General features: G+C 45.1%; 1 protein-coding gene across 2 annotated transcripts; it reads right to left on the reverse strand.

The window, feature by feature from the left end:
* Positions 1–20,499: 20,499 nt before the first annotated feature.
* On the reverse strand, positions 20,500–44,407 carry LOC145359052 (atypical chemokine receptor 2-like). Of its 2 annotated transcripts, none has more exons than XM_080213416.1 (2): positions 44,335–44,407; positions 20,500–23,942 (listed from the first exon to the last, which is right to left on the reverse strand). In XM_080213416.1, the coding sequence occupies exon 2, from the start codon at positions 23,912–23,914 to the stop codon at positions 22,811–22,813; it is 1,104 nt and encodes a 367-aa protein (XP_080069542.1). In that variant the 5' UTR covers positions 23,915–23,942; positions 44,335–44,407; the 3' UTR covers positions 20,500–22,810. The 2 variants fall into 2 exon arrangements, with proteins under 2 accessions (XP_080069542.1, XP_080069552.1); XM_080213426.1 differs by lacking the exon at positions 44,335–44,407 and adding an exon at positions 26,129–26,159.
* Positions 44,408–72,089: the final 27,682 nt, after the last annotated feature.

Here is a 72,089-nt window from a genome sequence, read left to right on the forward strand (position 1 = left end):
TTTAACTTTCCCAACATTGACTGGGACAGCCATAGTATTAGAGGGTTGGATGGAGAGAAATTTGTTAAGCGTATTCAGGAGGAATTTCCCATTCAGTATGTGGATGGCCCGACCAGAGAGGGGCAAAACTTGACCTCTTCTTGGGAAATAAGGAAGGACAGATGACATAAGTGTTAGTGAGGGGTCACTTTGGGACCAGTGACCACAATTCATTAGTTTTAAGATAGCTATGGAGAATGATAAGTCTGGCCCAAAAGTTAAAATTCTAAATTGGGCCAAGGCCAATTTTGATGGTATCAGGTAGGAACTTTCAAAAGCTGATTGGGGCAGTCTGTGGGAAGGCAAAGAGATGTCCGGTAAGTAGGAGGCTTTCAAAAGTGTGTTAACCAGTGTTCAGGTTCAGCACATTCCCCTTACAGTGAAGGAAAAGGTTGACAGAAGTAGGGAGCCCTGAATGATTTGGGATATTGAGGCCTGGTCAGGACGAAGAAGAAGGCACATGACACGCATATGCAGTTGGGATCAAGTGAATCCCTTGAAGAATATAGGGGATATAGGAGTAGAGTTAAGAGAGAAATCAGGAGGGCAAAGAGGGGACACGAGATTGTTTTGATAGATAAGGCAAAGGAGAATCCAAAAAACTTCTACAAATACATAAAGGGCAAAAGAGTAACAAGGGAGAGAGTAGGGCCTCTTAAGGAGCAACAAGGTCATCTATGTGCAGATCCACAAGAGATGGGTGAGACTCTAAATTAATATTTCTCATCAGTATTTACTGTTGAGAGAAGCATAGATGTTAGGGAACTAGGAGAAATAAATAGTGATGTCGTGAGGAGTGTACATATTACAGAGAAAGAGGTGCTGGCAGTCTTAAAGCGCATCAAGATAGATAAATCCCTGGGACCTGATGAAGTGTATCCCAGAACCTTGTGGGAGGTTAGGGAGGAAATTGCGGGTCCCTAGCAGGGATATTTAAATCATTGATAGTCAGGGGTGAAGTGCCTAAAGATTGGAAGTTGGCAAATGTTGTGCCTTTGTTTAAAAAAGGCTGCAGGGAAGAGCCTGGGAACTACAGGCCAGTGAGCCTCACATCCATGGTGGGTAAGTTGTTGGAAGGTATTTTGAGAGACAGGATCTATAGACATTTAGAGACACAAAGACTGATTAGGGACAGTCAGCATAGCTTTGTGAGTGGAAAATCATGTCTCACAAATTTGACTGAGTTTTTTGAAGGGGTAACCAAGAAGGTAGATGAGAGCAGTGCAGTTGATGTTGCCTACATGGACATTAGCAAGGCCTTTGACAAGATACACATTGTAGGTTGTTGCATAAGGTTAAATCTCGCGGGATCCAGGGTGAAGTATCTAAATGGATACAAAATTAACTTCTTGAACAGAAGCCAGAGGGTGGTTGTAGAAGGTTGTTTTTCAAATTGGAGACCTGTGACCAGCGGTGTGCCTCAGGGATCAGTGCTATTTTGTCATTTATATTAATGAATTGGATGAAAATGTAGAAGGCATGGTTAGTGAGTTTGCAGATGTCTTCAAGATTGGTGGTGTTGTGGACAGTGAAGAAAGTTATCTCTGATTGCAATGGGATCTTGATCAATTGGGTCAGTGGGCTGACGAATGGCAGAAGGAGCTTAATTTAGATAAATACGAGGTAATGCATTTTGATAGATTGAACCAGGGCAAGACTTACTCAGTTAATGGTAGGGCGTTGGGGAGAGTTACAGAACAAAGAGATCTAGGGGTACATAAGAACATAAGAAATAGGAGCAGGAGTAGGCCATCCAGCCCTTCGAGCCTGCCCTGCCATTCAATAAGAACATGGCTGATCTGTCGTGTCTCAGTTCCACATTCCCACCCTCTCCCCATAACCCTTAATCCCCTCGCTTATCAAAAACCCATCAACCCGCGTCTTAAAAATATTTAGCGAGGCAGCCTCCACCACCTCAACGGGCAGAGAATTCCAGAGATTCACCACCCTTTGAGTGAAGAAGTTCCTCCTCAACTCCGTTCTAAGCCGCCCCCCCCCCTTTATCTTGAGGCTGTGCCCCCTAGCCCTACTGTCCTTTCTGAACGGGAAGAGCCTCTCCACCTCTATCCTATCCATCCCATTCATCATCTTATACGTCTCAATGAGATCTCCCCTCATTCTTCTAAACTCTAACGAGTACAAGCCATGTTCATAGCTTGTTGAAAGTGGAGTCATAGGTGGACAGAGTGGTGAAAAAGGCATTCAGCATGATTGGTTTCATTGGTCAGAACATTGAATACAGGAGTTGGGATGCCTTGTTTAAGTTGTACAAGGCATTGGTAAGGCCATACTTGAAGTACTGTGTACAGTTCTGCTCATCCTATTATAGAAAGAATATTTTTAAACTAGAAAGAGTGCAGGAAAGATTTACTAAGATGCTGCTGGGATTTGATGGCTTGCGTTATAAGGAGAGGCTGAATAGGCTGGGATTTTTTTTCTCTGGAGCATAGAAGGCTGAAGGGTGATCTTACAGAGGTCTCTAAAATAATGAGGGGCACAGATCAGCTAGATAGTCAATATCTTTTCCCAAAGGCAGGGGAGTCTAAAATTAGAGGGCATAGGTTTAAGGTGAGAGGGGAAAGATACAAAAGAGCCCAGAGGGGCAATTTTTTCACACAGAAGGTGGTGAGTGTCTGGAACAAGCTGCCAGTGGTAGTAGTAGAGGGGGGTACAATTTTGTCTTTTAAAAAGTATTTAGACAGTTACATGGGTAAGATGGGTATAGAGGGATATGGGCCAAACGTGGGCAATTGGGATTAGCTTAGGGGTTTAAAAAAAAGGTCGACATGGACAAGTTGGGCCGAAAGGTCTGTTTCCATGCTGTAAACTTCTATGACTCTCTGACTCTATGACAATTTTTAAATTCAATGCCCTGGCTGATGAAGGCAAGCATGCCGTTTTCCTTCTTGTCTACCTTCTCCACCTGCATTGCCACTTTCAGAGATCTGTGTATCTGTACACCCAGATCCCTCTGCATATCAATACTCGTAAGGTTCTGCCATTTACCATATATTTCCTATTTGTATTAGACCTTCCAAAATGCATTACCTCACATTTGTCCAGATTAAACTCCATCTGCCATCTCTCTGCCCAAGTGTCCAAAAGATTTATATCCTGCTGTATCCTCTGATGGATTTTCCTCCAAATCATTTATATATTATGAACAGCAAAGGTCTCAGCATTGATCCCTGAGGAACACCACTTGTCACAGCCCTCCATTCAGAAACGCACTCTTCCACTGCTACCCTATGTCTTCTATGACTGAGCCTGTTCTGTATCCACCTTGCCAGCTCACCTCTAATCCCATCCAATTTCACCTTTTGCACCAGTCTGCCATGAGAGACCTTGTCAAAGGCCTCACTGAAGTCCATGTAGGCAATATCCACTGCTCTACCCTCATCAATCATTTTCGTCACTTCCTTGAAAAACTCAATCAAGTTAATGAGGCGAGACTTCCCCTTCATAAAACCGTGTTGCCTCTCGCTAATACATCCACTTATTTCCAAGTGGAAGTAAATCCTGTCCTGAAAGATCCTCTCCAAAAATTTCCCTACCACTGATGTAAGGCTCACCAGCCTGTAATTGCCTGGATTATTCTTGCTACCCTTCTTAAACAGAGGAAGAACACTGGCTATTCTCCAATCCTCTGGGACCTTCCCTGAAAGAAGTCTCACAACACCAGGTTAAAGTCCAACAGGTTTATTTGGTAGCACAAGCCTGCAACCTCCCCTGTAGCCAGTGAGGATACAAAGATTTCTCTCAAGGCCCCAGCAATTTCCTCCCCTCCCATCTCAGTATTCTGGGGTATATCCCATCAGGCCCTGTGGAGTTGTCTATCTTAATATTTCTCAAGAGCCCCAATACCTCCTTTTTGATCTCAACATGACTCAAACTATCTACACACCCTTTCCCAGATTCATCATCCACCAAGTCCTTCTCTTTGGTGAATTCTGAATCAAAGTACTCATTTAATATCTCACCCATTTCCTCCAGCTCCACGCATAGGTTCACTCCCTTGTCCTTGAGTGGGCCAACCCTCTCCCTGGCTACCCTCTTGCTCTTTATATATGTATAAAAAGCCTTGGGATTTTCCTTAATCCTGCTGGCCAATGCTTTTTCTTGACCCCTTTTAGCCCTCCTTTATCCTTGCTTAAGTTTCTTTTCTTGTATTTCACACTTGCCTTCAGTACTGTTGCCAAAGTTTTATCAGGGCCCATTGCCTTTGCAGTGTCCCGTGCCCCCAACTATTTCTTGATATCGTGTGGAGTGAATCGAATTGGCTGGAGACTGGCATCTGAAATGCTGGGCACCTCTGGAGGAGGCTGAGATGGATCATCCACTCGGCACCGCTGGCTGAACTTTGCTGTGAATACTTCAGCCTTGTCTCTTGCGCTGATGCCCTGGGCTCCTCCATCATTGAAGGTGGGATATTTGTGGAGCTCCTCCTCCTCCAGTAATTGTTTAATTGTCCACCACCATTCTCAACTGTATGTGGAAGGATTGCAGAGCTTAGATCTGATCTGTTGGTTACGTGACCGCGTAGCACTGTCAATCACTTGCTGTTTTCATCACTTGGCATGCAAGTAGTCCTGGCAGCTTCACCAGGTCGACACCTCATTTTTAGGTATGCTTAGTGCTGCTCCTGGCATGCCCTCCTGCACTCTCCATTGAACCAGGGTTCATCCCCTGGCTTGATGGTAATGGTTGAGTGAGGGATATGCTGGGCCACGAGATTACAGATTGTGCTGGAGTACAATTCTGCTGCTGTTGATGGCCACAGCGCCTCGTGGATGCCCAGTCTTGAACTGCTAGATTGGTGCAAAGTCTTCCCATTTAGCACAGTGACAGTGTACTATCACGCAACACGATGGAAGTTATTCTCAATGTGAAGGTAGGATTTCATCTCCACAAGGACTGTGCGGTGGTCACTCTTACTGATACTGTCATGGACAGATGCATCTGCAGCTGGCAGATTGGTTACAATGAGTTCAAATTTGTTATTTCCTCTTATTCGTTCCTTTACCACCTGCTGCAGACCCAGTCTAGCAGTTATATCCTTTAGCACCCCACTAGCTCGATCAATAGTGCTGCTGCTGAGCCACTCTTGGTGGTGGATAATGAAATCCCCTTTCCAGAGTACATTTTGCGCCCTTATCACCCTCAGTGCTTTCTCCAAGCGTTGTTCAACATGGAGGAATACTAATTCAAGAGCCGAAGGAGACAATATGTGCAACCAGTAAGAGGTTTCTTTGCTCATGTTTAACCTGAAGCCATGAGACTTCGTGGGGTCCAGAGTCATAGAGAATATGATTGCGTTAGGCTGTCAATGTTAAGGATTTCCAGGGCAACTACCTCCCGACTGTATATCAGTGTGCGCCACCTCTGCTGGGTTTGTCCTGCCAGTGAAACAAGACACATCGGGGAACTTCATCAGGGTGACTCACCTGACGAAGGAGCAGTGCTCCAAAAGCTCAAGATACCAAGTAAACCTGTTGGACTTTCACCTGGTGTTGTGAGACCTCTTACTGTGTCAACCCCAGTCCAACGTTGGCATTTCTACATTATGGCTAAAACCCATAGAAACGTAGGAACATAGTAGGAGCAGGAGAAGGCCATTTGGCTCTTTGAGCCTGCTCTGCCATTCATTATGATTATTACTGATCGTCCAATTCAATAGTCTAATTCTATTTTCTTCCATAACCTTTGATCCCATTCAACCCAAGTGTTATATCCAGCTGCCTCTTGAATACATTCAATATTTTGGTATCAACTACTTCCTGTGGTAATAAATTCCACAGGCTCACCATTCTTTGGGTGAAGAAATGTCTCCTCATATCTGCCCTAAATAAGCTACCCTGAATCCTCAGACTGTGACCCCTTGTTCTGGACTTCCCCACCACTGGGAAGATCCTCCCTGCAGCTACCCTGCCTAGTCCTGTTACAGTTTTATAATTCTCAATGAGATCCCCTCTCATTCATCTGAACTCCAGCAAAAATAATCCTAACCTAATCAACCTCTCCTTATACATCAGTCGCGCCATCTCTGGCAGCACTCCCTCGAGCACAAAAACATCCTTCCTCAGAAAAGGAGACCAAAAGTACACACAATATTCTAGGTGGGGCCTCACCAAGGCCCTGTAAAGTTGTAACAACACATCCCTGCTCCTGTACTTGAAACTTCTCGCAGTGAAGGCCAACATATCATTTGCCTTCTTTACTGCCTGCTGCATGCTTATCTTCAGTGACTGGTGCGCAAGGACACCCAGGTCCCACTGCACCCTCCCCTCTCTCAATTTACAGCCATTCAGGTAGTAATCTGCCTTCTTGTTTTTGCTTCCAAAGTGAATAACCTTACATTTATTCAAATTATACTGCATCTGCCATTGATTTGTCCACTCACCCAACCTGTTCAGATCATGCTGAGGGATCTCTGCATCCTTGCCACAGTTCATCCTCCCACCCAACTTGGTATCATTTGCAAACTTTGAGATGTTACGTTTTGTTCCCTCATCCAAATCATTAATATATATTGTGAATAGCTGGGGTCCCAGCACCCCACTAGTTCCTGCCTGCCAATCTGAAAAGCAGCCATTAATTCCCACTCTTTGTTTCCTCTCTGCCAACTAGTTTTCTATCCATCTCAATACACTTCCCCCAATCCCATACGCTTTAATCTTGCATGATAATCTCTTGGGTGGGACTTTGTCAAATGCTTTCTGAAAGTCCAAATTTCCCACATTGACTGGCTCCTCCTTGTCAATTCTACTCGTTACATCTTCAAGGTATTCTAACAGATCTGTCACTTCCCCTTTATAAATCCATACTGACTCTGTCTGATCCTGCCACTTTCTAAATGTTCTGCTATAAAGTCCTTGATAATGGATCCAAGAATTTTCTCCATTACCGATATTTGGTGCACTAAAAGAGTTGAGTCGATGGTTAAAAAGAAAAAGGAGGCTTATGTTCGGATGAGATTGGAGGGCTCAGATAGTGCACTAGAAAGCTTTAGATTGGCTAGGAGGGAGTTGAAGAGTGAGTTGAGAAGGGCTAAAAGAGGACATGAGAAGACTTTGGCTGATAGGATTAAGGAGAATCCTAAGGCGTTCTATAAGTATGTCAAGAACAGAAGGTTGGTCAGGGCAAGATTAGGGCCAGTTACAGACAGCAGGGGGAAGTTGTGTGTGGAACCGGAGGAGATTGGAGAAGTATTGAACCAATATTTCTCTTCGGTGTTCACGCAGGGGGACATGAATATAGCTGAGGAGGACATTGGGTTGCAGGGGTGTAAAATAGACAGTATTACGGTTGATAAAGAGGATGTGCTGGAAATTCTTGAGGGGCTGAAAATAGATAAGTCCCCTGGTCCGGATGGGATCTACCCTAGGATTCTCTGGGAGGCTAGAGAGGTGATTGCAGAGCCTCTGGCTCAGATCTTCAGGTCGTCATTGGTCTCTGGTGTAGTCCCGGAGGATTGGAGGATAGCGAATGTTGTCCCATTGTTTAAGAAGGGGAACAGAGACTTTGCCGGGAATTATAGACCGGTGAGTCTTACTTCTGTTGTGGGCAAGGTTTTAGAAAAAATTATTAGGGATAGGATTTATAGTTATTTGGAGTGTAATGAATTGATTAGAAATAGTCAGCATGGTTTTGTAGCAGGTAGGTCGTGCCTTACTAACCTTATTGAGTTTTTTGAGAAGGTGACCAAAGAGGTGGATGGGGGCAAGGCAGTTGACGTGGTATACATGGATTTTAGTAAGGCGTTCGATAAGGTTCACCATGGTAGGCTTCTGCAGAAAATGCAGATGTATGGGATTGTGGGTAATCTAGGAAGTTGGATCAGGAATTGGCTATCAGATAGGAGACAGAGGGTGGTGGTGGATGGTAAATATTCATCATGGAGTGCAGTTACGAGTGGTGTGCCTCAGGGATCTGTTTTGGGGCCACTGTTGTTTGTAATTTTTATTAATGATCTGGATGAGGGTATAGTTGGGTGGATTAGTAAATTTGCTGATGACACCAAAGTTGGAGGTGTGGTAGATTGTGAGGAAGGGTGTCATAGTCTGCAGGGAGACTTAGATAGGTTGCAGAGCTGGGCCGAGAGGTGGCGGATGGAATTTAATGCGGAGAAGTGTGAGGTAATTCACTTTGGTAGGAGCAACAGATGTGTCGAGTATAGGGCTAACGGGAGGACTTTGAATAGTGTGGATGAACAGAGGGATCTAGGTGTGTGTGTACATAGATCCCTGAAAGTTGGGAATCAAGTAGATAAGGTTGTCAAGAAGGCGTACGGTGTCTTGGCGTTTATTGGTAGGGGGATTGAATTTAGGAGTCGCAGTGTAATGTTGCAACTGTACACTACTCTAGTGCGGCCGCACTTGGAGTACTGTGTGCAGTTCTGGTCCCCGCATTACAAGAAGGATGTGGAGGCGTTGGAGAGGGTGCAGAGGAGGTTTACTAGGATGTTGCCTGGTATGGTGGGGAGGTCCTATGAGGAGAGACTGAGGGATCTAGGGTTGTTTTCGTTGGAAAGAAGGCGGCTAAGAGGGGATCTTATTGAAACATATAAGATGATTAGAGGTTTAGATAGGGTGGATAGTGATAGCCTTTTTCCTCGGATGGAGAAAGCTAGCACGAGGGGGCATGGCTTTAAATTAAGGGGGGGTAGCTACAGGACGGATGTCAGGGGTAGGTTCTTTACCCAGCGGGTGGTGAGGGATTGGAATGCCCTGCCTGCTGCAGTTGTAAATGCGTCTAGTTTGGGGGCGTTTAAGAGATCTCTGGATAGGTTTATGGACGAAAAGGGATTGGTATAGGCTAGTGGGTCATTGTTTTTGTAACTGGTCGGCGCAACATCGTGGGCCGAAGGGCCTGTTCTGCGCTGTAATGTTCTATGTTCTATGTTCTAAGCTTACTGGTCTATGATTCCCTGTTTTCTCTGTACCTCTGTTTGTGAATATTGGAATAACATTGGCTACCATCCAATCTGCAGGGACTGTTCCAGAATCTATAGAATCCTGGAAGATGACCACCAATGCATCCATTATATCCAGAGCCACTTCCTTAAGAACTCTGGGATGTGGATTATCAGGCCCTGGGGATTTATCTGCCATCAATCCCATCAATTTTCCCAGCACCATTTCTCTACTAATATTGATCTCCCTTTGTTCTTCCCTCCCACTAAATCTTGCATTCTCCAATATCTCTGGTATCTGATTTGTGTCTTCTTTTGTGAAGACAGAACCAAAGTACATATTGCTCAGCCATTTCTTTGTCCAGTATTATACGTTTTCCTGTTTCTGTCTGTAGGGAGCCTACATTTATCTTCACCAACCTCTTTCTCTTCACGTATCTATAGAAACTCTTAGTGTCAGTCTTTATGTTCCCTGCAAGCTTACTTTCGTACTGTACTTTCCCCTTCTTAATCTTGACTGAATTCTAAACTGTTCCAAATCCTCAGACCTGTTGTTTTTTTTTGACCCATCTGTATGCTTCTTCCTTGGATTGGATACTATCTCTAATTTCCTTTGTAAGCCATGGATTGGCCCTCTTACCTTTACACACTCCAGGAATTCCTCCTCTCTGGCAATGTGGCTAATTTGATTTGCCCAATCTTTGTGCAGATTAAAATCACCCATGATCACCAATATTCCGTAATCACATGCATCTCTAATTTTGTGTTCAATGCCATTCCCAACACCACCACTGCAGTTTGGGGGTCTATATATGACAACCACTAATGTTTTTTGCCCCGTGGTAGTTCTCAACTCTTTCCATACAGATTCCACATTGTCAGAACTAATATTCTTTCTCACTATTGTTCTAATTTCCTCTTTAACCAGCAGTGCCACTCCACCACCCTTTCCTTTATGCCTGTCCTTCTTAAATAATGAAGATCCTGGGATATTCAGTTCCCATCCTGGTACCTTGCAGGCACCAAGACTCCTTAGGCAGAACGTTCTAAACTGATGATGACTGCCATCTGGAAGGACAAGAGCAGCAGATACCTGGGAACACCACCACCTGGAAGTCCCCCTCCAAGCCACTCACCATTCTGACTTGGAAATACATTACAGTTCCTTCACTGTTGTTGGATCAAAATCCTGGAACCGCCTCCCCCTTAAACTGTGAATATACCTACACTTCAAGGATTGCAGCAGTTCGAGAAGGCAACTTCTCAAAGGCAACTATAACTCTGTTAAAAAGCATTTGATTCTATTAAAAAGCTTTTAGACATTTACGTGGGTAAGATGGGTTTCGAGAGATATGGGAATATAAAGCAGGGGGAATTGGGACTTGCTTCATGGTAAAAAAAAAAGGCGGCATGGACAAGTTGGGCCGAAGGGAACTGTTTCCATGCTGTAAACCTCTGTAACTAGTAACTAGTGATGGGCAATAAATGCTGGTCTAGCCAGCAACATCCATATTCTGTAAATTAACTTTAAGAATAAATAAATAGCCAGTAAAGGGCTTTAACAGATTTATGTGGATGAGTCCAGCCCCCTGCCAAAAAACACACCTGGCGAGGAGGCCGGGGTGGGGGACATAAAATGCAGTCCAATGAATACCAGCATGATACGAGGCAAACCAACTTACCAAAACAGCGGTGATTGGAGAGGACTGGGGACTTTCCAAAAATTTACTCCTTTCCAGGATTGTGAGAGTGACAGATAGTGAGAAATGATCAAAAGGTCGCTCAGTCTAAATCAACAACAGTTTGTGAAGTAGTGGAGATTGACATTGACCAGTAACGTATGTGAAGGTAATTATTGACATGGCAGCTGTTGACCCCAGAATTCCAATAGTGTAAATCAGTGTTTCAGATGAACTCCCTGCTCGTGTCTTGTGATTGGAAACATTGACATTTTCCAGGAAATATAAAGCAGAACTGCTGGATGGCAGAGAAAGAACATGCAAATTTAGTTTTTAATTTAAAAAAAACACAGCAATGCTTGGGTAGAGAAACAAAGCTACTGAACCTCGGGTCAGTAGTTTTAGCTGGGGGAAGGGTAATTGTGAGGCTATTAGGAGAGAATTAGGAAGCATAGGTTGGACTAGGAGATTACAGGGACTGGGAACGTCCGAAATGTGGAATTTTTTCAAGGAGCAGCTACTGCGGGTCTGTGATAGGTATGTCCCTGTCAGGCAAGGAGGATTTGGTAGGGCTAGGGAACCGTGGTGTACTAAAAAAGTTGATTCGTTGGTTAGGAAGAAAAAAGAGGCTTATGTTCGGATGAGGCTTGAGGGCTCAGGTAGTGCATTAGAAAGCTTTAGATTGGCTAGGAGGGAGTTGAAGAGGGAGTTAAGAAGGGCTAAAAGAGGACATGAGATGACTTTGGCTGATAGGATTAAGGAGAATCCTAAGGCGTTCTATAGGTATGTCAAGAACAGAAGGTTGGTTAGGGCAAGATTAGGGCCAGTTACAGACAGTAGAGGGAAGTTGTGTGTGGAACTGGGAGAGATTGGAGAGGCATTGAACCAATATTTCTCTTCGGTGTTCACGCAGGGGGACATGAATGTAGCTGAGGAGGACACTGGGGTGCAGGGGTGTAAAATAGAAAGTATTGCAGTTGATACCAGGGATGTGCTGGATATTCTAGAGGGCTTGAAAATAGATAAGTCCCCTGGTCCGGACGGGATTTACCCTAGGATTCTCTGGGAGGCTAGAGAGGTGATTGCAGAGCCTCTGGCTCTGATCTTCAGGTCATCGTTGGTCTCTGGTGTAGTACCGGAAGATTGGAGGACAGCGAATGTTGTCCCATTGTTTAAGAAGGGGAACAGAGACTTCCCTGGGAATTATAGACCGGTGAGTCTTACTTCTGTTGTGGGCAAGGTTTTAGAAAGAATTATTAGGGATAGGATTTATAGTTATTTGGAGAGTAATGAATTGATTAGAGACAGTCAGCATGGTTTTGTAGCAGGTAGGTCGTGCCTTACTAACCTTATTGAGTTCTTTGAGAATGTGACCAAAGAGGTGGATAGGGGTAAGGCAGTTGACGTATATATGGATTTTAGTAAGGCGTTTGATAAGGTTCACCATGGTAGGCTTCTGCAGAAAATGCAGATGTATGGGATTGGGGGTAATCTAGGTACTTAGATCAGGAATTGGCTAGCAGATAGGAGACAGAGGGTGGTGGTTGATGGTGAATATTCGTCATGGAGTTCGGTTACGAGTGGTGTGCCTCAGGGATCTGTTTTGGGGCCACTGCTGTTTGTAATTTTTATTAATGATCTGGATGAGGGTATAGTTGGGTGGATTAGTAAGTTTGCTGATGACACCAAAGTTGGAGGTGTGGTAGATTGTGAGGAAGGGTGTCATAGTTTGCAGGGTGACTTAGACAGGTTGCAGAGCTGGGCCGTGAGGTGGCGGATGGAGTTTAATGCAGAGAAGTGTGAGGTAATTCATTTCGGTAGGAGTAACAGATGTGTTGAGTATAGGGCTAACGGGAGGACTTTGAATAGTGTGGAGGTGCAGAGGGATCTAGGTGTATGTGTACATAGATCCCTGAAAGTTGGGAATCAAGTAGATAAGGTTGTAAAGAAGGCATACGGTGTCTTGGCGTTTATTGGTAGGGGGATTGAATTTAGGAGTCGCAGCGTCATGTTGCAACTGTACACAACTCTGGTGCGGCCGCACTTGGAGTACTGTGTGCAGTTCTGGTCCCCACACTACAGGAAGGACGTGGAGGCTTTGGAGAGGGTGCAGAGGAGGTTTACCAGGATGTTGCCTGGTATGGAGGGGAGGTCCTATGAGGAGAGACTGAGGGATTTGGGGTTGTTTTCGCTGGAAAGAAGGAGGCTAAGAGGGGATCTTATTGAAACATATAAGATGATTAGAGGTTTAGATAGGGTGGATAGTGATAGCCTTTTTCCTCGGATGGAGAAAGCTAGCACGAGGGGGCATGGCTTTAAATTAAGGGGGGGTAGTTATAGGACGGATGTCAGAGGTAGGTTCTTTACCCAGAGGGTGGTGAGGGATTGGAATGCCCTGCCTGCTGCGGTTGTAAATGCGCCTAGTTTGGGGGCGTTTAAGAGATCTGTGGATAGGTTTATGGACGAAAAGGGATTGGTTTAGATTAGTGGGTCAGTGTTTTTTTTAAAAAAAACTGGTCGGCGCAACATCGTGGGCCAAAGGGCCTGTTCTGCGCTGTAATGAGCCAGGAAATGAGCCAGACCAGGTGCTAGACTTGGAAGTTGGTGTGCATTTTGGTGATAGTGACCACAATTCGGTTACGTTCACCTTAGTGATGGGAAGAGATAGGCATGAACCTCGGGTCAGCAATTTTAGCTGGGGTAAGGGCGATTATGAGGCTATCAGGAGTGAATTAGGAAGCATGGATTGGATTAGGGGATTACAGGGACTGGGAACGTCTGAAATGTGGAGTTTTTTCAAGGAGCAGCTACTGCGAGTCCTTGATAGGTATGTCCCTGTCAGGCATGGTGGATTTGGTAGATCTAGGGAACCGTGGTGCACTAAAAGAGTTGAGTCGATGGTTAAAAAGAAAAAGGAGGCTTATGTTCGGATGAGATTGGAGGGCTCAGATAGTGCACTAGAAAGCTTTAGATTGGCTAGGAGGGAGTTGAAGAGTGAGTTGAGAAGGGCTAAAAGAGGACATGAGAAGACTTTGGCTGATAGGATTAAGGAGAATCCTAAGGCGTTCTATAGGTATGTCAAGAACAGAAGGTTGGTCAGGGCAAGATTAGGGCCAGTTACAGACAGCAGGGGGAAGTTGTGTGTGGAACCGGAGGAGATTGGAGAAGTATTGAACCAATATTTCTCTTCGGTGTTCACGCAGGGGGACATGAATATAGCTGAGGAGGACATTGGGTTGCAGGGGTGTAAAATAGACAGTATTACGGTTGATAAAGGGGATGTGCTGGAAATTCTTGAGGGGCTGAAAATAGATAAGTCCCCTGGTCCGGATGGGATCTACCCTAGGATTCTCTGGGAGGCTAGAGAGGTGATTGCAGAGCCTCTGGCTCAGATCTTCAGGTCATCATTGGTCTCTGGTGTAGTCCCGGAGGATTGGAGGATAGCGAATGTTGTCCCATTGTTTAAGAAGGGGAACAGAGACTTTGCCGGGAATTATAGACCGGTGAGTCTTACTTCTGTTGTGGGCAAGGTTTTAGAAAAAATTATTAGGGATAGGATTTATAGTTATTTGGAGTGTAATGAATTGATTAGAAATAGTCAGCATGGTTTTGTAGCGGGTAGGTCGTGCCTTACTAACCTTATTGAGTTTTTTGAGAAGATGACCAAAGAGGTGGATGGGGGCAAGGCAGTTGACGTGGTATACATGGATTTTAGTAAGGCGTTCGATAAGGTTCACCATGGTAGGCTTCTGCAGAAAATGCAGATGTATGGGATTGTGGGTAATCTAGGAAGTTGGATCAGGAATTGGCTATCAGATAGGAGACAGAGGGTGGTGGTGGATGGTAAATATTCATCATGGAGTACAGTTACGAGTGGTGTGCCTCAGGGATCTGTTTTGGGGCCACTGTTGTTTGTAATTTTTATTAATGATCTGGATGAGGGTATAGTTGGGTGGATTAGTAAATTTGCTGATGACACCAAAATTGGAGGTGTGGTAGATTGTGAGGAAGGGTGTCATAGTCTGCAGGGAGACTTAGATAGGTTGCAGAGCTGGGCCGAGAGGTGGCGGATGGAATTTAATGCGGAGAAGTGTGAGGTAATTCACTTTGGTAGGAGCAACAGATGTGTCGAGTATAGGGCTAACGGGAGGACTTTGAATAGTGTGGATGAACAGAGGGATCTAGGTGTGTGTGTACATAGATCCCTGAAAGTTGGGAATCAAGTAGATAAGGTTGTTAAGAAGGCGTACGGTGTCTTGGCGTTTATTGGTAGGGGGATTGAATTTAGGAGTCGCAGTGTAATGTTGCAACTGTACACTACTCTAGTGCGGCCGCACTTGGAGTACTGTGTGCAGTTCTGGTCCCCACATTACAAGAAGGATGTGGAGGCGTTGGAGAGGGTGCAGAGGAGGTTTACTAGGATGTTGCCTGGTATGGTGGGGAGGTCCTATGAGGAGAGACTGAGGGATTTAGGGTTGTTTTCGTTGGAAAGAAGGCGGCTAAGAGGGGATCTTATTGAAACATATAAGATGATTAGAGGTTTAGATAGGGTGGATAGTGATAGCCTTTTTCCTCGGATGGAGAAAGCTAGCACGAGGGGGCATGGCTTTAAATTAAGGGGGGGTAGCTACAGGACGGATGTCAGGGGTAGGTTCTTTACCCAGCGGGTGGTGAGGGATTGGAATGCCCTGCCTGCTGCAGTTGTAAATGTGTCTAGTTTGGGGGCGTTTAAGAGATCTCTGGATAGGTTTATGGACGAAAAGGGATTGGTATAGGCTAGTGGGTCATTGTTTTTGTAACTGGTCGGCGCAACATCGTGGGCCGAAGGGCCTGTTCTGCGCTGTAATGTTCTATGTTCTATGTTCTATGTAATGTTCTATGTTCTATGTTAATATCCTACTGCCAAGAAACAGTTTAGGTTTATTTATTAGTGTCACAAGTAGGTTTACATTAACTCTGCAAGTAAATTATTGTGAAAATCTCCTAGTCGCCACACTCTGGTGCTTGTTCGGGGACACTGAGGAAGAATTTAGCATGGCCAATGCACCTAACCACACATCGTTCAGGCTGCGGGAGGAAACCAGAGCACCTGGAGGAAACCCCACACACAATGACCCAAGCTGGGAATTAAACCCAGGTCCCTGACTCTGTGTAGCAGCAGCGCTAACCACTGTGCCACCATGTAGCCAGAGCTGGTTGTAAGAGATCACAACTTGTTCTGATTGGTCACATGACAATGAATAATGGCAAACACAAGTTTGTCACTGACACATTACAAATAATACTCCCCATCTTGGCAGGTTCACTGCGGAAAACACTGATATCCTCTGCCACAGGAAAAGAGAAGGAGAATTTGGAGATTGAAAGCTGGAATAAAAGTGTGAATGCATAATCTTCTTACTTAAGAATAATTTATTTCCGGGTCTCTGAATATGACAGAATTCCTCTCTCTGGTATAATAATTCAGCAGTTAAATCTGGTTGCCACACTACTGGAAGGATGTGAAGGCTTTGGAGAAGGTAAAGATAAGGTTTACCAGGATGTTGCCTGGTATGGAGGGCATTAGTAATAAAGAGAGGTTGGGGAAATGTGGTTTGTTCTTACTGGAATGATGGAAGTTGAAGGGCGACCTAATAGAAGTCTACATGATTATGAAGGGTGGATAGTCAGAAGCTTTTTCTCAGGGTGGAAGAGTCCATTACTAGAGAGCACAGGTTTAAGATGCAAGGGCAAAGTTTAACAGAGATGTACAAGGCAGATTTTTTACGCAGAGGGTGGCAGGTGCCTGGAACTCATTGCTGGAGGAAGTAGTGGAAGCAGATTCAATAGTGACTTTTGAAGGGTGTCTGACAAATACATGAATAGGATGGGAATAGAGGGATACAGTCCCTGGAAGGGTAGGTGGTTTTAATTCAGTCGGGCAGCATGGTTGGTGCAGGGCTGGAGGGCTGAAGGGCCTGTTCCTGTGCTGTAATTTTCTTTGTTCTTTGTTCTTAGCCTTTTTGTTTAAAGCCCAGGCCAGAAGCAAGCTTTTACCTCTATGCTTATTTTTCTATTCTTGTCACAGGATTGGGCATCACTGGCTAGGTCAGCATTTATTGACACCCCTAATTGCCCTCGAGTTGCCTTCTTGAACTGCTGCAATCCATGTGGTGTAGGTGGACCTACAGTGCTGTTAGGGAGAGAATTCCAGGATTTTGACCCAGTTACTGCAAGGGAATGGCAATATATTTCCCAGTCACGATGGTGAGTGGCTTGGAGGGGAACCTCTAGGTGGTGGTTTTCCCAGGTATCTGCTGCCCTTCTCTTTCTAGAAGGTGGAATTTGTAGGTTTGGAAGTTGCTGCCTAAGGAGCGTTGGTGAGCTCCTGCAGTATATCTTGTAAATAGTACACACGGCTGCTATTGTGTGTCAGGAGCGAGGGAATGAATGTTTGTGGATGAGATACCAATTAAGCAGCAGCTTTGTCCTGGATGGTGTCAAGCTTCTTGATTGTTGTTGGAGCTGCACCAATCCAGGCAAGTGGAGAGTATTCCATCATGGTCCTGATTTTGAGATGTTGAAAAGGCTTTGGGGAGTCAGGAGGTGAGTTACTCGCTACGGGATTCCTAGCTTTGACCTAGTCTTTTGCCATTGTGTTTATATGATTAGCCCAGTTCAGTTTCTGGTCAATGGGATGTTGACAGTAGTAGATTCAGCTATTGGTTAGAATGGCGGTGGTTAGAATGTCTCTTATTGGTGAGGGTCATTGCCTGACAGTTGTGTGATACAATGTTACTTGCCACTTGTTAGTCCAAGCCTGGATATGGTCCAGATCTTGATGCATTTGAACATGGACTGCTTCAGTATCTGAAGAGTCACAAATTATGCAATTATCAATGATGGCTCCCTTGTGGGGACAACACACTCCTGTCCTTGTGCCATTCTCCTTCCAAAAACTGCAGCCTGGCCAGGAAGGAGGTAAAAGAGGAATAAAAGAGTGATGAGAAGGAACCTAATCATTCAGTCACCTCCCTACAGCCACCAGCTCAGAAACTGAAACTTGGCGCAGGAGTTTACACTGACGGGATTTTCCATATCTGCTGATGTCAATGGATTTTTGAACAGCTTGCCACGGCAGCCTACCGAAGAAAAGAGAGGAATGTGAACACTGAGAAAGCCTGCAGCCACTGTCAAGGATCATGGAGGAGTCCATCACTAACTTTGTGAGGAACGTGGAGGCATAGATTCATAGAATCCCTACAGTGCAGAAAAAGACCATGTGGCCCATCAAGTCTGCACCAACTCTCTGAAAGAGCACCCTGCCCAGACCAAGCCTCTCTCACCTGGCCTCACCCCTGCAACCCCGCGCAACCACCATGACCAATCAACCTAACCTGCGCATCTTTAGACTTTGGGAGGAAACCGGAGCATCCAAGGGAAACCCATGCAGATACGGGGAGAACGTGCAGACTCCAAGGCTGGAATTGAACTTGGGTCCCCAGTACTGTGAGGCAGCATTGCCAACCATTGTGCCACCGTGTGGCTCATATGTAGAGCTGGGAGATCGCTAGAGGGCTCCACTTTGGTCAGAACATTGAATTCAGGAGTTGGGACATCTTGTTGAAGTTGTACGAGACATTGGTAAGGCCACACTTGGAATACTGTGAACCGTTCTGTTCACCCTATTATAGAAATTATATTATTAAACAAGAAAGAGAGCGGAAAGATTGACTAGGATGTCACTAGGACTTGATGCTTCGAGTTATAGGGAAAGTCTGGATAAACCAGGACTTTTTTCTCTGGAGCATAGGAGGCTTGGGGTGATATTATAGAGGCCTACAAAATAATGAGGGGTATAGATCAGTTAGATAGTCAACATCTTTCCCGTCAGTATTCACAGGGGAGGTGCCGGATGATTGGAGGGTGGCTCATGTTGTTCCGTTGTTTAAAAAAGGTTCCAAAAGAAATCCAGGAAATTATAGGCCAGTAAGTTTGACATCGGTGGTGGGCAAGTTATTGGAAGGTGTGATAAGGGATAGGATCTACAAATATTTGGATAGACAGGGACTTATGAGGGAGAGTCAACATGGCTTTGTGCGAGGTAGGTCATGTTTGACCAATCTATTAGTGTTTTTCCTTACCAGGAAAGTGGATGAAGTGAAGGTGCTGGATGTTGTCTACCTGGATTTCAGCAAGGCCTTTGACAAGGTCCCTCATGGAAGGTTAAATAGGAAGGTTCAGTCGCTAGGTATAATAGGAAGGTAATAAATTGGATTAGACACTGGCTGAATGGAAGAAGCCAGAGAGTGGTTGTGGAGGATTGCTTCTCTGAGTGGAGGTCTGTGACTAGTGATGTGCCACAGTGATCGGTGTTGGGTCCATTGTTTGTCATCTATATCAATGATCTGGATGATAATGTGGTAAATTTGATCAGCAAATTTGCTGCTGATACAAAGATTGGAGGTGTAGTGGACAGCGAGGAAGGTTTTCAAAGCTTGCAGAGGGATTTGGACCAACTAGAAAAATGGGCTGAAAAATGGCAAACGGAATTTAACGCAGACAAGTGTGAGGTATTGCACTTTGGAAGGACAAACCAAAGTAGAACGTACAGGGTAAATGGTAGGACTCTGACGAGTGCAGTTGAACAGAGGGATCTGGGAATACAGGTACAGAATTCCCTAAAAGTGATGTCACAGGTGGATGGGATCATAAAGAGTGCTTTTGGTACATTGGCCATTATAAATCGGAGTATTGAGTATAAAAGTTGGAGCGTTATGGTAAGGTTATATAGGGCATTGGTGAGGCCGAATTTAGAGTATTGTGTACAGATTTGGTCGCCTAGTTACAGGAAGGATGTAAATAAGGTTGAAAGAGTGCAGAGAAGGTTCACAAGGACGTTGCTGGACTTGAGAAGCTGAGTTACAGAGAGATTGAATAGGTTAGGACTTTATTCCCTGGAGCGTAGAAGAATGAGGGGAGATTTAATAGAGGTGTATAAGATTTTGATGGGTATAGATAGAGTGAATGCAAGCAGGCTTTTTCCACTGAGGCTAGGGGAGAAAAAAACCAGAGGGCATGGGTTAAGGGTGAAAGGAGAAAAGTTTAAAGGGAATATTAGGAGGGGCTTCTTCACGCAGAGAGTGGTGGGAGTGTGGAATGAGCTGCCAGATAAAGTGGTAAATGCGGGGTCACTTTTAACATTTAAGCAAAACTTGGACGGGTTCATGGATGAGCGGAGTGTGGAGGGATATGGTCCAAATGCAGGTCAGTGGGACTAGGCAAAAAATGGTTCGGCACAGACAAGAAGGGCCAAAAGGCCTGTTGCTGAGCTGTAATTTTTTATGGTTTTCTATGGAGTCTAAAACTAGAGGGCATAGGTTTAAGGTGAGAAGGAAGTGATATAAAAGGGTCCTGAGGGGCAATTTTTTCACACAAAGGGTGGTGAGTGGCTGGAACGAGTTACCACAGGCAATAGTAGAGGTGGATATGACTTTATCTTTTAAAAAGCATTTGGACAGTTACATGGGTAAGATGGTTATAGAGGGTTATGGAGCAAACACAGGCAATTGGGACTAGCTTAGTGGTAAAGAAAAGGCAGCATGGACAAGTTGGGCAGTAGTGCCTGTTTCCATGCTATAAACCTCTATGACTCTCTTCAGCGCAGCTCCAAACCACTTTTTCAGTCCATCTGATAACATGTAGCTTGCCCATGCAATAGTGTCCCACAAATACCCTCTGGCCAAATTCACAGACAGTTGTGACAAGTATAAACTTAGCTAATCAGACATAAGCAGAACGTCGAGTACAGTACCACATCCTTTTGGAGATTCCTGTAGTTACAAACTAAGAATAATGAATTTAACAAATACATTGTGTTGATATATTCAGAGGTTTATTGAGTTCTCAAAGAGCTACATTGTAATATATAATGTGTATGAAAGTTTTCTGTACACCAAGATGTACGTCACCATGTAAATATGTAATTGTTGCATGTTTAAGATACATCTGAAGCATAGATAGGCCAAATTCGTTATTACGCAGGTAGCTGTTTTTGATATAAAAGATTTCCTTTCTTATTGATGCACTTATACACTTATGTTAATATACACTTATTAACTTCGCATTATGCGCAGCATTGCACTGATTCACAAATGCAATATCTTAAAAGAAGAACTCCAGGAGGAATAACAGTTAATAATGTTCACCTTAGAATCATAAAATCATGGAATCCTACAGTGCAGAAGGAGCACTAACTGACACGGTGCTCCCCTGTACATCTCAGAACATGATAAAGTGACTAAAAGTAGATTAGACATGGTTTATTTCTCCACTGAAAAACTTTCCAACTATAATTCTTCGAAGATTTTGTTTTGTGTCACATACACTCATAGTTTCCTTCTTCTGTAGTGTCACATGTCTTTCTACTTCTGTTAGGCACAGATTCACTTCAACTTTCAGCTTGAAAAAAAACTCATGGAAACATAGAAAATCATAGAATTATAGAATCCATACAGTGCAGAAGGAGGCCATTCTGCCCATTGAGCCTGTTCCACCATTCATTTTGATTATGGCTCTTCATCAGATTCAATATCCTAAACCCACCTTCCCCCATTGATCCCTTTAGCCCCAAGAGCTATATCTAATTTGTTTTTGAAATCACCTCAACCAGTTGCATTCAATGTGATTAAGCCAACGATACTACATTTGTTGACTAAACTCACAGAAGATAAAGACCTTCGCAGCAGACAAAACATAATAGAACATAATAATAAAACATAATAGAAAGTAAACAATCTGACTTACAAATCCTCTCACGCATGTCTAGAGAATATGCAAAGAAAAGAATATGAATGACAAAGCCATTCAGTGGCTGAGGGGAATCATTGTGAGCCATTGGGTTACTGAAGAAAAAATGGTTTGTTTGCAGGAACAAAAGGCAGCAAATGCTGGAAAATCTCTGCAGGTCATAGCCATAGAGGTTTGTAATATGGAAACAGGCCCTTCAGCCTAACTTCATAGAATCATAGAAACCCTACAGTGCAGAAAGAGGCCATTTGGCCCATTGGGTCTACACCGAGCACAATTCCTACCCCCATATCCCTACAAATTTACCCACTAATCCCTCTAACTTACGCATCTCAGGACACTAAGGGACAATTTTAGCATAGCCAATCAACCTAACCTGCACATCTTTGGACTTATTTAGACTTGCTTTGAACAAGTTAACTTGTCCATGCTGCCCTTTTTTTTAACCACTAACCTAGTCCGAATTGTCTGCATATGGCCCATATCCCTCTACATCCATCTTACCCATGTAATTGTCTAAATGCTTTTTAAAAGACAAAATTGTACCTGCCTCTACTACTACCTCTGGCAGCTCGTTCCAAACACTCACCACCCTCTGAGTGAAAGAATTTTCCCCTCTGGACCTTTTGTATTTCTCCCCTCTCACCTTAAACCTATGCCCCATAGTTTTAGACTCCCATACCTTTGGGAAAAGATATTGACTATCTAGCTGATCTATGCCCCTCATTATTTTATAGACCTCTGTGAGATCATAATAAGAAATAAGAACATAAGAAATAGTCTCCAAAATTGCAGGGACAAAAGTCCTAGTCTATCCAGCCTCTCAGATCTGACAGCACCTGTGGGGAGAGAATAGATCCAACATTTTGAGTCTTGATGACCCTTCATCAGAATTCTGATTAGAGGGTGGATGTTAATAATGAGAACTGAAATCGGTGATGCATAAAGTGTGAAACATATTTGCACATTTTCTTATTCACCAGGCATATCGTCAATAGTCCTTAATTTTACCAAAGATTATATGGCATGTCTAAATTTAGACTATCCTCTTCTGTGTCCAAATGGTCCTCTTGCTTTAGATTAACCCTTTCTCTGCTTGGCAGGGCAGGAGCTGGGAAAGAATGAAGTGGCTGGTTTGGAGGACACATATGTAGATGCAGGTGGCATGTCCCACATGATCTGGGTGCTTCAATGGTTGGTAGAATTTCTAAGAATTTCAGATCATCAAAATGTGATGCATTTCACAATGGCTTGATCAGGTTAGTTTAGCATGCAGCTCACAATTTTCTGTAGGTACTGACAAGTTTTAATAGCTTTGAGGAGATCCATTGCAAGGTGATTGGAAACAGAGCCCTGATTGATCCTGTGTTCTCAACACCCCTTTACAATTCCACTACTGCACCACAGTCATTTCCACGTCAGAATACAAGCACTGTTGCTGCTTGCTGGTTTCACTGTGCTCCACAGTGGGAACAGCGATCCCAAACTCTTTCCTGCAGCCAACCTTCTGGATGATCTTCATCAGAATATTCTTCAGGTGCCTCCGGAACCTTTCATTGACAAAAGCGTAGAGGAGTGGGTTGAAACAGCAGTGAGTGAAGGCGATGGACTCTGTTACCTGCAAGGCGTAATCCAGCCCCTTGCTCACCTCACAGTTGTCAATCACGCCAAGGTCTTCCAGTGAGTGCAGGAAAAGGACAATGTTGTAAGGGAACCACAGGACGAAGAACACAGTGACTAATATGATGACCAGTTTCAAAGCTTTGTCCTTGCCAAAGGATTTGGACTTGAGCAGGACCGAGGCGATCCGGGCATAGAAGAAGATCATGGCAAAGAATGGAATGATGAATGCAATGACATTGACCTGGAGTTGTATTGTGGCCTTCCAGATCACCAGTTGATCATCACCGTAGTGACTTATGCAGGTGTACCTATCGCCACTCTTTCGTGACTTGCTGAATATGAATTCAGGGATCGAAACTATTATAGCCAGGGCCCAGACAGCAGCACTAATGACAATGCTCTTGCAGATTGTCCTGTGGTTCTTCATGGAGACGGTGTGGACGATTTGGAGGTACATGTCCAGACTCATGCAGGCTATGAAGAAGATGCCACTGTAGAAGTTCACACTGTATACAGCGCTGATTATTTTGCACATGGCATTCCCAAAGATCCAGCCTGTGATCACATACATGGCCCAGAAGGGAAGGGAGACGGCAAACAGGAAGTCGGAAATGGCCAAATTCAGCAGGTAGATGTCAGTCATTGTTTTTAGCTTGAGATATCGCAGTATCATAAGGACCAAGAAGCTGTTGCCAAGCATGCCAAAAACAAAAACGGTGAAGTACAAGACCGGCAGGAAGATCTTGCCAAAGGCTTTAGCTTCATCCTTCCCACAGGGAAGGTAGGGAGTGAAGTCAAAATCAGTATAGTTATAATCTTCATCATAATGATAGCTCGAGTTGCTGGGTGTCCCCTCCAAATTAACACTGCTCATCGTCGCAGAGGTGGCAAAAAAAGCCTCACTGGAAGAGAAAAACGATGATAGAGTTAAAAACACAACCATTTGCTCTGGCCACACATGAAGCTTTAATATTTCTGAAGAGGTTAAAAAAATATTTTTTTTCCCCAAATCTCAGAGTGAAAAACTAAGAGGCATTGTTTTTTTCTACACCTAAAGGAATAAACATCTCCTAGTGTGACGCATTGTTTGGCCAGAATATCCTAGCTTTGACCAAAGTTTGTGCTGAATGAACCAATCATCACTGCTGTCCTTAATCTTTCAAAGACAGGGCCTCGGTTTAATATCTCACATCAAAGATGCACTTCTGACAGTGTAGCACTTCCTCTGAACTGCACTGAAGAATGTCAGTCTGAATTTTGTGCTCAGGTGTCTGGTGTGAGACTTGAATCCACAGCTGTATGGACTGTACAGGCGGCATGGCGGCACAGTGGTTAACACTGCTGCCTCACAGCGCCAGGGACCCGGGTTCAATTCTGGCCTCAGGCCACTGTCTGTGTGGAGTTTGCGCTTTCTCCCCGTGTCTGCATGGGTTTCCTCTAGGTGCTTCGGTTTCATCCCACAGTCCAAAGATGTGCAGGTTAGATAGATTGGTCATGTTAAATTGACCCTAGTGTTGGGGCTTAGCAGGTTAAACGTGTGAGGTTATGCGGATAGGGACTTGGTGGGATTGTAGTCAGTTCAGAGTCAATGGGCCAAATGGCCTCCTTCTGTACTTATGAAATCTATGATTCGATGACTCAGGGATAAAAGGGCTTAGCCGCTAAGCCATAGGGAGAAACCATTAGCCTCCTTGGGTTGAGAATGAGAAAAAGGAAGTTAAAAGTTTGAATTTCTGAATCTTGATGGAACGTGTGTGTGTGTGTGTGTGGGTGGGTGTGTTTGTGTTTGTGCGCATGTCTATCTGTGTGTTTATGTCAGTGTGTGTTTCTCTATATGTTTGTGTTCATGTGTGTGTCTATGGGTTTGCAAGTCTCTGTGTGTGTGCACGATCACTTTTGTGTTAAATAACCTGTGATACTCACTGTCAACATGAGGTTAGGTCACTTGGATGGGTTACTGGGGGACTGCTGATCTGTTTTGAAAGTTACCCAGAATTTCTTTTCTCATGGGATATGAAAGAACAGAATGGTAAGAAAAGGAAGGACATATGAAATAGGAACAAAAAATAGGTCATTCACCCCCTCAAAACTGCTCCGTCATTCAACCTAATCATGGCTGATTATCAACCTCAAAAGGCATTTCCCCACTATCTGCTTCCTATCTTCAATAACTATGTAAAGAAAGAAACTATACCTTCAGGAAAGGAGAAGAGAAATAGGAACTTTACATATTTTTATTTTTCCCAGTTACTGTGAAGGGACTGTCTGCGGCTTGAACCTCTGACCTCTGAACCACAGGTAGAACAGGAAGACACAATTACCATATTCAGTTTGTCCTCCCAGTGAGCCTGGCTTCTGCTGCTTGCCACAGAAGCTTAGTTCAAGGACAGTTTCTCAGCAAATATACTTCCCCAAACTTTCCCCAGTCCCATCTTCAACCTCCTCCGAATAGCTCCTGCTTATTGGAGACACATTGATGACTGTGGTCACAGAACTTTAAAAAGACAACTCACTCTCGACATGTATGCGTCAGTGTCAACGCAGGCATTTATTGCCCTCCCCTAGGTACCCTTGAGAAGATAGAGAAGAGCCACATTTTGGAACGGCTGCAGTCTATCGGAGTAAAGCGCATCGAGGCAGGGACTACCAGGAATTTGGCAGTGAAGAAACAGTAATATATGTCAGGTCAGGACAGCGTGTGACTTGGGCGGACGTTGGAGCTGGTGGTGTTCCTATGCACCTGCTACCCTTGTCCAGGAACCAAACACTCCAAATGCAGCTTTGTTGATGATCCTATTCCTGACCTAATTGTTTGCCTTCATTGAAGGTTGCTTCCTTCCCACATACCATCAGCATTATTGTTTTTGTTTGTAACTATGGCTCAGGAAGAAACATTCAGCTGCTATTTTAAGGTCACCGGGCAGCTGACTGGTGGGTGATTTTGTAATTGTTGGTGTGGTTTGCCCCATGATATTGTAACAATGACTAAATGAGTAGAGGATGAGGAACAATAATTTGCACATGATGCCAAAAATGTAAAGGCAAAGAATGGGAGAAAAGAGTCCTTGAAAAAAAGAATGCATCCTACCTCTTTGCTCTTTTGTTCCAACTGGTAATTAATTATTTTCATCCCACAGATGTGCTGCATACACAGCTTGTTTCTATAAAGAGTTTTGAATAGAACATGGTTTCCATAATACACTGTCACCAATGAGAGAACTTTTCTCACAAAGATTCTTAAAATTTATTCTTTCATGGGATGTGGGTGTGGTTGGCAAGGTCAGTATTAGTGGTTCATCAGTAATTGCCCCTCAACTGAATGGCTTGCTAGACCATTTCAGAGCGCAGTTAATCACAGAATCACTACAGTGCAGAAGGAGGCTATTTGGTCCATCGAGTCTGCACCGACTGTCCAACAGTGCATCTTACCCAGGCCCACACCCCGCCCTATCCCCGTAACCCCATGCATTTACCCCATCAATCTCCTTCAATAACACATCTTGGGACACTGAGGGGCAATTTAGCATGGCCACTCCACCTAATCTGCACATCTTTCAACTGTGGGAGGAAACCAGAGCTCCTAGAGGAAATCCACGCAAACATTGAAACGTAGAAGATAAGAGCAGGAGGAATCCATTTGGCTCTTTGAGACTTCTCCTTCATTCATTACGATCATGGCTGATCGTCCGACTCAATAGCCTAATCTTGCTTTTCCCTGTAATCTTTGATCCCATTTGCCCTTAGTGCTATATCTAACCGCCTCTTGAATACACTCAATATTGAACAGTGTTTCTCACGGGGGAGAACATGCAAACTCCACACAGACAATTGCCCAAGGCCAAAATCAAACCCGGGTTCCTGATGTGGAGTCACATGTACACCAGATTGCATAAGCACGGCAGATTTCCTTCCCTTGAACCAGTGTTTTTTTACAATAATCGGTCAGTTATTTCATGGTCGCCATCAATGAGACTAGCTTTCAATTCCAGACTTTTTTCCTTATCATTACTGGATTTAAATTCAAGGGCAGCACGGTGGCACAGTAGTTAGCACTGCTGCCTCACAGCACCAGAGGCCTGGGTTTGATCCCGGCCTGGGTCACTGTCTGTGTGAAGTTTGCACATCCTCCCTGTGTCTGTGTGGGTTTCCTCCAGGTGCTCTGGTTTCCACCCACAGTCCAAAAGACGTGCTGGTTAGGTGCATCAACCATGCTAAATTCTCCCTCAGTGTACCCAAACAGGTGCCGGAGTGTGGCGACTGGAGGATTTTCACAGTAACTTCATTGCAGTGTGAATGTAAGTCTACTTGTGAGTAATAAATGAACTTTACTTTAACTGAAATGATCTGCACATTAAACAAGGGCAAGTGAAGTGAAGTGCCTGCTGATTGCTAACAACATTGACCGTGAGAGCTGTGCACTCCTGCTGTGTCCAAAGTATAGCTATTTCTTTAGTTTTTACCATTTGATGAGAGTTCTATTAATGTATCAATGATTAAACATTTCCTATACCTTGTTATGAAATATTTGGCATGTATTAAATGTATTTAATCTTATTCACGGGGTCACAGTTAGTCAACAAGCCCAATTTCAATCTTGTGGCCTACTGAGATGACGGTGGCCCACTCATTCGGCCCACTCACCAACCTAGGTTGCCTATCACTGACCTAGGGCTCAATTTTACCATCGGTTTATGGGGGCAAATACTTGATAAACTCGGGCATGAAGCGAGTAATGCAATCCACACCCTTCTCCGCACTGGTTTCCCTTCACCAAGTCCCGAAAATGGCCGCGATTGGGATCAATGGCCCGAAACGGGCATGATGGCCATTTAAGTGTATTTCCATGCATTTAAATTGATTCAGGCTGCACGCCCAATTTTACCGGCACTTCCCCCTTTATCACCGCATTCGCCCCTCAGGAATCGGCACAACAGACACGCTCCATATAAGTCTGATTTGGGTGCCCTATCAATGAAGGTTAGTGAGGAGGTAAGTGCCAAGCGTCCGACAGCTCTCCACTTGAGATCGGTGGAGAGGGGGCGGGTGTTGGAAGGGGAGAGTGATAGGTCCAGCAGCTCTCTGCTTGGAATCGGTGGGGGAGGGTTGGGGGAAGGTGGGTCCGCTGCCACTCCGTTTGAGATCATGGGGGTTGGGGGAGGTCCACCGCCATTCTGCTGAGACCAGTGGGGGGAGAAGGTTGGTCTGCTGCCACTCTGCTTGAGATCATGAAGATTAGGGGGGATCCACTGCCACTCTGCCTGAGATCAGTGGGGGGAAAAGAGGTGGGAAGGGCTCGCGACCGGTCTGGATGGTGGGGGGCTGGGGGGATAAGGAGGTCAATAATGTTGTGGGGGTGGGGCAATGTCTGTGGCGGTGGGGGGATGTATTATTCGGCCTGGGATGAATGTGGTAGGTGAACCACGTTCTATCGTTCTCTTTTCTGCGCATATACAGTTGGAGGCGCCGATTAGAGCTGCAGGATTTTGGGTGTGTTAAGCTCCACTCACAGGCCTGTGCAGCACGATTTGGAATCACTGATATATTTTCAGGCAAAGTGCATATGGGGTGCCTGGGAACGGGTCTAAAAGTTGGATCTGAAACACTCCAGTTTCAAGTCCGCCCAGAACTTTGGATCAAAATGATAAAATAGGGCCGTTAGAGGGAAAAACGCTGTTTAGGAATGATTAAATAATTAAGTAGACCAAAATTGACATTTAACCTACTCTTCAATCGCCAATCTGATTTTTAAAAAAAATCAGCACAGCATCAACTGTTCTCCCTGGAAGATATTTACATCTCCTAATTACCAAGCCATCAAATTACATTGTGTCTACGGCAGAGAATCAATTCTGCCCAAATGGCCTATTGGTGTCTACTGGTGCTTTCTGCACAAGTACTTGTGAATTTCTGAATTTCTTCCCACTCTCTGGGTAAAGACTTTTCTCCTTTAAATACAGTAGGAATAAATGGCTCATTCACAGGTGGGAGGGGGGTTAGTGTTGATCCTGAGCCAGGGTGCACAACCTCAGGATACAAGGTAGGCCACTTCCTTAAGTACTCTGGGATGTAGATCATCAGGCTCTAGGGATTTGTCAGCCTTCATTTCCATCAATTCCCCAAACACCATTTCTGTACTAGTACTGATTTCCTTCAGTTCCTCCCTCTCACTAAACCCTGTAATCCCCAACATTGCTGACATGTTATTTGTGTCTTCCTTTGTGAAGACAGAACCAAAATATGTATTTAATGAGTCAGATATTTCTTTGTTCCCCATTATAACTTCCCTTGTTTTCTTCCTGTTTGCCTTCACCCATCTTTTTCTCTTCACATACCTAGACAACCTTTTACAGTCAGTTTTTATGTTCCCCTCAAGTTTACTCTGGTACTCTGTTTTCCCCTTCTGAATCACTCCTTTGCTGAATTCAGAACTGCTCCCAATCCTCAGGTCTGCTGTTTTTTCTGGCCAATTTGTATGCTTCTTCCTTAGATCTAACACTGTCTCTAATTTCCCTTGTAAGCCATGGTTTGGCCACCTTGCTTGTTCTATTTTTGTGCCAGACCGGAATGAATAATTGTTGCACTTCACCCATGTGCTCTTTGAATGTTTACCATTGCCTATCTATTGTCATCCCTTTCAGTAATGTTCCCCAATCCATCATGGTTATCTCATGCATCATACCATTGTCCTTTCCTTTATTTAGATTCTGGACCCTGGAATTAATTACATCACTCTCCATCTTGATGAAGAATTCTATTATATTCTGGTCATTCATCCCTAAGGGGTCTCATACAGCTAAATTGCCAATTAATCCTTTCTGAGCACCCAATAGCCAGTCCAGGATGGCATTTTTCTACTCTTCCAGAATCTAAAGAATTTTGGAAGATTATAACCAATCATAATTCATGGAATCATAAAATGATAACAACACAAGGGGAGGCCATTCAGTCCTTTTTTTTGTGCTGGCTTTCAACAAGAGTAACTCATCTAGTCTCAGACCCCTGGCTTTGCCTGTAATGTATTAAAACATTTTGCTTCAGATAATGATCCAATAATTCCCTTTCGAAAGCTAAAATTGAATCTGCTTTCACCAGCCTCTCAGTCAGTTCATTCCAGGTCATAACCACTCACTGTGTAAGAATATTTCTCCTCATGTTTCCATGGATTGTTTTGTCAAGAAAACATTCATTCTGTGAATGTATTAGTGCCCTCCTAAATTTGGTCATTGCCCTTCTCTGTAATAACTACAACCCTTACATTCACAATTATAGAAATTGCGCCTCCCATTTTCTCATCCACATTCCCCTCACTGTCTGATTCCTTCTAATCCAATGTTTTAATCAAGGCTTTTATTCTTTCCAACAATACAGTATTTGTATTCTAAGTTGCCCAAACTGTTTGTATTGACATTATCTAATTCATTCTGCAATTTGTAGAGCTGTGCAATGTTACAGGAAACCATAGTTCTTAATGTTGTTGTGGAGCTGAGTATTTTGGAACTATAAAGAATCACAGAAAAGAAAGACGTCATTCAGGCCAGTGAGTCTAGGCCAAGTCTTTCAATGCACAATCTCATTCCCTGAGTCTGTCACCATATTGTTGTAATTTGTTTTCTTCTTTAATATTTATCCCATTGTCTTTGGCTATTTTCCTTTCACTATCGAATCTGTATCACCACCCTATCTGAGTTAAAATCTGGCACCAGCACTGCTGTTTCACAGCACCAGAGACCCGAGTTTGATTCTCGCGTTGGGTCACTATCTGTATAGAGTCTGCACGTTCTCCCAGTGTCTGCGTGAGTTTCCTCTGGGTGCTCTGGTTACCCCCCACCCCCCCCCCCCCCCCCCCACCCCCCACCCTCCACAGTCCAAAGATATGCAGGTGATATGGATTGGCCATTATAAATGCACAGGGTTATGAGGATAGGGTGGGGATTGGGATTGGGCCTGGGTAAGATGTTCTTCTCAGAGAGGTGACGTTGACTTGTTGGGTCGAATGGCTTCCTTCTATACTTCAGGATTCTATATCACTATATATGTTGCTAAAATATCTGCCTCAAGTACCTCACTTGGCAGGGCATTCCAGGCCTCACCACCTCTGTGTAAAACCTTCCCCCGCACAGCTCCATTGAACCTTTTCTCCCTTATCTTGAACTTGGGCTCCCTTATAATTGTCATTTCTGCCCTGGGAAAAAGCTTCCAACTGTTCACCCTATCTACACCCCTCATAATTTTATAAATGTCTATTGGGTCACCCCCTCAGCCTCAGTCCTTCCAGGGAGAACAATCCCACTTTATTCGATCTCTCCTCATAGCTAATACCCTCCATACAAGGCAACATCCTGGTAAACTTTTTCTGTACTCTCTCCAAAGCCTCCACATTTCGACACTTTCTCCAAAGCCTCCTGTTTTTGGGCGCGAAAGCTTGATAAAGTCAGGTGTGAGGTGAGTAGTCGGTTCCCCCTTTACCAAGGTCCAAAAATGGCCGTGATTGGGACCATGCCTGAAATGCATTTGCATGCATTTAAATTGGCTTAATGGGCCGCACGCCAAATCTTACTGGCACTTCCCCCTTTACCACCGCATTCGCCCATCCAGAATCACCACGAAAGAGATATGCTCCAAAAAAGTCTGATTTGGGCAGTAGAGTTAGTGAGGAGGTAGATGCCTAGTGTGTGACAGTTCTCTGCTTGAGAACTGTGGGGGAGTGGGTAGTCCACTACCGCTCTGCCTGAGATCAGTGAGGAGGAAGGAGGGAGGGGGGGGTGGGGGGGGGTGGTCCACCACCACTTTGCCTGAGATCAGTGAGGGAGTAGGAGGGGGTCTGCTGCCACACCACTCTGCTTGAGTTCAGTGGCAGGGGGAGGGAGGGTGGGGGGGGGCGCCCGGAGAGGGGCCCATGATCGGTTTGGATGGCAGGGAAATGGGGGGAATAAAGGGGTCAGTAATACTTGGGGGGGGGTGGTTGGGGCAAAGACTGTGGGAGTCAGGGGAAGGCATTATCCAGCCCAGGAGGGATGTGGCAAGGGAGCAGCATTCTATCTTTCTTTTCTGCGCATGCGCAGTTGGAGGCTGCAAGGTTTTGGGTGCGTTAAGCCTGCCCATAGGCTTCTGCAGCATGATTCGGAATCCCTGATATATTTTCAGGCAGAGTGTGTATGGGGGTGCCTGGGAACAGGTCAAAAAATCAGATTCAAAACACTCCCAGATTCAAGTCCGCCCAGCACTTAAGAATCAAAATAGCAAAATAGGGTCCAGTATTCCAAATGTGGCCTAACCAATGTGTTATAGAACTGTAACATAATTTGCCAACTTTTATACTCGATGCTCCATCTGATGAAGGCAAACATGCCATATGCTTTCTTCACCACCTTTTCAACCTGCGCTGACACTTCTAAGGATCTGTGACCTATACTCCCAGATCTGTGTGTCTGTGCTCCTAATGGTTCCGCCATTTATTTTACAGCTCCCACCTGAATTGGATCTACAAAAATGCATCACCTCGCATTTGTCTGGATTAAATTCCACCTGCCATTTCTCCGCCCAATTTTCCAGCTTATCAATATCCTGCTGTATTCTCGGACAATCTTCATTACTATCCACAACTCTGCCAATCTTAGTATCGTCTGCAAACTTGCTAATCAGACCAGCTACCAGTCCTTTTCCCAAGTTATTTATAAACATTACAAACAGCAGAGGTCCCAGCACTGATCCCTGCAGAACACCACTAGTTACAGACCTCTAATCAGAAAAACACCCTTCCATTACCCTCTGTCTTCTACGGCCATGCAGTTCTGAATCCATCTAGCTAGTTCTCCCCTGATCATGTGAGATTTAATCTTTTGCACCAACTTTGTCGAATGCCTTTTCTATGGAGACAATATCCATAACATTCCCTCATCAACCATTCTAGTCACCTCCTCAAAAAACTCAATTAAATTAGTGAGACATGACCTCCCACATACAAAACTGTGCTGTCTGTTGCTAACAAAACCATTCATTCCAAATGTGTATAGATCCTATTCCTAAGAATCTTCTCCAACAGTTTCTCTATCACTGATGTCAAGCTCACTGGCCTATAATTACCCCGGTTATCCTTGCTACCCTTCTTAAATAACAACATTGGCTACCTTCCAATCCTCTGGCACCTCACCAGTGGCCAACAAAGAAGCAAAGATTTCTATTAGAGGCCCCAGTGTTTCGTCTCTTGTCTCCCTCAGTAATCTGGGAAAGATGCCATCTGGCCCTGGGGATTTGTCAACCTTAATGTTTTTTAATTCACGTAACACTTTCTCCCTTGTAATGGTGGCTTGTTCTAAAGGGTTTGCATGGCCTTCCAAGACACCATCAATCAACCTATCCCTCTCCTTTGTGAATATCAATGCAAAGTACTCATTAAATATTTAATTCACTTCCTTTGGTTCTACACATAGTTTCCCTCCTTTGTCCTTAAGTGGACCAACTTTTTCAAATGCTTCTTCAGTTTTTAGTTGCCTAGGTCTCATGTATGTATCCTTTCTCTTTTTGACTAGACTAACAATTTCCCTCGTCATCCACGGTTCCTGATTCCTGTCTTTCCTGTCCTTCCTCTTCAATGCCACATGTCTGTTCTACACTCCGATCAACAGCTCCTTAAAAGACTCCCACATGCCAAATGTGGATTTACCCACAAATAGCGTCTCCCAAACAACAGCCTCCAAATCCTGCCTAATCTAGTTGTAGTTAGCCTTCCCCCAGTTTAGCACCTTAACCCTAGAGCAACACTTGTATATGTATTCCTGTAACCTGGGAACTAGGAATGAGGTTGTGAAGTACACATTTCCTGTTTGAAGGCTATTCAGTTAATGTTGCCAGGCATGTGCAACTTTCCAGTTGTTTTTTTGAGGTTCCTTGATCTGATCCACCCTTATTCCTGAAGAGAAAAAGTAAAGAAATTCTTGTTCCGTCGGAGTGAACGATTCCTTACCTTGACAAAACTGAAATCCAGCAGATCCTAATCTCTTTTTAACACCCACTCAGACTGCAGAACTTTGGAATTGATTTTGTCTCCTGAATTCACGATTGGAAAGGAAATCTCTTTTAGTTATGTAACTTTCTGGTTTGGACAATGACCATGAATAAACATTTTTGGGTTATGAGACAAATTCCAGTTCTGTTGTGTTTAGCTCAACTTCTGATGTAGTTTCAAAATGAAAAATATGAGTCTAGAGGAAAGTTCCAGGATAAATTTCAAGCTAGTTCAACAGACTTTATTAGCAAAGGCGTAAACATAATTCATGAAAATAAGATGAAGTTTGAATTTCCAAATTCACATCTCTCTTTCTCTCTCTGTCTCCATGCATTTAATATTTAAGTAAATTGAGCTCATGTTTGCTACTTCCTGATGCTATGGTGAAAAGCACAGTTATACTGATGCTTTTATCTCATGCCTTCCATTTAATAGCAACTCAGAAGTGGCAAACTAAACCTGGGAGTTGGATCCCAGTATGGATTTAAACACATGGAGTTTAACTCCAGTTCAACATTAACCAGTTGCTGCCAACTCCAGCAAGATGCCACCACCAAGCACCTCCCCTCACTCCCCATTCAGCATTTCACAGGGATCACTCCCTCTGTGATACTCTGGTCCACTCCACCATCACCCCCAACTCCTCATCCCCTTCCCAATGGCATCTTATCATAGAATCATAGAACCCTACAGTGCAGAATGAGGCCCTTTGGCCCTTCAAATCTGCACCGAACACAACCCCATCTAGGCCCTATCCCCATATCCCTACATATTTTACCCACTAATCCCTCCAACCTACACATTCCAGGACACTAAGGGACAATGTTTTAGCACAGTCAATCAACCTAACCTGCACACCTTTGGACTGTGGGAGGAAACCAGAGTAAACGGAGGAAACCCACGCAGGCATGAAGAGAATGTGCAAACTCCACACAGACGGTGACCCAAGCCAGGAATCGAACCCAGGTCCCTGGTGCTGTGAAGCAACAGTGCTAACCACTGTGCTACTGTGCCGCCCCACGGTAGCACATGGTAGCATGGTATCTTCCCATGCAGTCACAGAAGGTGCAACACCTGCCCCTCCTCACTGTCCAAGGGCTCCAGACACTCCTTTTAGGTTAAGCAGTGTTTCACTTGCACCTCTTTCAATTTGGTCCACTGTACTCGCTGCTCCAGTGTGGTCTCCTCTATACTGGGGAAACTAAACACAAGACTGGGTGACTGCTTTGCAGAATGCCTTTGCTCTGTCCACAAGCATGACTCCAACCTTCCTGTCGCTTGTCATTTCAACTCAGCATCTTGCTCCCATGTCCACATGTCCCTCGTTGGCCTGCTGCAATGTTCCAGTGAGCCAAACTGGAAGAACAGCATCTCATGTTCCAATTCGGCACTTTACAGCCTTTAAGTACTCAACTTTAGAGCAACTTTAGACTATGAGCTTTCTCCTCCATCTTGACCTTTTTTTTAATCTATCCCAAAAATATTTTGTCCCAATGCAAACCGGGCCATCTGTCACTTGTTCTTCAGTTTTGCTTTCACTGGATAGTGATCTTTGGTCTCCCATTAACATGTTCTGCTTTCTTATTGAGCGAGTGGGCGAGGACCTGGCAGATGGAGTACAATGTTAGCAAGTGTGAGGTTATCCACTTTGGCAGAAATAATAGTAGGAGGGATTACTATTTAAAGAGCAAAAAGCTGCAGCATGCTACGGTGCAGAGGCACCTGGGGGTCCTAGTGCATGAGTCGCAAAAACCCAGTCTGCAGATGCAGCAGGTGATCAAGAAGGCGAATGGTATGCTGGCCTTTATAGTGAGGGGGATAGAATATAAAAGCAGGGAGGTCTTGCTGCGACTGTACAGGGCACTGGTGAGGCTGCAGCTGGAGTACTGTGTGCAGTTTTGGTCGCCGCACTTGCGCAAGGATATTCTGGTGCTGTGGGGCAGTAGTGCTAACCACAGTGCCACTGTGCCACCCAAATTTTGAGGTGTTAATGACTGATGAAAACTGGGCAGGATGCAAGGGGACCTTTGTTTCTCTTTTGTCTCTGCCTTGGGATCCTCTATATGCACATGAAAGGGCAAACAGAGTCCTTTGGTTTAATTACCTTCAATAGTGCAGCACCCCCTTGGACTGCACTGGAGTGTTAGCTTAGATTTTCTTTTCTTGGATTGACTTCAACCCCCAGCAGTCTGACACAAAGGCAGCCCAAGATTTTCAAGTAATGATATTAATGCAGGCATCAGTATAGGGAGTTGGTTAGCTCACTTGCCCAGGTGGCTAGTCACGACACAGAGCAATGCCAACAATGTGGGTTCAATTCCTGTACAGCTGAGGTTATTCATGAAAGCCCAACCTTGCCCCTTGCCTGAGTTGTGGTGATCCTCAGGTTAATTCACTACCAATCAGCTCTCCCTCTCAAAGGGAGGGGGTGCATCCTTTTTTTAGTACTGGACATTAGAAGGGTAAATGTTCAAAACATGTACTCAATAAATGTTGGGCAAGTCTAAGAGGAGCAAGCATTCTTACAAGGCAGTGCCCAATTAATATAGGCCAGTGATCAATGAAGCCAAACACAATATTGAATTACATGTTCAGAGCGGTAAAAATGAGTCAAAAGAAGCCACAATTAAACAATTGAGTGTCGTTATCAGATTGTATCAACACACTTGATTCATCCCTGGGATGAGAGGCTTATCTAATGAAACAAGATTGAACAGGCTGGACGTATATCCATTGAAACATAAAATCCAGTGAAGACATAATGGGTCAAATGGCCTCATTCTGCGCCATAGCAACTCTATGATTCTGAGGGGATTTGTTCGGGTGAATACCAGGAGGAAATTGTGAGAAAGCCTGGAACCAGAGAACATAGTCTAAGAATAAGGGGCCTGCTGTTCAAGATGGAGATTAGGAGATTTTTTTTTTGCTGAGGGTTGTGGCAATCTCTTCCCCAGAAAGCAGTGGAGGCTGGGTTATTGAATCTGTTCCAAGGTGGAGTTAGACTGATTGTTAATAGACAAGGAGGCCAATGACATGGAAGGCAGGGAAATGGAGGTGAGAACACAATCTGATCAGCCATGTTCTTATTGAATGGCAGAGCAGGCTCAAAGGGCTGAGGTGGTGGCATAGTGGTATTATCGCTGGACTAGTAATCCAGAGATCAGGGGTAATGCTCTGGGAACCTGAGCTCAAAATCACACCATGGCACAATGTGGAATTTGAACCCAATTAAAGTGGGAATTAAAACTCTCATGATGGACAATGACCATTGTCTTAAAAACCCATCTGGTTCACTGATGTCCTTTAGGGAAGGAAATCTCCCATCCTTACTCAGTCTGTCCAATATGTCACTTCAGACCCACAGCAATGGGGTTGACTCTTATGGCTGAGAGAGCCACTCAGTTGAAGGGCAATTAGGGATGGGCAACAAATGCTACCTTTCCCAGCGGATAAATATATATTGGAAAAGTCTACTCCAGCAGCTAACTTCTTACATAAAATGGGGGTTATGCAGAGAACAGCCAAAATATTGTCCACTAGTTATCAGGAAAGACCATAAAGGCACTTGGGGCAGAACTTAAGGCCCTGTCTTAGTGGGAGTGGGGCCTTAGAATGTGGCGAGCCAAACTCAGCAGGAACAGAAAATCCCACTGGCAAGATGGGTGGTAAAATCCCACCCTTGGACTCTGCAGCTTCAGAAAGGTACATTTGTGAAGTGAATTTGCAGGGTGGTATTTCATAAGCGTATAAATGGTCTGGACAGTTAAATTCATAACATTGCCTTGAATTGTGAAGCGTAGGACTGTTTGCACACAAGTTAAAAGTGAATGCAGAACTGACCGCATTCACAGAGCAGACAATACATAGAATGGATGGGTAACGGTGCAGAGAATCCAGGAGCCATTTCAGAACCAATTAGAAGTTGCAAATAGTGGGTGTTAGGGTAATTGTGGGCATTGATGCTAAAGTGGGCCAAATGGCCTTCCTCTTCTGTAATAACTGTGTGATGCAATCAAAGTAGGAGATAGAGATTGAAGCCAAAATAGGCATATCTGCTTTGATTTCAATTCTTTACCTGCTACATACAGAGACAGGGACCAGAATTTTCCAATTGTATGCCGGTGGGATTTTCTGGTGCTGCTGACAGCACATACCCTGCCGCGGGTTTCACAGCAGTGAGATGTGCATTCAAAGGGAAACCCCATTGGTAATAATGGTATTAGAAGATCCCACTACTAACCAATAGCAGGCCATCTGCCGCCACTGCGAAACATGTGGCAAGTTGCGTGGTAAAACCCACCCAGAGGGCCATTGGCCAGTGATGGGACCATCAACATTGTTCGCATTCTAAACCGCTGGGAGAATGCATGGTGCAGGGACTCCATTGGTGAGATTGGAAGATCTCAAAGGTGGGGATGGCTGAAACGTCCCACCCAGAAGTGTTACAGCAATCCCAACCCCCTCCACCCCTCTCCCTCTGGCCAAAGTAGGTGAATATTCACACCCTTTCTTTGCAAAGCAGAAGGGCACAGATAAGGAATGGGGCTCCTCTATAATCTGAGGGATTGGGGGGGTGAGGGGAAGGCGCCTTCATCACTACGACTAACGGCTTTGGATGGGAAGAGATCAGACCCGACAAGGTGAGCAGCTGCTTGGGATGAGTACAGAAAGAACTGAAGATTACAGCAGCCTCCATGTACACTGTGCAGCTGGGGGAAAAACCATGGGAACTGCACAAAGCAGGACACAGCTGGATTGACTCTTGTTTCCTCCCAGCACACAGCCACCAAGGTCCTTTCATTCAGAGTATCTCCATGCCCAGGCTCAGGATTCCCATAACAAACAAGGCATTCACTCTGTTTGATGGGTTCCCTAGTAAGGGAACCCACTCTAAGCTGTGTAGCAATCGACTTTTTAGCTCAAAATTAGTCAGAAGCCAACAGCACAAGTGACCTCTAAAAACAAGAACCAAAAAAAATAGAATGAGTCTTTTTATGAAGGTTCTGATCCATTACCAGATGATGTTTAAATTTTGAGCAATTATACAGAAGTTAAATGTTGACATATAGTAAGTGGAGCATATAAAACATAGGCTGTAATTTATTGTACCGTACACTGTTCCCTCACTGTGCACATTCTTGAACTCCATTCAACTCCTGACAGCATGACCACTAGTGATACCAGAGACTGGCTACATAGAACCAACTGTCCAGTTCATAGCAGACTGCTGTGAAGAAGCATTTTTTAAAGGAAGAATCCATCGTCCAGTTGGTTAATTCCTCCTAAGGAACTTAATTGCTTTAAGTTACAAATATTTAGTTTATGCCTGACAGGATACTTCATTGCCATTTTTATGACACTTTCTCACATCCTTTGGCTAAAGAGGTTTTCACATGTTAACATATCTCCGTTTTATTAATACTGTACCCCACCGCAAAGGACTACATCTCTAGATTGCAGAAAGTCATCCTGAATCTCTACACAATCTTATTGGTCACAGAAGGTTTTATATATATATAATATTACATATGTATATATACATACACATATATATATGGGTTACCAACTCTTTTTTTAATTCATTCATGGGACATGGGCATCGCTGGCTAGGTCAGCATTTATTGCCCATCCTGAGTAGTCCTTGAGAAGGTGGTAGTGAGCTGCCTTCTTGAATCGCTGCAGTCCATGTGCTGTGGGTTGACCCACAATGCCATTAGGAAGGGAATTCCAGGATTTTGACCCAGAAATTGCGAAGGAACGGCAATATTTTTCCAAGTCAGGATGGTGAGTGGTTTGGGAGGGAACTTGCAGATGGTGGTGTTCCCATATACCTGCTGCCCTTGTGCTTCGAGATGGATGTGGTCATGGGTTTGGAAGGCACTGTCTAAAGATCTCTGGTGAATTGCTGCAGTGCATCTTGTAGATAGTACACACTGCTGCTACTGAGTGTCGATGGTAGAGGGAATGGATGTTTGTGGATGTGATGACCATCAAGCAGGCTGCTTTGTCCTGGATGGTGTCAAGCTCCTGGGGTGTTGTTGGAACTGCACCCATCCATGCAAGTGGAGAATGTTACATCACACTCCAGAGTTGTACTTTGTAGATGGTGAACAGGCTTTGGGAAATCAAGAAGATGAGTGGAAAAGCAAATTGCGTGGAGGATGAGGAAAGTCTGCAGAGGGATCTGGATAGGCTGAGTGAATGGGCGAGGACCTGGCAGGTGGAGTATAATGTTAGCAAGTGTGAGGTTATCTACTTTGGCAGAAATAATAGTAGGATGGATTACTATTTAAAGGGCGAAAAGCTGCAGCATGCTACGGTGCAGAGGGACCTGGGGGTCCTAGTGCACAAATCGCAAAAACCCAGTCTGCAGGTGCAGCAGGTGATCAAGAAGGCGAATGGAATGTTGGCCTTTATAGCGAGGGGGATAGAATATAAAAGCAGGGAGGTCTTGCTGCGACTGTACAGGGCACTGGTAAGGCTGCAGCTGGAGCACTGTGTGCAGTTTTGGTCGCCGCACTTGCGCAAGGATATTTTGGCCTTGGAGGGAGTGCACAGGAGGTTCACTAGGCTGATACCGGAGATGAGGGGGTTGGACTATGAAGAGAGACTAAATAGACTGGGTCTACTTGTTGGAGTTTAGAAGGATGAGAGGGGATCTTATAGAGACGTATAAGATAATGAAAGGGATGGATAGGGTAGAGGTAGAGAGATTCTTCCCGCTTAGAAAGGATAGCAGGACTAGAGGACACAGCCTCAAGATAAGGGGGAGGGGGACAGTTTAGATCAGAGTTGAGGAGGAACTTCTTCACTCAAAGGGTGGTGAATCTCTGGAATTCTCTGCCTGTTGAAGTGGTGGAGGCTACCTCGCTAAATATATTTAAGTCACGGGTAGATAGGTTTCTGATAGACAAGGGAATTAAGGGTTATGGGGAGAGAGCGGGAAAGTGGAACTGAGCCACGACAGATCAGCCATGATCTTATTGAATGGCAGGGCAGGCTCGAAGGGCTAGATGGCCTACTCCTGCTCCTATTTCTTACGTTCTTATGTTCTTATGGAAGTGAGTTACTCTTATGAGAGAATATACTCCTGGAGATCTGTACACAACTCTGGTGCGGCCGCACTTGGAGTATTGTGTGCAGTTCTGGTCCCCACATTACAGGAAGGATGTGGAGGCTTTGGAGAGGGTGCAGAGGAGGTTTACCAGGATGTTGCCTGGTATGGAGGGGAGATCCTATGAGGAGAGGCTGAGGGATTTGGGGTTACATAAGAACATAAGAACATAAGAAATAGGAGCAGGAGTAGGCCATCTAGCCCTTCGAGCCTGCCCCGCCATTCAATAAGATCATGGCTGATCTGTCGTGGCTCAGTTCCACTTTCCCGCCCTCTCCCCATAACCCTTAATCCCCTCTCTTATCAAGAACCCATCAACCCGCTTCTTAAAAATATTTAGCGAGGCAGCCTCCACCACTTCAACGGGCAGAGAATTCCAGAGATTCACCACCCTTTGAGTGAAGAAGTTCCTCCTCAACTCCGTTCTAAACCGCCTCCCCTTTATCTTGAGGCTGTGCCCCCTAGTCCTACTGTCTTTTTTGAGCGGGAAGAGTCTCTCCACCTCTATCCTATCCATCCCATTCATCATCTTATACGTCTCAATGAGATCTCCCCTCATTCTTCTAAACTCTAACGAGTACAAGCCTAGTTTATTCAGCCTCTCCTCATAGCTCAATCCCCTCAACTCCGGTATCAGCCTAGTAAACCTCCTCTGCACTCCCTCCAGGGCCAAAATATCCTTGCGCAGGTGCGGCGCCCAAAACTGCACACAGTACTCCAGCTGCGGCCTCACCAATGCCCTATACAGCTGCAGCAAGACCTCCCTACTTTTATATTCAATCCCCCTCGCTATGAAGGCCAGCATCCCATTCGCCTTCCTGACCACCTGCTGCACCTGCAAGCTGGGTTTTTGCGACTCATGCACAAGGACCCCGAGGTCCCTCTGCACCGTCGCCTGCTGCAGTTTTTTCGCTGGAAAGAAGGCGGCTAAGAGGGGATCTTATTGAAACATATAAGATGATTAGAGGTTTAGATAGGGTGGATAGTGATAGCCTTTTTCCTCTGATGGAAAAATCTAGCACGAGGGGGCATGGCTTTAAACTAAGGGGGGGTAGTTATAGGACAGATGTCAGGGGTAGGTTCTTTACCCAGAGGGTGGTGAGGGATTGGAATGCCCTGCCTGCTGCAGTTGTAAATGCGCCTAGTTTGGGGGCGTTTAAGAGGTCTGTGGACAGGTTTATGGACGAAAAGGGATTGGTTTAGGTTAGTGGGTCATTGTTGTTGGTTTTTTTTTTAACTGGTCGGCGCAACATCGTGGGCCGAAGGGCCTGTTCTGCGCTGTAGTGTTCTATGTTCTATGTTCTATGTTCTATTACATGACTCGCTTCCCATGCCTCAGCCATTAGTCACCAACATACTCATCCTTGTGACATAATGTCTTCCCACACCAATTGGGGAACAAAAGGACCCAATTGGATGGTGCTTGCCTATCAGCCAGACAACCTTCTTTTCTCATTTTCAAATATTTATATATCTGCTGAAGAAAAAGACAAAAAATATATATTCTTTAATGTCCTGATGATCTTTCTCCAAGATTGCACACAGCAGTGTCCTTGAGATCTTCAATTCCTGGAGATTTCCAGGAGAATCCTGGCAACCATAATGTCATACACAACAACTGGACCGGATGAGCTGATTCTGCACAAACTGGTGTTAATGCTCCACTCAAGCCTCTATTCAAACTCCCTCATCTAAATCTATCATCACTATTCTACCTCCTTCTCCCACATATGCTTGTCAAGCTTCCACTTAAATACAATCCACACCATCCTGTTATTGAGAATAGCCTTTTATTCCAGATTTATGAACAAAGTTTAAATTCCTCCAGTTACTGCAGTGGGATTTCAACTTGCATTGCTGGGCTTCTGAGCTAACAACATATGACAGAATTTTCCAGCCCTTCCCCTCGTGTGCGGCAAGCCACACGGAATGTCTAGACCTTGGCGGGACCAGAAGATCCCGCCAGCATCCAATGGCAAGTTGCCTCCACTGCCCAGGGGTAGAGGAGGGCCAGAGTCAGAAACTTCCGCCCATTATTACTATGCCACTATCTCCCAGTAGGAGGTTGTAAGTGCAAGGGTGAAATATCTTGCTACCCGCTGGGGGACTGGTGGGAGGCCACTTAAAAGGATAGAAGCCATCTTGAAGATTACGTCCTGAGAGCCAAGGTTGGAACCTAGGCTTTCAACTGTCAGTATCTCAGAGAGAACTGATGAGGGAGAGGAAGCCACCTTCAGGCACTCTTAATTGAGGGAATTCAGAGCTTCCATCATCTCTTTTAATATCTCTTTATGTGGCTGGGTAAATAAATTAATCTGATTAAGCTACGTAAAGAGAGAAGGAATGAGAGTGACTAGATTTCTCTACACAAAGCTAGCTCAGATTCAATGAACCCTAAGTCTTCCTTCTGTGCCATAATGCCTGCTGCAGGAATCATCGCAAACAGGACAGATAATTTGACGGATCAGCAAAGGTCTGCCGACTTTGGGCCGGATTTTCCGCGCATTCCGCCCAACCCCGGCAGCAGAAACAGCTTGCCCATTGGCCGCTGGTGGGATTTTCCAGTCTTGCCAAGGTCCCTGCGTTTTGTGTGTCTCGCCCATCCTCCTGCTGGGGAACCTACCGTGGAATGGAGGGGATCGCCTTCAGAGGGACTGGAAGGTCCTCTCCCCTCCCATAGCACAGTGTATTATTATCCCAGCATCCCCTCCATCTATCCCCATGGAAATTAATGGAGGCAGATTAGAAATGTGGAGTTGTGCCAAGTTAGGGCTAAGGCTGGAGTGCCATTCTCCAAAACACGCTCACTGTCAGCCCAACAGCAGGGTTGCACAAGGTTAATTCTGCACACAGATCGTTAACTTTGAAGTAAAACCACAGTCAACAAAAATCAGACACTGTCATCACGGGTGCTTGTAAAAGTGGAATGCACACTTAACTGAAAGTCACATTATTGTATTTTCTGGATGTGTACCTATCTCGAGTTGAATCAGTGCAGAATGAAATGTTGCGTCAGAGTATAATGTTCAAACACCCGTACTGATGGCACTCAATATTCTAATTATAAAATGTGAAGCAAAAAGCACAACTTGCACACCATTACAACAAAACAAAGAACAATAATATCACAATTAATATCACTTGGTGTAACAACACCAACCCCCTTGTGTATTACCTTCTGAGTAGAGTCTTGCTCTCGGCTGCACTCACCCGAGTTTCTTCTGCGGTGTGTCAGCACTCTCGTGTTATTTATATTCTGAACTTGCTTACTTTACCAAGAGGCTGACAGTTATAGCTTCCTTAGCTGGTGCTTCCTGTGCAGTTTCTGCGCTTTAATGAGGGTCCCCTCCCCTCTCCTCCCCACCGCCCCCCCACCTCCCCCCCCCAACTCCCCGCACTACCCCCATCCACTCTCTTCTCCTGCCTTGCAACACCCCCCTCCTCCCACCCTCCACCCAGCCCCACCATCCCTCTGAGGGAAAGAGTACCTCTTTTTGAAAAAAACGTGGCTGCAGGAAGAACTTCACTGACAGCTAATCCATAAAGACAAGGCTAGTGCTTGTGCAGCACCTTTTCAAGCCTCGGCATGTCCTCAAGTACTTTACAACCGCCAAAGAACTTTTGAAGTGCGGCCTTTGATGAAATGGAAGGTCCAATCTGTGCACAGCAAGATCTTACAACTTGGAGACACTAGTCAGCGATGTTGTTTATCAGATAAATATTGTCCCAGATGCTGGGGAGGACTCCTCTTCTCTGCTTGGAAATATTTGGAAATATGAAGTGGCGCGGTAGCACAGTGGTCAGCACTGCTGCTTCACAGCACCAGGGACCTGGGTTCGATTCCCGGCTTGGGTCACTGTCTGTGTGGGTTTCCCCGGGTGCTCCAGTTTCCACCCACAGTCCGAAAGATGTGCTGGTTAGGTGCATTGACCTGAACAGGGCTGTACTGTGGTGACTAGGGGAATTTCACAGTAACTTCATTGCATTGTTAATGTAAGCCTTACTTTAAATTAACTTTACTTTATTTCCATAGGATCCTTTGTGCCCATTTGAGAGGTTGGGGGGGGGCGTTGGTGGTGGGGGAAACATTGGCTTATTCTCTCACCTGAAAGACAGCACTTCTGACAACACAGTTCATCCTCAGTACTTCACTGAAGGTCTTGAGGCTGACTGGAAGGTTCCAGTCAATCTCTGGCAATAAGCCTTCAATTGCTGCTAGGTGACTCCTTGCCACTTGTGTGCGGGTAGGTCTGTTGCGTCCCATTCTGCCTCCAGGAAAATGGACATGGGGTGGGAATGAAGCCAGAAAACCAGTGATTCCGGCCTGTAGCAAGAACTCATGTACCCACTCACTTCTGGCAAGATAATCTGCAGTGCATCTCAAAGGCCAACTGATGTCTCGATGTGTCAGCGTTTTGGCAAGTTCTTCAATCCAGCTGATGCCAAATGTAGTGCTTTGCCTTCCTTTTGGGAAGTCAGGAGGGGGAAACTGGTGGCTGGGCAACCCAGGATCCCATACATTTTGCCTGGGCTTGCACGCTGGAGAAGACAGTCCAGATTCACTGCAGAAGGTCAACACAACATGGGTGACAGCAGGAAGCAGTGATAAGCCCAATGATTAGCATAGTGAACGGATGCCATGGGCTGTTTCTGACACTGGGGGAGTAGACCATGGTGTCCCCACTGGTCAGCCACTGTCTACCTGCGGCTGGGCAGCCCCTGACTCATTCGGTGCTGACCCACCACAGTTCCAATGGGACTTGGAGCTTAGAGGCTTGAAGTTGTCATTCTCTGGGCATACGCACGCTCAGCAGGCCTGGACATTGGCTCAAAGTGCACTTCCAGTCATGATCAGCCCTGGAACGTGATTTCACATTGCCCGCCCAGCTAACAGGCAGGCAGTATGAAACGCGCGTTGGGAAAGGCTCAGTGCTGCCGGGGAGAACGGGAAGAGGACACAGAGAAGAGGGAGTGTATAGGCCGGTGCTGTTAATGTGCTCCCTCATGGGAACCGCCACTGCAGAGCTGTCTCAAGGAGTTGCTGAGATGTAAAAATAAACAGTGACCGAAAAACTCTGCAAAGAATGTCTGGGCAGCACATTGAGACACAAACCTCTGTCCCCAGACACAAACCTGTTAATTTTATTTCTGCCCCGACAGTTTATCCCACCCTGGTTCAAAGTTGCTGCTAAAATGTAAAAGCCACCTGGCCATTCGGGCCATCCGCCAACCAACAAAGCAGACGGGCCACGGAAAATTTCATTCAATTGGCCCCTTAATGGGCAAAATTTCCTGCTTGATTGTCAGAGGGTCCAGTCCTGACTCCAAAAGAACAAAGAAAATTACAGCAACGGGCCTTTTAGCCCTCCAAGCCTGCATCAACCATGCTGCCCGACTGAACTCAAACCCGCTACCCTTCCAGGGACCATTTCCCTCCATTCCCATCCTATTCATTTATTTGTAAAGATGGCCCTTAAAAGTCACTATTGTATCTGCTTCCACTACCTCCCCCAGCAGCGAGTCTCAGGCACCCACCACCCTCTGGGTAAAAAGCTTTCCTCATTTATCTCTTTTAAACTTGCCCCTCGCACTTTAAACTTATGCCTCCCCCCAGTAACTGACTCTTCCACCCTGGGAAAAAGCTCTGACTATCCACTCTCTCCATGCCTCTCATAATCTTGTAGACTTCTATCAGGCCGCCCCTCAATGCCTGCCCATTGACCAAAATATCCCATGAATGCCCAATGACATCAGGACACATGCCCAATGTCGTCTCGCATGACTTCACATGCTTTCAGGTGGGGCATGCCCGCCTGGGCAACATAAAATTCTGACCGGAGTCTTTGCCCGACAGTGGGAATCCATCAAAACAGTCAGACAAACAAGGAAAAATAATGCCAACTCTTCGATCAGCAAGCTGGAACATCGGTGCTATGTTCATAAGTTCATAAGATATTGGCGCAAAATTGGGCCATTTGGCCCATCAAGTCCATGCCGCCATTCGATCATGGCTGATATGCTTCCCATCCCCATTCTCCTGCCTTCTCCCCATAACCCTTCAACCCATTGCCAATTAAAAATCTGTCTAACTCCTCCTTAAATTTACTCACTGTCCCACCGCACTTTAGGGTTGTGAAGGACATTGTGAGGAATATTAGAAGAGGTGAGCTGAAACGAAAAGCTGAGCTGGCCAGGAAGAGGAGTCCCGAGAAAACAGAGGCCAGCCAATCGTGTACATTCTCAGCACACTGTCTGCCTGTGCAGCAAATGGATGCTAGTCACAATTTTCCTGCCTCTCCCTTTGTCCCCAGCGTAAGTTGATCAACCCACTTGTGCTCAACACAAGCTCGGCTAATGTTTCCATTAGTGGGACAGACTAGGATCTGAGGGCACAGCCTCAGAGTAAAGGGACAATCCTTTAGAACCAAGGTGAGGAGGAATTTCTTCAGCCAGAGGGGAGTGAATCTATGGAATTCATTGCCGGAGAAGGCTCTGGAGACCAGGCCATTGAGTGTTTTTAAGACTAAGATAAATAGATTCTTGATTGGTAAGGGGATCAAAGGTTACAGGGATAAGGTAGGACAATGGATTTGAGAAACTTATCAGCCATGGTGGAGCACGCTTGGTGGGCTGAATGGCCTTATTCTGCTCCTATATTTTATGGTCTTATAGACTTGACTGAGCCGAAGCTGCCAGACACTTTAGGGTTCAGCAGTTTGAAAAATGTTGAGTGAGCATTTGGTGGAACCATCATCTTAATCCCTAGCTGAGGAGGACCTGTGAACGAATAGATATTAGCCAAGATAACACCATGAAATTCTCCAGAAGTCCCAGGCATTTCTTGACTCACTGGGTGCTGTTAGAAACAACAGCTCTACCCAAGGAATTAAATTACTCCCTGAGGTGGGTAGACATTACTGTTTCCCACTGTCTAAATTCTCCAATCTGAAAGCAGAATCTCCACAATTTAAAACTCCCAATTTGCAAAGATAATCATCTTCCCCAACAGCTGTCTAAGAATTGGAACCAAAAAACATTTCCTTGCCATCCTTCTGAATATTTGTCTACTTCTTAAAGGACTTGGTTCCGTACATTTCCCTCAGTGAGCACTCCAAGCAGATGATCCCCCTCATTATTACTTTGCTGCTTGTGGGATCTTGCTGTGTGCAAATTAGCTGCTGAGTTTCCAACATTTTGCTAGTGAGTACACCTTAAAAAAAACACTCCGTTGGCTGTAAAGCCCCTTCAAACATCCTGAGTTGGCGAAATGGTGCAATTTGAATCAATTACTTCTTTAAACTTTTATCTGAATTATCCAGCTTCTCTTAAATAGGAATTTCCTGCTTATGTTGGGAGTTCGCCAGGAAAGGTCGGCCGAGCACAAACAGGGCATTCCTGAACATCCATTTCTCTCTCCAAGGTGAAAAGTATGAGGAGGGAGAGGAAAAATAGACTCATGTCAGAATGAAACATATTTGAGCAGGTATCCATTGGAGACACACGACCTCGGTTGAATTCACAGTTCCAGTTCAATGGTCAGCCGTTCATCAATCCGGACAGCACGGGAAGGAATGGTTTTACAAACCAGGAATGTGGTAAAGCTTTGTTAGGAGACCAGTGTTACATTACAGAGGTTACAGAGTGGTGTAAAAATCAGCTCAACTCAGTATGAACACTCAGCTTCAGCCATTTTACACGAAGACTCACATGCAGAATCCCAGTTCAGAACTGTGCTGCTGGAATGCAGAACTGTTGTTGGTGCCGCCTTTCAGATGTGATTGTTTGAAGATAAGGGGTAAACCTTTTAGAACTGAGATGAGGAGAAATTTATTCACCCTGAGAGTGATGAATCTATGGAATTCACTACCACAGAAAGTAATTAATGCCAAAACATTGTTAAAGTAAAACTTTATTTAATAGTCACAAGTAGGCTTACATTAACAGTGCAGTGCAGTGAATATCTCCTAGTCACCACACTCCAACGCCTGTTCAGGTACACTGGAGGAGAATTCAGCATGGCCAGTGCACCTAACCAGAACGTCTTTCAGACAGTGGGAGGAAACCGCAGCACCCAGAGGAAACCCACACAGACACGGGGAGAACATGCAAACTCTAAACAGACAACGACCCAAGCTGGGAATCGAATCCGGGTCCCTGGTGCAGTGAGGCAGCAGTGGGTGATTTCAGGAAGAAATTAGATACTGCTCTTGGGGTTAAAGGGATATGGGAGGAAGGGGGGATTCAGGATATTGAATTTGATAATCAGCCATGATCAAAATGAATGGGGGAGCAGGTTTGAAAAGCCGAATGGCCTACCCCAGGTTCTGTGTTTCTGTTGTTTCAAACTGAGTGCCCCATATGGTGGATTTTGAAGACCTCACTGTTTGTTTATTTCAATGGCTCATGTCCATCTCTGAACAATTGCCAAAATGGTAGCTTGTTGCTGTTTGTGTGCTGCGTGCATTTTGAATACTGGGTTGGCTGAAAGGGCATGAAAGGCGGCGATAATGAACATCTGCACATGCCCTTCCACTCATTCATTAACTTTGGTACAAAAGTCATAGAAATCCCAGGAATAATAATGTTAGTAATGGATGAGGGGAGTGAACCTCAATGGAAATGCACCCAGGTCTGGAGTAATAGAGTCATAGAAGTTTACAGCATGAAAACAGGCTCTTCAGCCCAATTTGTCCACGCTGCCCTTTTTTTTTAAACCCCTAAGCTAATAGCAATTGCCCGCATCTGGCCCATATCTCTTTATACCCATCTTATCCATATAACTGTCTAAACGCTTTTTAAACACAAAATTGTTTCTATCTCTACTACTACCTCTAGCAGCTCGTTCCAACGACACTCACCACCCTCTGTGTGAAAAAATTGCCCCTCTGGACACTTTTGTATCTCTTCGCTCTCACCTTAAACCTATGCCTTCTAGTTTTAGACTCTCCCACCTTTGGGAAAAGATATTGACTATCTAGCTGATCTGTGCCCCTCATTATTTTATGGACCTCTATAAGTTCACCCCTCAGCCTTCTACGTTCCAGACAAAAAAAGTCCCAGTCTATCTAGCACTCTTTATACTCAAACCATCAAGTCCCAGTAGAATCCTAGTAAATCTTTTCTGCACTCTAATTTAATAATAACCTTTCTATAATAGGGTGATCACAACTGTACACAGTATTTGAAGTATGGCCTTACCAATGTCTTGTACAACTTCAACAAGATGCCCCAAATCCTGTATTCAATGTTCTGACCAATGAAACCAAGCATGCTGAATGCCTCCTTCACCACTGCTGCAGCTGTATAGGGCATTGGTGAGGCCGCAGCTGGAGTACTGTGTGCAGTTTTGGGCGCCGCACCTGCGCAAAGATATTTTGGCCTTGGAGGGTGTGCAGAGGAGGTTTACGAGGCTGATACCGGAGTTGAGGGGGTTGAACTATGAGGAGAGGCTGAATAAACTGGGCTTGTACTCGTTAGAGTTTAGAAGAATGAGGGGAGATCTCATTGAGACGTATAAGATGATGAATGGGATGGATAGGATAGAGGTGGAGAGACTCTTCCCGCTCAAAAAAGACAGTAGGACTAGGGGGCACAGCCTCAAGATAAAAGGGGGGCGGTTTAGAACGGAGTTGAGGAGGAACTTCTTCACTCAAAGGGTGGTGAATCTCTGGAATTCTCTGCCCGTTGAAGTGGTGGAGGCTGCCTCGCTAAATATTTTTAAGACGCGGGTTGATGGGTTTTTGATAAGAGAGGGGATTAAGGGTTATGGGGAGAGGGTGGGAAAGTGGAACTGAGCAGCGACAGATCAGCCATGATCTTATTGAATGGCGGGGCAGGCTCGAAGGGCTAGATGGCCTACTCCTGTTCCTATTTCTTATGTTCTTATGTTCACTCTGACCACCTGTGACTCCACTTTCAAGAAGCTATGAACATGTACCCCAAGATCTCTTTGTTCTGTGACTCTCCCCAACGCCGTACCATTCACTGAGTAAGTCCTGCCCTGGTTCAATCTATCAAAATGCATCACCTCGTATTTATCTAAATTAAACTCCATCTGCCATTCATCAGCCCACTGGCCCAATTGATCGCGATCCCGTTGCAATCCGAGATAACCTTTTTCACTGTCCACTATGCCACCAATCTTAGTGTTATCTGCAAACTTACTAACCATGCCTTCTATATTCTCAATCAAATCATGAATATATATAATAACAGTGGACCCACACTGACCCCTGAGGCACACCGCAGGTCATAGGTCTCCAGTTTGAAAAACAACTTCTACAACCACCGTCTGGCTTCTGTCATGAAGACAATTTTATATCTATTTAGCCATCTCACCCTGGATGCCATGAGATTTAATCTTATGCAACAATCTACCATGCAGTACCTTGTCAAAGGCTTTGCTAAAATCCATGTAGACAACATCAACTGCACTGCCCTCATCTACCTTCTTGGTTACCCCTTCAAAAAACTCAGTCAAATTTCTGAGACATGATGTTCCACTCACAAAGCCATGCTGACTGTCCCTAATCAGTCCTTGTGTCTCTAAATGCCTGTAGATCCTGTGCCTCAACATACCTTTCAACAATTTACCCACCACAGATGTGAGGCTCACTGGCCTGTAGTTCCGAAGCTTTCTGCTGCAGCCCTTTTTAAACAAAGGCACAACATTTGCCACTCTCCAATCTTCAGGCACCTCACCTGTGACTATCGATGAATCAAATATCTCTGCTAGGAGACCGGCAATTTCCTCCCTAGCCTCTCACAATGTCCTGGGATATACTTCATCAGGTCCCAGGGATTATCTACCTTGATGTACTTTAAGACTTCCTGGACCTTCTTCTCCGTAACATGTACACTCCTCAAAACATCACAATTTATTTCCCCAAGTTCCCTAACATCCACGCCTTTCTCAACAATAAATGCTGATGAGAAATATTCATTTAGGATCTCACCCATCTTTGTGGATCCACATGTAGATAACCTTGTTGATTCCTAAGAGGCCCTACTCTCTCCCTAGTTACTCTTTTGCCCTTTATGTATTTGTAGAAGCTCTTTGGATTCTCCTTTGCTTTATCTGCCAAAACAATCGCATGTCCTGTTTTTGCCCTCCTGATTTCTCTCTTAACTCTACCCTACACCCCCTATACTCTTCAAGGGATTTGCTTGATCCCAGCTGCCTATGCATGTCATGTGCGTCCTTCTTCTTCTTGACCAGGGCCTCAATATCTCAAGTCATCTGGAGCTCTCTACTTCCACCAGTCTTGCTCTTCACTCGAAGAGGAATGTGAGTTACGGTGCCAGGGACCTGGGTTCGATTCCCGGCATGGGTCACTGTCTGTGCGGAGTCTGCACATTCTACGCATGTCTGTGTGGGTTTCCTCCGGGTGCTCTGGTTCCCTCCCACAGTGCAAAGATGTGCAGGTTATCTGGATTAGCCTTGCTAAATTGCCTTAAGATGTTTCAAGCTGTGTAGCTTAGGGGCATTATTGGCTTAAATGTGGAATTACAGGGAGAGGGCCTGGGTAAGATACTTCATCAGGGAGTCGGTGTGGACTTGAGAGGTTGCATGGCTTCCTTCTACACTGTAAGAATCATAGAATTCCTACAGTGCAATTCAGCATATCAAAGAATCTTCAATGCATTCAGCATATCTGTGATAGTTCACTGTGTTAAAGGCGTTAGATAAATTCAATTTATTTTTGTTGAGTGTGTTCCTGTCTTTAAAATAATTAGCCCCAACCGGCCTCCCCATGCCCCCAAACACCCACCTTTTCCACATCATAGCCATGGAGTATTTTCACTTATAAGTATTTATCCAACTCTCTTTATAAAGTTATTCTGGAATTTGCACGCCCAATCCAGTTAGGCAGCACATTCCAAATCATTACAACTTGCTGTGTGAAAAAAATTTCCTTCACATTGCCTCTTGTTCTTCTGGCAATGGCAGAACAATGTGCCCTCTCATTGCCAACCCTTAAGTCAGTTAAGCAACTTCTCCGTATACACGCTAATAAACCCTTCATAATTTGAACATTTCCACTGTATTTGCCCTGAACTTTCTCTATTCTAGAACAGTCCCAGTTTCTCTGATTTTTTCACGTGTTCCATTCAAAGCACAATCTAATTTCCAATCCGTCAGATGTCGTTTGTTGCACTTAAGTGTGAGGCAATGATTATCTCCAACAGGAAGACTTTCGATAGGCATGCTAGCACAGTGGTTAGCACTGCTGCCTCCCAGTGTCAGTTACCTGGGCTCGATTCCTGTCTTGGCTCACTGTCGGCCCAGAGACTACACTTTCTCCCCATATCTGTGGTAGCCATGATGCGCAGTTGCTGACGTTAGACTGAGGTAGGCACAGTAACTGGTCTCACAACACCAGGTTAAAATCCAACAGATTTATTTGGTAGCATGAGCCTTTTGAATGCTGGAATCACTCACCTGATGTAGGGGCAGTGCTGTAAAAGCTTGTGCTACCAAATAAATCTGTTGGACTTTAACCTGGTGTTGTGAGACTACTTATTGTCCCTCACATCTGCATGGGTGCTCCGGTTTCCTCCCAAAGTCCAAAAGACGTGCTGGTTAGATGCATTGACTAAATTCTCCCTCAGTGTACCCAAACAGGCATCGGAGTGTGGTGACTAGGGACTTTCACGGTAACTTCATTGCAGTGATAATATAAGTCTTACTTGCGGCATTAATAATTAAACTTAAACTATTAACGTTCTGGGGAAATCATCATTAGAAGCAGAAAGTTAGGGAATCTGGGGGAATCGTTAATTTCCTCTGAATACTGGGAAATTGAACCGCCTGAAAACAAGCTTGCTCAGGAAGGAATTGCGATTAGCATTGTTGATAAAGGGTTGGAACAGAAATGGTGAATGAAAGCTAGACTTGGCTGTTTCACTGCCCTGTCATTCAAAGTGGGAGGTCAGAGGTCAATTAAGGAGTTGGCCGTGGCCCTGTGAAAGCTATTGTTTCAGCCTGCTCCGAGGAAGGAAACTGAATAATCGTCACACGTCAGCTAAGCCAGCCCCTGTGACCATTTTATTGCATGGTTGAGATAGCGACAATCAAAACTGCAGGAAATGTGGACAACCTGCAGCACCCTGATCCTGCCCTCAATTTGGTCTTGTTGAAGCAGTTATCATTAATGTTAAACTGCACAATCACGGTCATTGTGAACTTTGACTTAGTGTGATCGTATGTAAAGGATGATAACAAACCTGCAATGTTTCTCAACTTCTATTTCTGCCAACTTTTACAGCAGCTTTCTTTCATGGGACAAAGGCGTTGCTGGCTGGGCCAGCATTTGCTGTCTATCCCTAATTGCCCTTGAACTGATTTCAGAGGAGTCGAGAGAGGCACATTGCTGTGGGTCTGGAGTCACATGTAACCAGACTATTAATCCAGAAACACGGCTAACACCAGGTTAAAGTCCAACAGGTTTATTCGGAATTTGGAATTTTGAAATAAACGTTTTGGACTTTAACCTAGTGTTGTGAGACTTCTGAACAAACTCAGCTAATGTTCTGGGGAGCTGGGTTCGAATCCCATCACGACAGATGTGGTGGTATTTGGATTTGATGAAAAATATTTGGAATTAAAAGTCCATGATGACCATAAAACCATTGCCGATTGTTGGAAAAACCCATCTCGTTCACTAATGTCCTTGAGGGAAGGAAATCTGCCGTCCTTACCTGGTCTGGCCGATATGTGACTCCAGAACCACAGCAATGTGGTCGACTCTCAACTGCCCTCGGGTGACTAGGGATGGGCAATAAATGCTGGCCAGCCAGCATGTCCCACAAACGAGGAAACAGATGGACTTCTTCCTGGACTTTCCAGTTAGTACACACTGCTTTTGCCTTCCTTTCACACCATCACTGAGAGATAAAAACTGTCTGCCACACACACTCTGCAGAAAGCTCTTTCACAGGAGCAGTGTGATGTAAAATATGACACCTAATCTACCCCTCTTTTTGTTTGGATGTGGTGTTGCTGGCTGGGCCAGCATTTACTGACCATGCCTAATTACCATTGTACTGTGTGACTCGCTGTGCCATTTCAGCAGATAGGCCAGACCAGGTAATCATAGGATCCCTACAGCACAGAAGGAGGCCATTCGGCCCATTGAGTCTGTACCAATCACAATCCCACTCAGACTCTATTCCTTCAACCGTGTACATTTACCCTACTAATCCTCCTGACACTAGGATCAATTTAGCATGGCCAATCCACCGAACCTGCACACCTTTGGACTGTAGGAGGAAACTGGAGTGCTTGGAGAAAACCCACGCAGACACGGGGAGATGTGCAGACTCCATATAGACAGTGACCCGAGGCTGGAATTGAACCTGGGACCCTGGCGCTGGGAGGTAGCAGTGCTAACCACTGTGCCACCGGTGAGGATGGCAGATTTCTTTCCCTGAGTTTTTAATGACAATTGACAATGGTTTCATGGTCACCATTAGACTTTTTAATTCCAGGTTTTTTTTAAAATCAAATTCTAATTCCATCATCTGCTATGATGGAATTCGAACCTGGCTCACAGACTTACCCTTGGTCTCTGGATTACTAATCCAGTGACAATACCACAATGCCATCACCTCCCATACTTCTTGTTAAAGAAGTGACTCAAGAATTCTTTATTAGGTTAGTGACCGTGTTGTGTTTGTGGGGCAGTAGGGTGGCACTGTGCTTAGCACTGCTGCCTCATAGCACCAGGGCACCGGGTTCAATTCCAACCTTCAATTCCTAAAAGTTCTAGAGAGGTTGAGGAAAGGATTGCGGAGACGATCCGGGATAGGAGTGAAAGTAATAGGGTAATTGTTATGGGGGACTTTAACTTTACTAATATTGATTGGAATTACTATAGCTCTAGCTCATTAGAGGGGTCAGTTTTTGTACAAAGCGTGCAGGAAGGTTTCTTGACTCAGTATGTTGATAGGCCAACTAGAGGTGAGGCTATATTGGATTTGGTGCTGGGAAATGAGCCAGACCAGGTGCTAGACTTGGAAGTTGGGGTGCATTTTGGTGATAGTGACCACAATTCGGTTATGTTCACCTTAGTGATGGAAAGGGATAGGCATGAACCTCAGTAGTTTTAGCGGGGGGAAGGGTAATTATGAGGCTATTAGGAGAGAATTAGGAAGCATAGGTTGGACTAGGAGACTACAGGGTCTCAGAACGTCCGAAATGTGGAGTTTTTTCAAGGAGCAGCTACTGCGAGTCCTTGATATGTATGTCCCTGTCAGGCAAGGAGGAAATGGTCGAGCGAGGGAACCGTGGTGCACTAGGAAAGTTGATTCGCTGGTTAAAAAGAAAAAGGAGGCTTATGTCCGGATGAGACTTGAGGGCTCAGGTAGTGCACTAGAAAGCTTTAGTTTGGCTAGGAGGAAGTTAAAGAGAGAGTTAAGAAGGGCTAAAAGAGGACTTGAGAAGACTTTGGCTGATAGGATTAAGGAGAATCCTAAGGCGTTCTATAGATATGTTAAGAACAAAAGGTTGGTTAGGGCAAGATTAGGGCCAGTTAGAGACAGCAGTGGGAATTTATGTGTGGAACCGGAGGAGATTGGTGAGGCATTGAACCAATATTTCTCTTCGGTGTTCACGCAGGGGGACATAAATGTAGCTGTGGAGAACACTGGGTTACAGGGTTGTAAACTGGACAGTATTGCAGTTGATAAGGAGGATGTGCTAGTTATTCTTGAGGGTTTGAAAATAGATAAGTCCCCTGGGCTGGACGGGATTTACCCTAGGATTCTCTGGGAGGCAAGGGAGGCGATTGCAGAGCCTCTGGCTCTGATCTTCAGGTCGTCGTTGGTCACCGGTATAGTGCCAGAAGATTGGAGGATGGCAAATGTTGTCCCATTGTTTAAGAAGGGGAACAGAGACTTCCCCAGGAATTATAGACCGGTGAGTCTTACTTCTGTTGTGGGCAAGGTTTTAGAAAAAATTATTAGGGATAGGATTTATGGTTATTTGGAGAGTAATGAATTGATTAGAGATAGTCAGCATGGTTTTGTGGAGGGTAGGTCATGCCTTACTAACCTTATTGAGTTTTTTGAGAAAGTGACCAAAGAGGTGGATGGGGGTAAGGCAGTTGACGTGGTATATATGGACTTTAGTAAGGCGTTTGATAAGGTTCACCATGGAAGGCTTCTGCAGAAAATGCAGATGTATGGGATTGAGGGTGATCTAGGAAATTGGATTAGGAATTGGCTGGCAGATAGGAGACAGAGGGTGGTGGTTGATGGTAAGTATTCGACATGGAGTTCAGTTACGAGTGGTGTGCCTCAGGGGTCTGTTTTGGGGCCACTGCTGTTTGTAATTTTTATAAATGATCTGGATGAGGGTATAGCTGGGTGGATTAGTAAATTTGCTGATGACACCAAAGTTGGAGGTGTGGTAGATAGTGAGGAAGGGTGTCTTAGTCTACAGGGAGACTTGGATAAGTTGCAGAGCTGGGCCGAGAGGTGGAGGATGGAGTTTAATGCGTAAAAGTGTGAGGTAATTCACTTTGGTAGGAATAACAGATGTGTAGAGTATAGGGCTAACGGTAGGACTCTGAATAGTGTGGATGAACAGAGGGATCTAGGTGTATGTGTACATAGATCCCTGAAAGTTGGGAATCAAGTAGATAGGGTTGTTAGGAAGGCATACGGTGTCTTGGCGTTTATTGGTAGGGGGATTGAATTTAGGAGCCGCAGCGTCATGTTGCAACTGTACAAAACTCTGGTGCGCAGTTCTGGTCCCCACATTATAGGAAGGATGTGGAGGCTTTGGAGACGGTGCAGAGGAGGTTTACCAGGATGTTGCCTGGTATGGAGGGGAGGTCCTATGAGGAGAGACTGAGGGATTTGAGGTTGTTTTCGTTAGAAAGAAGGCGGCTACGAGGGGACCTTATTGAAACATATAAGATGATTAGGGGTTTAGATAGGGTGGACAGTGGTAGCCTTTTTCCTCGGATGGAGAAAGCTAGCACGAGGGGGCATAGCTTTAAATTAAGGGGTGGTAGTAATAGGACGGATGTCAGGGGTAGGTTCTTTACCCAGAGGGTGGTGAGGGATTGGAATGCCCTGCCTGCTGCAGTTGTAAATGCGCCTAGTTTGGGGGCGTTTAAGAGGTCCGTGGATAGGTTTATGGATGGTAAGGGTTTGGTTTAGGTTAGAGGGTCATTGTTTTTTAACTGGTTGGTGCAACATCGTGGGCCGAAGGGCCTGTTCTGTGCTGTAATGTTCTATGTTCTATGTTCTAACCTTGGGTCCTTGTCTGTATGGATTTTGTACATTCTCCCCGTGTCTGCATGGGTTTCCTCGGGGGTTTCTCCCACAGTCCAAAGATGTGCAGGTTGGATGGATTGGCCATGCTAAATTGACTGTGGTGTCAGGGAGATTAGCAGGGTAAATATGTGGGGTTATAGGGTGGGATTGTAGTCGGTGCAGACATGATGGGCCGAATGGGCTTTGTCTGCACTGTAGCAATTCTATGATTTATTTATCTAGCATTGGACATCTGTACAAGTGGAAACAAACTTCTACCAATGAATCCTTTGATTTCAAATCACTCCTCTCCTTTGTCAGTCGTTCAGTATAGTTAAAATTTTTTTTATGCATCCTCACTTTCCATTAATCTAGACCTTGCATTCAAGCTGCCTCAATGCATGTTGAACATCTTGGGTTCATCCAGATCATGCTAGTTCGTATCATCTAAAGTTCTTCTCAGCCCCCTCAAACCTAACTTTTCTCTTTGGCGTTATGAAAGCTGGAGTCCCTGTAGGTTTCCTAAGCAGCTTGTTTCCAGTTTATTTACTGCAGTATTTTAAAATGTAAGCTGCCTTAAATAGATGGATGTCCAGTAACCCAGCCCAGATCCTTGTGTTTATTTGGACATTTTGGAGAGACAGAGTTTTGAGGCTGCCTTGCATCTTTTGAGGCAAGGTGCAAAATTGATAGTAAAAACCAAGGCTTCACAATCATCAAAATAGGACTTAATCTCAGTAAGCCTCTTTTACACCTTTAGTGTAAAAAATCTGCCTCGTATATCTCCTTTAAACCTTGCCCCTCGCGCCTTAAACTTATTCCCCCTAGTAATTGACTCTTTCACCCTGGGAAAAAGGGTATCTCTCTAACACTTCCTCTCTCTTTTTCTCTCTCTCTCTTTTACCCTGTCTTTTTCTCTCTCTTTCTCTCTTTTTCTCCCTTTCTCTCTCTTTCTCTCTCCTTTTTGCTCTCTTTTTCTCTCTTTTTTCTTTCTTTCTCTCTCTTTCTCGCTCTCTTTTTCTCTCTCTCTTTTTCTCTCTTTCTTTTTCTCTCTTTTTCTTCTCTCTTTTTCTCTCTCTTTTTCTCTCTTTCTTTCTTTTCCTCTCTTTCTCTTTTTCTGTCTCTCTCTCTCTCTTTTTCTCTCTCTCTTTCTCTCTCTCTTTTTAGGGATGACGGTGGTGAGCCACCTTATGCAGACAGCCCCAAGTGGCTTTCTGGGCCATTTAGAACATAAGAACATAAGAAATAGGAGCAGGAGTAGGCCATCTAGCCCTTCGAGCCTGCCCCGCCATTCAATAAGATCATGGCTGATCTGAAGTGGATCAGTTCCACTTTCCCGCTTTCTCCCCATAACCCTTAATCCCCTTGCCTACCAAAAATCTATCTACCCGTGACTTAAATATATTCAGCGAGGTAGCCTCCACCACTTCAATGGGTAGAGAATTCCAGAGATTCACCACCCTTTGAGTGAAGACGTTCCTCCTCAACTCTGATCTAAACTGCACCCCCCTTATCTTGAGGCTGTGCCCTCCAGTCCTGCTATCCTCTCTAAGCGGGAAGAATCTCTCTACCTCTACCCTATCCATCCCCTTCATTATCTTATATGTCTCTATAAGATCCCTCCTCACCCTTCTAAACTCCAACGAGTACAGACCCAGTCTATTCAGTCTCTCTTCGTAGGCTAACCCCCTCATCTCCGGTATCAGCCTAGTGAACCTCCTCTGCACTCCCTCCAAGGCCAATATATCCTTCCGCAAGTGCGGCGATCAAAACTGCACACAGTACTCCAGCTGCGGCCTCACCAATGCCCTATACAGCCGCAGCAAGACCTCCCTATTTTTATATTCTATCCCCCTCGCTATGAAGGCCAGCATCCCATTTGCCTTCCTGATCACCTGCTGCACCTGCAGACTGGGTTTTTGCGACTCGTGCACAAGGACCCCCAGGTCCCTCTGCACTGTAGCATGCTGCAGATTTTCGCCTTTTAAATAATAATTCCTCCTACTATTATTTCTACCAAAGTGGGTAACTCGCACTTGCTAACATTATACTCCATCTGCCAGGTCCTCGCCCACTTGCTCAGCCTATCCAGATCTCTCTGCAGACTTTCCACACCCTCCACGCAATTTGCTTTTCCACTCAAGAAAGTCAACTTTTCTAATCTTTAATCTTTTTGCTACATTGTCACCATTATTTGTGTAAATGTTTTAAAAAATGTTCTTGGAGTTTCTCCTTGCAGAGAGTTGGCTATTGTGCTGTGCTATACAGATTGGGAGGTCCCATTTGATTTGTGATCTACATTTAGCTCTCTCTCGCTCTCTCTCGCTCTCTCGCACTCTCTCACTCAAAGAAAATTACAGCACAGGAACAGGCCCTTCGGCCCTCCAAGCCTGCACTGACCATACTGCCTGACTGAACTAAAACCCCCTACCCTTCCGGGGACCATATCCCTCTATTCCCTTCCTATTCATGTATTTGTCAAGATGCCCCTTAAAAGTGACTATTGTATCTGCTTCCACTACCTCCCCCGGCAATGAGTTCCGGACACCCACCACCTTCAGTGTAAAAAATCTGCCTTGTATATCTCCTTTAAATCTTGCCCCTCGCCCCTTAAATTTACTCCCCCTAGTAATTGTCTCTTCCACCCTGGGAAAAAGGGTGACTCTCTAACACTTTCTCTCTCTTTTTCTCTCTCTCTCTTTTACTCTGTCTTTTTCGCTCTCTTTCTCTCTCTTTCTCTTTCTTTCTCTCTCTCTCTCTTTCCTTCTCTCTCTGCCTTTCTCTCTCTTTCTCTCTCTTTTACGCTCTCTCTTTTTCTCTCTTCTCTTTGCTCTTTCTTCCTCTCTTTCTCACTCTCTTTTTCTCTCTCTTTTTTTCTGTCTCTTTTTCTCTCTCTCTTTCTTTTCCTCTCTTTCTCTCTTTCTGTCTCTCTCTCTCTTTCTCTCTCTCTCTTTTTAGGGACGATGGTGATAAACCACCTTATGCAGACAGCCCCAAGTGGCTTGCTGGGCCATTTTATACTCATAGAATTTCTACAGTACACAAGGAGGCCACTCAGCCCATTGAATCTGCCCCAACTCTCCAACAGAGCATCTTACCCAGCTATTTTGGGAGTTTGCAGTAGGATTATAAATTCATGGCAGGGAGGGAGATAGCCCAAAGAGGCTTGCTGAGATTAACACAGACTTTAGCAGTCTCTATGATCCACCTGTCTCTCTCTCAGGTTGTATCTTGGAGAGTTCACTTGAGAGTCCAAGTGAGTTACCAATCTATGAAGTTTGGATGCATTGTCTGAAGAGATCCCTGGAGATTTGAGTGACTGAATCTTCAGATTGGGATCCTTGATTATGCTGGCTGCTTTTCTGAGGTAGCGGGATGTGTAGACAGAGTAAAATGATGGGAAGCTAGTTTGAATGATGGAGTGGGCTTTATTCACAACCCTTTGTGGTTTCTTGTGGAGCCATACCAAACTGTGATACAACCAGAAAGAATCTTTCGATGAATGGGCAATAAATGCTGGCTCAGTCAGAATTGCCCACATCTCATGAACGAATAAAAAAAAAATTAATAGGATGTAAGCCCTGCCTCAAAGTTGCATGTTAATCTGATTGCGTGGCAGTTCTATAGTCACTGCACTGCCATCAGGAGTACTTGTCCCTGATGGAACTATAAGCAGCCCCACTTGTCCAAATGCCAGAGCCAAAGGGCAAAGTAGGCGTGGGGTCTTGGGGCAGGATTAGGTTGGGGGGGGAGGTGGTCCAGGGAGATGGCTGGGGCTGTGATCAGGGAAGGAACCCCTAGGTTGGGGACACATCTTGGAGAAGTAGGATTCTCAATCTGGAAAGGGGGCCACTGATGTAGGCACTTGCCTCCTTTCCCACCGAGGCTCGAACAGGGTGATCTGGGAGCTCCTGATCACGTCCCGCTGGCTGAAAAGTTGCAGGCAGGAAGCTGACATTAATTGGCCATTTAAAGACTACCCTCAGAGCAATGGTGGGCAGGCTGCCCGCGACCTTGCCTGACCCCCTATAAAATGGCACGTCCGGGGTGCAGGGAAAGCACCAAGGAGTGTTGAAATTTTGTACGAGAAAGAGAATATTTCACTTGTTTTTATTTGGCCTTTCCATGAATTTCATTTCCTTGCCCTTCCCTGGCCTTAGACTGAATCTAAATATGCAAAACATGTCTCGTCTTGGCAGAACTAAGCTTCAAACACCATCAATAGATCATCAAAACCGCTGAGATTGTTTACCCATCTCAAACCCCTTTTACCCTCTCGCTGCTTCCCCCTCCCAATAAGATATCGGAACAGAGTAGGCCATTCAGCTGATCAGGCCTCTGTTGCTGTTTAGTGAGACCATCACTGATCTTATGTAATAATCCTCAACTCCACTTTTCCTGCCTTATCCCCATAACCCTTGATTCCATAACCAATCTTAAAAACCTGTCCACCCATTCCCCCACCCACCTGCTCTCATTCTCCTTTTTCTCACACTCTCTCTTCTGCTTTTTCTCTCCCTTCATCCTTTTTTTTCTTTTACTAATTTCTGGGAGCTGTTGTAACAATGCAGCTAGACTAACCTACAGCTCAGATCAAACTACGCACCAATCAGCTTAAACCTTTCTGCATGGAAATCAGGTTAAACATGCTAGCTTTTAAATGCACAACTTGGCTGTTCCGAATGTAGTTGCTGGACTCCCCCAGATCTAGGAGCATTGGGGGCGGGACTGGGATCTTCTCCAAAGTATTTATAAATGTGCAGATCCCATGTAAAATGGCGTACTGACAGTTCTGCTGTGCTGTGACCGATGGTGCTGGGACTCTGGGAATCCACTGGCCTCTGAACTCAGTAAAAGTCCTTTTTTGGCTCTCAACCCATATTGAGATGGAATGTCACTGATTCAAGACCAGTTGAATCTGCTTCCTGCAGCCATTAAGAATTCTGTGTGTGTGTGTGTGTGTGTGTGTGTGTGTGTGTGTATATCCCCCTCTGATAAGAACTGGGGATGGTGATGTCCGAGTGTATTATTGTTGGACTATTAATCCAGAAACTCAGATAATGTGGGCAGCACGTCACAGTGGTTCGCACTGCTGCCTCACAGTGCCAGAGATCCGGATTCAATTCCCGGCTTAGGTCACTGTCTGTGTGGAGTCTGCACGTTCTCCCCATGTCTGTGTGGGTTTCCTCCGGGTGCTTCAGTTTCCCCCCACAGTCCGAAAGACGTAGGTAGGTGCGTTGGCCTTGCTAAATTCTCCCTCTGTGTATCCGAATAGGCGGCAGAGTGTGGAGACTGAGGGATTTTCACAATAACTTCATTGCAGGGTTAATGTAAACCTACTTGTGACACAAATAAATAATGATGATAATGTTCTGGGGACCCAGGTTCGAATCCCGCCACGACTGATGGTGGAATAAAAAAATCTGGAATTAAGAATCTAATGATGACCATGAAACCATTGTCAATTGTCAGAAAAACCCATTTGGTTCACTGATGTCCTTAGGGAAGGAAATCTCCTGTCCTTACCTGGTCTGGCCTACATGTGACTCCAGAGCCATGGCAATGTGGTTGACTCTCAACTGCCCTCTGATCAAGGGCAACTAAGGATGGACCAGATCAGGCAAAAGCAAGACAGAGAGCAAGGGAAGTTCAAATTAAACTGCATTTATTTCAATGCAAGAGGTCTGATGGGCAAGGCAGGTGAACTCAGGGCATGGATGGGTATGTGAAACTGGGTTATTATAGCAATTACTGAAACATGGCTAAGGGAGGGACAGGACTGGCAGCTCAATGTTTCAGTGTACAAATGCTATAGAAAAGACAGAACAAGAAGTAAGAGAGGAGGGGCAGTTGCACTTTTGACTAAGGAGAGCATCATGGCCGTACTGAGAGGGGACATAAGCAAGGGTTTGACCACTGCGTCTATTTGGGTAGAACTGAGAAATAAGAAGGGGGAAATCACTTTGACAGGGCTGTACTATAGGCCCCCAAATAGTCAGCGGGAAATTGAGGAGCAAATATGTAAGGAGATTACAGATGGCTCCAAGAAAAATAGGATGGTAATAGTCGGAGATTTTAACTTTCCCAACATTGACTGGGACAGCTATAGTATTAGAGGGTTGGATGGAGAAAAATTTGTTAAGTGTATTGAGTATGTGGTTGGCCCGACTAGAGATGGGGCAAAACTTGACCTCCTCTTGGGAAACAAGGAAGGACAGGTGACAGAAGTGTTAGTGAGGGATCACTTTGGGACCAGTGACTAGAACTCTATTAGTTTTAAGATAGCTATGGAGAATGATAGGTCTGGCCCAAAAGTTAAAATTCTAAATTGGGGCAAGGCCAATTTTGATGCATCAGGCAAGGACTTTCAAAAGTTAATTGGGGGAGTCTGTGAGAAGGCAGAGAGACATCTGGTAAGTGGGAGGCTTTCAAAAGTGTGTTAACTAAATGTTCAGTGTAAACACATTCCTCTTAGAGTGAAGGGCAAGGCTGGCAGAAGTAGGGAACCCTGGATGACTTGGGATATTGAGGCCCTGGTCAAGAAGAAGAAGGAAGCACATGACATGCATAGGCTGTTAAGATCAAGCGAATCCCTTGAAGAGTATAGGGGGTGTAGAAGTACAGTTAAGAGAAAAATCAGGAGGGCAAAAAGGGGACACGAGATTGTTTCAGCAGATAAGATAAAGGAGAACCAAAGATCTTCTACAGATACATAAAGGACAAAAGAGTAACAAGGGAGAGAGTAGGGCTTCTTAAGGGTCAACAAGGTCATCTATGTGCTGATCCAGAAGAGATGGGTGAGATTCTAAATGAATATTTCTCATCAGTATTTAGTGATGAGAAAAGCATGGATGTTAAGGAACTTGAGGAGTGTACATATTACAGAGAAGGAGGTGCTGGCAGGTTAAAGTACATCAAGGTAGATAAATCCCCGGGACCTGATGAAATGTATCCCAGGACATTGTGGGAGGCTAAGGAGGAAATTGTGGGTCCCCTAGCAGAGATATTTGAATCATCGACAGTCACGGATGAGGTGCCTGAAGATTGGAGAGTGACAAATGTTGTGCCTTTGTTTAAAAAGGGCTGCAGGGAAAAGCCTGGGAACTACAGGCCAGTGAGCCTCACATCTGTGGTGGGTAAATTGCTGGAAGGTATTTTGAGAGACAGGATCTAGAGGCATTTCAAGACACAAGGACTAATCAGGGACAGTCAGCATGGCTTTGTGAGTATAAAATCATGTCTCAGAAATTTGATTGAGTTTTTTGAAGGGGTAACCAAGAAGGTAGATGAGGGCAGTGCAGTTGATGTCGTCTACATGGACTTTAGCAAGGCCTTTGACAAGGCACCACATGGTAGATTGTTGCATAAGGTTAAATCTCATGGGATTCAGTGTGAGGTATCTAAATGGATACAAAATTGGCTTCTTGACAGAAGCCAGAGGGTGGTTGTAGAGAGTTGTTTTTCAAACTGGAGGCCTGTGACCAGTGGTGTGCCTCAGGGATCAGTGCTGGGTCAACTGTTCTTTGTCATTTAAATTAATGACTTGGATGAGAATATAGCAGGCATGGTTAATAAGTTTGCAGATGACACTAAGATTGGTGGCATAGTGGACAGTGAAGGAAGTTATCTCCAATTGCAATGGGATCTTGATCAATTGGGCCTGTGGGCTGACGAATGGCAGATGGATTTTAATTTAGACAAATGCAAGGTAATGGATTTTGGTAGATTGAACCAGGGCAGGACTTATTCAGTTAATGGTTGGGTGTTGGGGAGAGTTACAGAACAAAGAGATCCAGGGGTACATGTTCATAGCTCCTTGAAAGTGGAGTCACAGATGGACAGAGTGGTGAAGAAGGCATTCAGCAATCTTGGTTACATTGGTCAGAACATTGAATACAGGAGTGGAATGTCTTGTTTAAGTTGTACAAAACATTGGTAAGGCCACACTTGGAATACTGTGTGCAATTCTGGTCACCCTATGACAGAAAGGTTATTATTAAACTAGAAAGAGTGCAGAAAAGATTTACTAGGATGCTACTGGGACTTGATGGATTGAGTTATAAGGAGAGGCTAGATAGACTGGGACTTTTTTCTCTGGAGCACAGGAGGCTGAGGGGTAATCTTGTAGACGTCTATAAAATAATGACAGGGACAGATCAGCTAGATGGTCAATATCTTTTCCTAAAGGTAGGGGAGTCTAAAACTAGAGGGCATAGGTTTAAGGTGAGAGGGGAGAGATACAGAAGTGTCCAGAGGGACAATTTTTTCACACAGAGAGTGGTGAGTGTCTGGAACAAACTGCCAGAGGTAGTAGTAGAGGCGGGGTAGAAGAGGTGACAAAAACGGTTGACGAAGGACAAGCCGTTGATGTCGTCTATATGGATTTCAGTAAGGCGTTTGACAAGGTCCCTCATGGTAGGCTGATAGAAAAGGTGAAGGCTCATGGGATACAAGGCCAGGTATGTAGATGGGTGGAGAACTGGCTTGGGAGGAGGAGACAGCGGGTAGTAGTAGAAGGCTCCTTTTCCAATTGGAGGTCTGTCACCAGTGGTGTGCCGCAGGGCTCGGTACTAGGACCTCTTCTATTTGTGGTATATATTAATGACTTGGAAGAGGGGGTAGGTGGTGTGATCAGCAAATTTGCTGATGACACTAAGATGGTTGGATTGGCGGGTACTGAGGAGCAGTGCCTGGCAATGCAACAGGACATAGACAGGCTGGTAGATTGGGCAGATAGATGGCAAATGGAATTTAATCCGGAGAAATGCGAGGTGATGCACTTTGGCCGGAATAATGTGGAGGGGAGTTATACGATAAAAGGTAGAACTATCCGGAGTACAGATACGCAGAGAGACCTGGGGGTGCAAGTGCACAAGTCCCTGAAGGTGTCGGTGCAGGTGCAGAATGTGATGAGGAAAGCGTATGGTATGTTAGCCTTCATAGGAAGGGGTATAGAATATAAGAGTAGGAGTCTGATGTTGCAGTTGTATAGAACGTTGGTTAGGCCTCACTTGGAGTACTGCGTCCAGTTCTGGTCGCTGTACTACCGGAAGGATGTAGAGATCCTGGAGAGAGTGCAGAGGAGATTTACCAGGATGCTGCCTGGTATGGAAGGGCTGTCTTACGAGGAAAGATTGAACGAACTTGGGCTGTTTTCCCTTGAGAGACGTCGGCTGAGGGGGGATCTAATAGAGGTTTATAAGATTATGAAGGGGATAGATAGAGTAAATGGTGGTAAGCTTTTTCCACTATTAGAAATGGATAGAACGAGGGGTCACGGGCTTAGGGTGAGGGGGGCTAGGTATAAGACAAATATTAGAGGGCAGTTTTTCACGCAAAGGGTAGTGGGGGTGTGGAATGCACTGCCGAGTAAGGTGGTGGAAGCAGGCACGCTAGGGTTGTTTAAGAGTCACTTAGACAGCCACATGAGCGGGCTACATATAGGGGGATATAGCAGGCCTTACTAAACATTGTAGGCTTGGGATTACGTTTTTGCCTCAGGGATGTTACAGTCTTTGCCTGTTTAATAATTAATTTTTTGTCTCCACAGGCATTTAAGTCCAGCAAGGGGCATGCATGCGGCAGGTTGTAGTGGGCTGCTCTTGGACGTTGCTTCGGGAGTTGCCTATTGCTTCATGTCGTTAGTGTGCTTAAACTGGACCATCTCAAGGGCAACATGACAGCTCAGAGACTATCTCTGTTGCTGTGCGGACACATGGATTTGGGCCTGTGTCTGTGGGAGTTTGCACGTTCTCCCCGTGGTTGCGTGGGTTTCCTCCGGGTACTCCGGTTTCCTCCCACATCCCAAAGATGTGCTTTTAGGCTGATTGATTGGGTAACAAATTGTCCCTATATTGGACCTCCCTGATCCTCGCACATTAGGCGTAGACTAAAATGATGAATAGGTCACTGAGACAGTGGGATGGCGGCGCGGGTTCGTTGGGCCGAAGGGCCTGTTTCCCGTGCTGTGTTGTTCTTTGTTCTTTGTTCTTTGTTTTTTGGTACAGTTTTGTCTTTTAAAAAGTATTTAGATAATTACATGGGTACGATGGGTATAGAGGGATATGGGCCACATGTGGGCAATTGGGATTAGTTTAGGAGTTTAAAAAAAGGGTGGCATGGACAAGTTGGGCAGAAGGGCCTGGTTCCATGCTGTAAATCTTTGACTCTATGACAATAAATGCTGGTTAGACAATGATGCCCATGTCCCACAAATTAATAAAAAAAAAATCATAGGCTTGTAGTGGGGGGAATGGGGGAGACCATTTGGCCCATTGGTGCTTGTGTAGGCTCTTTGAAAGAATACAACATAAGAAATAGGAGCAGGAGAAGGTATTCAGCTCCTTGAGCCTACTCAGCCAATTGATAGCATTGTGGCTGATCTGATTGTGGCCTCAACTCCACGTTCGCTGTAATAACCCTTCACTCTATCGTCAGTCAAAAAATTCAATGACCCCGCATCAACTGCTCGATGTGGAAGTGAATTCCAAAGGTGAAGGATCCTCTGAGAGAATAAATTGTTTCTGTCTTAAAAGGGAGCTCACTTCTGGAGCAGTTGTGCTTAATTGGGCTCCTGAGCTTTTGGTCCTCTACTCCATAATTTCCACATCTTCAAGTCCCTGTCCAACTCCCATTTAAATTATTGGATGGAATGATAACCATTCATGGTCATCATCATCAAGTAGAACATTCCAGATCCAGGCAATTTTGAGTGAAGTATATGCTCACTGTCTCCCCTCAATCTTTTGACCAATGACCTAAAATACATGAGCTCTGGCCAATTAACCCTTCAGCAGTGGAGATAGGTTTTAATATGACCTGGGTCCCGTAGAGTAAACGTCCTGTGTTTATTTGGAGATTCTCTTGGGTGACAAGATGGCTCAGTGGTTAGCACTCCTGCATCACAGTGCCAGGGATGCAGGTTTGATTCCTGGCTCGGGTCACTGTCCATATGGAGTCTGCACATTCTCCCCGTGTCTGCATGGGTTTCCTTCAGGCGCTCTGGTTTCCTCCCACAGTCCAAAAGACGTGCTGGTTAGGTGCTTTGGCCATGCTAAATTCTCCTTCAGTGTACCCAAACAGGCACCGGAGTGTGGCGACTAGAGGATTTTCACAATAACTTCATTGCACTAATGGCGCTAATCCTAGGTTGATTCCGGAGTTGAGAAGGTTGGCTTATGAGGAGAGACTGAGTAAATTGGTGCTATGCTTATTGGAATTCAGAAGAATGAGGGGAGATCTTATAGAAACATTTCAGATTGTGAAGGGAATAGACAAGATAGAAGCAGGGAAGTTGTTTCCACTGGCAGGTGAAACTAGAATTAGGGGGCATAGCCTCAAAATAACAGGAAGCAGATTTAGGACTGAATTGAGGAGGAACTTCTTCACACAAAGGATTGTGAATCTGTGGAATTCCCTGCCAGTTGAGGCTACCTCACTGAATGTTTTTAAGGCAAGGATAGATAAATTTTTGAACAGTAAAGGAATTAAGGGTTATGGTGAGCGGGTGGGTAAGTGGAGCTGAGTCCACGTAAAGATCAGCCATGATCTTATTGAATGGCGGGGCAGGCTCGAGGGGCCAGATGGCCTCCTCCTGCTCTGAGTTATTTTGTTCTTATTATTGTAAGCCTACTTATGATACTAATAAATAAACTTTAAACTTGTTAGGATCTTAGGCATGGTGTGATTCTGACCTGGGGGCCGAGGTGATTTTCCCCATTTTTGTGCAGTGTGATATCCATCATTATACTGATAGAGACCACTCAGACCCTCGTTCCTGTTCTGGCTCTTTGAAAGAACTATCCAATTAGCTCTGGCCTCTGCCCTTTTCCCCGTGGCCCCTGCTAGTTGCTCGCTCATCCAGTTCCCTTTTGAAAGTTACCGTTGAATCTGTTAATGTTGCCCCCTTGTTATTAAGGAATAGAAATTGTTCTCTGGAGCAGTGTACTGGTGGCTGGTGAGTGTAAACTGCGAGTGTACTTTTTTTTTCAAATTGCATTGCTGGGTCGCGGGTTTTTTTTTTCCTTTTGTGCTTTCCATAGTGGGTCCTAGGTGCAAGGGCTGTTGGGAAGGGAGTGAGGGAGTATAAAAACAAGGCCACAGTAGACAGTGGGCAGTGGAGTGAGGTGGGTGCTGAGTGAGTACTGGAAGGGCTTTGGCTTTGGCTTTGGCTTTGGCTTTGGCTTTGGCTTTGGCTTTGGCTTTGGCTTATTAGGTGAGGCAGGCTTAGGCAAGGTGAGATACTGGTCAATTTTTTCTAACTGTGTCCATAAGTTTAAGGGTGGTGAAATAAATGGTAGGGTCCATGGTGAGGTGTGTAAGGTGCAATATGTGGGAGTTCCTGGAGACACAGCATCTCTGGAGAGTCCACATCTGCACCAAATGTCTGGAGTTGGTGTTTGAGGGCCTGGGTTAGGCAACTGGAGTTGAGGCTGGAGGATTTATTTTCAGTTAAGGGAAAATGAGGTGATAATGAATAGGAACCATATTCAAGAGGGGATCCCAGAGCTGGGGGTGGGGGATGGGTGGGTTACAGTTAGGAAGGGGGAAAAAGAAGAGGAGTAATGTTCCAAAGGCTACCCCAGGGGTAGTCTCTCAAGATAGCAGGGGTAAGGTGCCAACTGAGGTGGAAAGGGCATGAGGGGAAGAGGAAAATGCCTCAGGGAAGGAAGGGGGCTGGATGTGAGATAGTGGTGGGGGATGGGAGGGTTAGAGGAATTGATAGGTGGTTCTGTGGGCAAAAGTGGGACTCCAAGATGGTGGTCTGCCTCCCTGGAGTAGGGGTACAGGATGTGTCAGAGGGTAGAGGGAATCTTGAAGGGCCAAGGGACCCAGGTGGATGTAATTATACATTTAGGAGAGAAGGACCTAGGAAGGAAGAGTAGGGGGGAAATATGTACACAGTTCAGGGAGTTGGGAGCCAGGCTGAAGTGTAGGGCCTCCAGGGTGGTGATCTCTGGGCTGCTGCCAGTGCCCAGCAATAGCAGGGATAAGAATAATGAGATCCTGCAGCTGAATGTGTGGCTGAGGGATTGGTGCAGGACAGAGGGTTTTAGTTTTGTTGACCATTGGGAAGCCTTTGCAAAGGAAGGGCACTTGTATAAGAGGGACTGGGAACACTTAAATGGGAAGGGGACACATATTTTAGCTGGGAGGTTGGCTGGAGTGTTTAGGCAGGGTTAAACTAATATGGAGGGGAGGGTGGGGAGGAGAGAGACAGCTCAGGCACTGGGAGTGAGTTGGAGGTCAGGGTAAGTCTAGATGATAGGAAAATCCCCCAGGAGAAGGAGGATCCGAGAGGGCCTTAGGCGCATCTGTTTTTATGTGAGGAGTGTGACGGGAAAGTCAGATGAACTTAGGGCCTTGATGTTTGTGAGGAATTTAGATGTGGTGGCAGTGACAGATGTGGTTAAAGGAGGGGCATGACTGGCAGCTAAATATTCCAGGGTATAAGTGTTTTAGGTGTGATAGGGGAGGGTTGAAAAGAGGAGGGGGAATGGTGCTCTTAGTTAGGGAGCAGATCACAGCGGTGCAGAGGGAGGATAACATGGAGGGGTTGGGAATTGAGTCTCTGGGTGGAGTTGAGGAATAGGAAGGGGGCCACTACTATGCTAGGAGTGTGCTATAGGCTGCCTGATAGCTCACGGGCAGTGGAAGAGGGTATAT

The sequence above is a fragment of the Carcharhinus amblyrhynchos genome, chromosome 2 (assembly GCF_965287045.1).
Source record: "Carcharhinus amblyrhynchos chromosome 2, sCarAmb.v2.hapA, whole genome shotgun sequence".
NCBI lineage: Eukaryota > Metazoa > Chordata > Chondrichthyes > Carcharhiniformes > Carcharhinidae > Carcharhinus > Carcharhinus amblyrhynchos.

Excerpts from the sequence above, each read along its gene's own strand:
- LOC145359052 (XM_080213416.1), bottom strand. The coding sequence starts at position 23,914 with ATGAGCAGTGTTAATTTGGAGGGGACACCCAGCAACTCGAGCTATCAT.